The 72089-nt window shown below is 36.2% G+C and overlaps 3 protein-coding genes across 3 annotated transcripts; 2 read left to right on the forward strand and 1 right to left on the reverse strand.

Annotated features, from left to right (window-relative positions):
• Positions 1-25662: 25662 nt before the first annotated feature.
• On the forward strand, positions 25663-27291 carry LOC143629069 (uncharacterized). Its single transcript, XM_077098438.1, has 2 exons — positions 25663-26177; positions 27079-27291. Exon 1 carries the CDS (start codon positions 25693-25695, stop codon positions 26155-26157), a length of 465 nt encoding a protein of 154 aa, XP_076954553.1. The 5' UTR covers positions 25663-25692; the 3' UTR covers positions 26158-26177; positions 27079-27291.
• Positions 27292-29142: 1851 nt separating this feature from the next.
• LOC143629070 (cytochrome P450 CYP82D47-like) lies at positions 29143-30851 on the forward strand. Its single transcript, XM_077098439.1, has 2 exons — positions 29143-30123; positions 30219-30851. The coding sequence occupies exons 1-2, from the start codon at positions 29155-29157 to the stop codon at positions 30849-30851; spliced, it is 1602 nt and encodes a 533-aa protein (XP_076954554.1). The 5' UTR covers positions 29143-29154.
• Positions 30852-59660: 28809 nt separating this feature from the next.
• Positions 59661-61854, reverse strand: LOC143629071 (pentatricopeptide repeat-containing protein At3g61360-like). The gene has a single exon (XM_077098440.1). The coding sequence runs from the start codon at positions 61818-61820 to the stop codon at positions 59772-59774; it is 2049 nt and encodes a 682-aa protein (XP_076954555.1). The 5' UTR covers positions 61821-61854; the 3' UTR covers positions 59661-59771.
• Positions 61855-72089: the final 10235 nt, after the last annotated feature.

Below are 72089 nucleotides of genomic sequence, written 5' to 3' on the forward strand. Positions count from 1 at the left end.
TGGATTAGTAGTTGTAACATTTCTTTAGGTCCATTTTGCTATTTGTGACATTAAAATTAGAAAAATGAAAACACCTGTACAAAAATAAATTAAACAATATTGAAAGTTGAAACAAACTTCATGTTTGAACATCCAGATTTTGTAGAACCAATGGGGTAATAAAATAAAACATATCTTCATAGGTTCATCAACCATCTTCAACCAACAAACGAAGCCTTACAAGCATCGATTTTGTTCATAATATTCAACACTCAATATACCCTATACACAGTCAAGTTCTTTGCTACCTTAGGAACCAGATCTTGTTCATAAACATTCAAATTCATATACATTCAAGTGAAGTACTTCAGGACCTCTGGCAACAGCCCTCTTCTACAGCCATGCCCACACGCTGTAACATGCTTTGCGTTTGACGTACCAAAATGAGCTACATTTTTTATAAAATAAAACAGTAATAATAAATTGAAGCATTCATCATGTTAATTACTAGAAAATATTATGGGTATATATGGTCAGTCATATCATTCCAAATTGATCCAAACCCCCAACTTAAGGCAGGGTGTTATTGTGTTAAATGGATCGTGCTTGCAGGCTGATGATATGTGGGTAAAATGTTTATACCCGACCATCAGTTGACTGGACCAACCTGACACGAATACAAAAATTTGACGCCGAACTTAACTTAACGCAAGGGTTTTGTTGTGTTAAATACATTCGTTCCTTTAAGTCCATTTATATAATTCATGTCTATTAGTTTACGTTTGTTTAAGATCGTCCGTTTATATATTCATTTAAATTATTTATGCCCACTACAACTTACTCTAGTTTTAATAACTTCTTAAACTCAACACATTGTCATCCGCGTTTACGTTTAATTGGTTTTAGACTATTTATGTTTGTTCATTAATGTTTGTTGGTGAACCATGTGTTTGCATTGTTACCGAATGAGCATAAACGAATACAAACACGTTCATTTTCTTAACAAACAAACACAAACACGTTTATTTTCTTAAGGAACGAACACAAACAGGCTCAGTTTGTGTTCATTCGGTTTGATTTATAGGCCCACATTACATATATGTATATCTATACTATATTTGACAAATGTTTGGTACTTCTTATATGCTGTAATGTGGTTACTATTATTCACTTCTGAGTTGATCTTTTACTGCTCAAAATTTGACTGGCACAAAAAAGGTTATTTTGTTTTGCAACAATGTGATGGGTAAACTAAATAAAACACTAAACTGGTATAAAAAGAGTTTTTAAATTCGCAATACCAATTGACAGATCTCTTAAGCTTCGATCACAAGGCACCGGCTATGCATCTTTAGCTTTCGTGCTCATCTCTTGAAGCCTATAGCCCTTATATGGCTAAATACAATCAACAAATTATATGTAAATTGTAAACACAAGAATTTGATAAATATAGATAAAGGTATTACCTACCATTGACTGCTGCTGATACAAAAGATGCATATTGTTAGTTTGTGTTTAATAGTTGACTGACTGCGCTACGTTTTGAATTGGTTGCTGCTATAGTACTAAGTTTTTTCATAATATGCCACACCTTGTTTAATAACTCCCTCCAGTTTCACCTAAAAAACAGACTATAAATGACATCTAAAAGAGGAATCGCAGATCAAGTCTTAGGAAATTACCTTTGTGCCCAAATCTGTTTATAACATTTGTCACATTATTCTAAGCAATCTCAAAGTTCCTTGACACTGCCACCTGAAAACGCAGATAGAATTAGTAAAACATTATATGAGTCACCACACTAAAAATAATAAGTAAACATTCATAACCTCTCATAACAGGCAATAGCTAACTCAAAATCCCCACGGTTTTTATAATCATACCCCTACTACAGTATGCTTCAGTAAAAATAAGTGAACAGTGAAACTGAAATTAGAACTTCGTTAACTTTAATATGTGAACAGATACAACCACTGGTGTTGATGCCCGTTAGAAACTTGTAAAAGTGTATAGAGATCAAACATCACCTAATAGTAAATATATGTTTTATTCATATAAACCAGATAAAAAACCATATAAAGTTTAGCTTAAAAAAGGGACTAGACATTATTCTCGGATTATATTTACTATTAGCTTTCTTGGTTTATAGCATATAAAACAGCCAATCCAAGTATAGAAATCATTTCTACAAACCTACTGGGAGGTTTTAATAATTTCAAGAAAAGTTAATATTTAGAAGAATCAATGTTTAATTACATACAATAAACTAATAATAACAAAATGATGGAACATACAACAACTCAATATAGCTAATAATTAATAATAAGAGTTTAGAGTTATACCTTAAATTTTTTGTAATCGCTTCTGTGTGAAGAAAGGGTAAAAATAAGAAGTTGCTAAAGATCTAATCGAAAAAAACCCGAAATATTGTCTCCACCGCTGGGTTTCCCATCAGGCCGCTAAGGATCTTCCTTTGCTAGAACTGTTCTCTGTTGAGCCAGCCACCATCGACGTTTTTAAGTTGAAGAGGTGATAAGGAGTAGACTTAAACGACACGATGTTGTTCTTACCGGATAATTGGCATGATTCCATTTGCTTCCTTGTGAGTTTTTGGATATGATAGAAATGAGAAGCCACGCTGATGAAAAGACTATTTTACCCTTCCTATATGTATTATAATATAGTATATATATATATATATATTTCCTTTTAAGTAATGTTGATTATCTTTTGTTTGGCATGTTATTATTTTTATGAGCTATCACTGTCACTGAATTGGATAGGCTAATTGGAGTATTTTAATAAACTTTTGTGTGCACATCTTTGACCAGACCCTTCCTCTTGGGTATTTAATTGAATAGTTGGCCATGAGTACTATTAACATCTCTCATACCTACTCTCAGTGGCGGATCCAGGAATTTTTTTTTGGTGGTTCACTACTTTTATATGTTTCAATTTCACCGAGTCGGGTATATAAAATTTCGGGTCGGTTTGAGGTTCGGGTCGGTTCGATGGTTCGGGAAAAGTTCATTACATAATCTTGTTTTCACCATCATTTTAGCAAGATCGCCTAAGCCACTCAAGTTGGCAAACCGCTTATCTTCTTTCACGTTAGTAATGTAGTGGCCAAGTTCATATACAAGCTTCTCCTTTTCATCAAAATCAAAATCACATGGATACATCTCGGCCAAGTTTATCAAGTTTACTTTACTAAAGGCACTAAAATTACAAGACGGGCTCAAAGAACTCATATTAGTAAGCAATTTAGTGGTTACCTCATTAAAGCGGCTTCCAAGCTCTTGAATTTGCATGTCGAGAACCGTGTTGAAATTATTAACCACATAATGATGACGATTGGTGATACCGGTCTTCTTTCTTTTAAATCTCGGGTCAACATTCTCTTCATATTCAAAATACCTACAAATCAACAATTTCAAACTAACAAATTTAAAACTAAGAAACTAACAAAAACTAACAAACTAACAAATTAAAACCAATAATCATTAAGGCTTTATTTGAAATAAATAAAAAAAATAAAGGTATTCACATAAGTTTATTTAGTGAAATAAATAAAAAATAAAGTTACAATTACAAATATCAAAACAAATTTTCACTCAGACAAATCGTCGAACAGGTGGAGGGCATCCCTGGATTCGGGAATCGTCATAACTCATAAGAATTAAGAAGGACTGGGTTGGATCAATATGAATCGGATAACTAGAATACAACACTCTCTTTCAAAAAGATTTTCACAAAGCAAACTACTTTCAATAATCATTTCGAATGGATTAAATAAAATGAATCATACAAGAAGCAAAAAAATACCTAACAGGAGGCGGACGGCGGTGTGCCACTGCCGGACTAGTGAGCAGAGCAAGCAAAAAAAGGTTTTTGTTGGAATTGATTTTTATGGGGGCAAGGATTGCCGGATTGGTTCAGGGGTTTGAAACCAGTGACTGATTCAATCAGAGGCGGAGGCGGACGGCGGTGTGCCACTGCCGGAGTGGCTGAGCTGAGCCTGAGGGTGGAGCGGTGGACAGAGGACAGAGGCGGCTGCAGCTGCTGAGGACCATGAGGACACGGATTGGTTCAGGGGTTTGCCTGCTTTGCTTATCAGCTTATGTTATAAAAAACCCTAACAGGACTTAGGGTAACTTAGTAAAAAAAAAAAAAAAAACTGTTAAAAACGGGAATAGAACCTGCGACCTCCGGGTTACAAAACCCACAAACTACCATCCGGGCAAGCACTTTATATGTTTTTAAGATGGTTCCTGTATAATTTATAGGGTGGTTCCTTTATTATTTTCTATATATAAATACACTATAATTTCGAAACTCGGGTGGTTCCGCGGAACCACCCGTTACTACCGTAGATCCGCCCATGCCTACTCTTGCAAATCCAATCATTTGACACTGCTAATAATTCTGCTGCTTTCTTCTCTTCGCAACCAGTAGGTTGCAGGTTCATCAACACCATTACAACATGAGGCTAGAGTAATCTGCAATAACCATTGTAATATTGTTTCATGTTTTCACAGTAATGTTTGATTCTAGCTTGTATTTATAAGGTGTTTGTTCAATAACAAATTGTGTTTTATTATATTTGTCAAAGGAAACCATCTTGTTTACAGCATTCAAGTAGAATGGAGAAGAGCTTCAAAAAAACGAAAAATAAGCCAAGTTAATCCTTTTTTAGTGAAAAGCAAACCGATTATGACTATTGTTGTTATAATTGGTTTCCTTTTTTAGTGAAAGGATATCAGCCATAGGAGTGTGATGGTTTAACGAATCAAAATAATGCATTTAATGATACGAGAGGACGCACAACGATTTGAGTTACTGGTGTGGCAACGAAGGTTGGTAAGGCGAGAGGATATACTACGGGGATAAATGTGCAAAATTTATGAGATGAGGGTAAGTTGTGAAACATATGAAATTGTTGGTAAACTTGAAAATTGATCATAAAATTAACCACCCAAAATAACTTATAAGTGAGATTGCCGGTAAACTTGAAAATTGGATAAATTATGAAATAAAGTCATCGGATTATAATTGAGGTTGAGATTGAAACATTAATTTAATATGATGCTAAACAAAGTTTAATTAAACTAGGTTTTGTGAGAAGGTTAAATCATTCAAAATTCGATTTTGCTTGAAAGTAGAGATATTCTTGAAAAATAATACAAAATAGGATTCTATTTGAAAATTGATACTTCATGAGTAATATTATCAAAAATAGAATTTCACTTGAAACTTGAGATATAATAATAATAATAATAATAATAATAATAATAATAATAATAATAATAATAATTGTATCATTAAAGAACCTATTAATGTAACTTGTGAGATTTTAAATCTCTTCAGATAGATGTTCGAAAATATATAACAATTTGAATGGGTTGAGAAATCTTATAGGGGCATCGTAAAAACCAATTTGAAAATTCGAAAATGGGTAGTTGGGATACCCAACCACACATCTTTCAAAAAGAAATTCATATATAGGAGGTAGGGGTGTCATTTTTTCTGACACGACACGAACCCGACACAAAAAATATAGGTTTTGGGTCGGCTGACACGAACCGTTTTTTTAAACAGATCAACCTAAACCCGACACGTTTAAATAATAGGTCAACCCGAACCCAACCTGTTAAAAAGTGGGTTGACCTGCTAACCCGTTTAACAATTTTAGAGAAGTTAAAATTTTAATTTTAGAGACAAGAAGTTTTAAATTTTAAAACTAAGTACATACATTTTTAATTTTCATATATCAATTAACTTTTAAAAGTAAAACTAAGTTCTTTTTACACTATTTTTTTCTACTTTTTACTTACAACATTTTCGCTTATTAGTTCTAACTCTGTATTCTCTAGTTATTTCATTCGTTTGTTCTTATGTTGAGTTAAATACGTGAACCTATGTTTGTTAATTGAGAATGAGACATAAATACACAAAAACAGTTAGATTTATCATAAATTATTAACAAATTTTTATGAATAAAAATAATTGTTTAATTTATTACCAAATCAATAGGTATTACTCATACTCGTATATATGGGTTGACCCGAAACACAACCCGAACACTACACAAATAAATGGGTCAACACGACACGACACAAATAAAAATATGGTTTGGGTTAGGGTTGAAAAATCTCAACACTTTAACCCGCCAATTCGAAACCTATCAACCTGCCAACTCGACACGATTGACACCCTAATAGGAAGAAGCCGAATTTACACATGTATAACCATGGATTTCTTCCAACAAAATGAGTAAATAAAATTTATATCAATAGAGAAAATCAATATTAAACTTTAATTGTTGAAACATCCATGTATCACCATGAATTTAATGCTACAACAAAAATTTTAATGATAATAGAATAACAATGAATTTGAGGATATGGCTACATAAAATAAACTAAAACTCCAAATAAAGTGTGATATGAATTGCTTGAAATTCGAGAATGGGTCGGATTTGAGAATTTGAGATATCGTGAATAATCTGGGATTAAACTAAGATAATTAGGGGATTTAAAACATTGTGAATTATTTGAGAATTAAATAATTTGAGATTTTTGAAATACTTGAATAATTCAAAAATAAAATATAGTAAATAAATGAAATGCAAATTATAAAGAAAATATTGATTTTTTGTATTCAAAAGTTAGAACTTTCACACGACTCACCGTGGTAGTTTGTGTTCAAACAATTAAATAAAATAAAATTATTAAATAAATTTAATTTTGATGTGTTAAGTCTCCCATGAGCCTTCCATGTCATTTTAAATGGCCCAGCTAATTTACGAATCATCGTAAAAAGAGAGTTGAATCGCCCGTGAGTGTTCCATGGAATTTTAATTGGTTCAACTAAATAACAAACAATCAAAATCGTAATGGCTAGTTGGATCTTCTCATGTATCACCATGGTTAGTGATACTCCAACAAAATAAAATGGTTAAAAATGGGTTGAAATTGACTAGTTGGAGTGTAACACCCCATCTTAAAAGTGTAACACCCGTTAATTTCGGTTCAAAGATTTAAAGCTTGTAAAGTATGTATAAGTCTCGGGATTTAACCGACATTTATCGGAAACCTGTTCGTCATCCCGGTACGTTAAAGCATTTAACTTTTCTTCCAAGATGCCATATACTTCAATTTGGAGGGGCTAGGATGAAACTTATTATTTTATAACATAAAAAAAAACCCTAACCCCTTTTCCTTGTGGTCCGATCGGCGCAAGTAGGCAGCCCCCTTTGTTCTTAGAAACTTTTTGATCAATTCCAAGCTCCTAGAAGTGGTTCAAGGTATGTACTACAATCCCAAACACTCCCTTCGTTCAATCCTAGTCGTATTGATGCTCAATTTTGCCGATTCTTTTCGTATGGCAGATTTCGGCTAAGGTTCAATTGACCCACTTCCCGTGGATAAAAATTGAGGCTTCTGGTATAGAAAGACTCCCAGGTATGACATTTACATTATATTAAAATTTCGGGGTCATTGAAGGTGTTTAGGTCGGTTAATTGATTTTAGTTCGAAAACTAGGGTTTATTGAGTGTAGAATCGTCAATTGCTGAGTTTGATGCGTTAATCGATTGAATTTCCAACCGAATCAGTTTTTATAGCCCTAGAGGGATTTAAGGGTTGTGGGAAAATTATTTTTTTTGTACTCGGGGCTTATTTGGTTGGGGATTAGTCGATCGAGTCGGTTGTGCGCGAATTGACGTTTAAATGTTAATTTGAGGGTTGTGTAAAGGAACCGCCAACCATATCGACTCGTGTGACATAATTATGATACATGAGCAGGTTAAGATGGGATTTTGGTCCATTTGGGGCTGATTTGCTTGGCAATTGGTTTAAGGATTTACTACGCGCGTATTCGACTCGATTTGCATACCAACGGGTGAATTGTGCATCATGGTTAGCCCCGACCAGATCGTAGGGTGGGTTTGGTTAATTGAAAGGATTTAGGGGCTGAGGTGAAGTAAATGAGTATGTGCTAGGCCTCAGGTCAAAACTATTGGGTTTGGACGGTCCGTTAGGCGAGTGTGTTATTACGGGCTAGCTTAGTAACGCGTTGTGTACAAATTACAGGCTCTTACTTGCGAGTGTGCACTTAGAGATTCCCTAGCTCGTTGCTGGTGTTTGGGTGATTTCAGGTGAGTTCATGATGCTCCTTTTAACTCTTTTAATTTTTGGGCTAGCATGCACACCTAAACGATTTTCCTTGATGAAACATATAAACTATTTTATATAGGCTTGCTCGTATACGGTAGGCCTTGGGATGTTATAGTATGTATGTATATATTATTGTATGGCCAATATTTGGCGATGTTAGTAGTCGTTATCGACTACGGATGTTACGTATACGTTGATGAGATGTTACGTGTTTGGGTTGTACGTTTGCTCGACCCTGATGTTATTACTTGGATGTTATATATATATATATATATATATACATATATATATATATATATATATATATATATATATATATATATATATATATGGATGCACTTATAAAGATGTTTATATGTAGGTTTGTATATGTATATATACATAAGGATGATTATTTATCGAAGATGATGGCCTAACTGATGTATCTCTTTTATAGTTTAAAACCTTTGGGAATGACTATTATGATTATTTTATTGATGTTATTTATTAAAACTTGAACTCACTCAGCTCAAGCTGACTTTGTGTGCATGTTAGTGTGAGTTTTAGGATAGGAGGTGATTCTTTTTAACATTTATTTAAATACATTTAAATTGGTTTTGGGCGTAATTCCCAGGTTTTGGGAACTTATTTTATTATTTATGTTTTCCGCTGAATTATACTCTGAATTGGTTGTTTTAATGGAATGAACTATTTTCAAGTTTAAATATTTTTACAAGTATTTTGTATGAATACCAACTGTAGGGTTCCGGGGTTCGGGGCCTTACAAGTTGGAATCGCCCGAGTGTGACGTATAGATTGTTCAAAACACATGACACTATTATGTGACAATATTATCATTAATTTATTCAATCTTCAAATACACAAGTTTAAAGTGAGGAAATAAATTGAAATAAATGAAAGACTAAATCAACTTGTCCATTATTATTGTAGCCTAGTCTAGTGTCTTCTTGCGCTTCAACCTCTAATAACCGTACTTATAGCATGTATATAAAATGTGGTCAACTAACAAGTAGTTGCTGAGTATCACACAGTTTGATATAAATGAGTAAAGAAAATCATACAATTCTATGAACATGTGTACAACGCAAGCAAGGTCCTTTCCAGTTGGTGGAAACCAACGTACTCATATGAACGCATGCAAGGGTCCTTTCCAGCCAGTAACAACCAACGCACTCGGATCGGGGGTCCCTTTTCCACTCATAACACAATGGTCCTGAGTGCAAAGGGGGACATATGATTATACTTATCGAAATCACCACTTGAAATTGATTCAACACAAGTAAACAAATAAACACACAAGTCCATAATACGAATTACATTTTGAATAAAGAATAACTAATCAATTGTTCGAATATGATATACATGCTACCCCCAAAATGTAAAAACGTTTAAAAAGGGGGTGTGAGAAACTCACTTTTGATATTTAAGCGTAAATAAAAGAAAAGCCGAAACGCGTCAAAGAAGTCGAAATGGTTGAACCTCACAAACTATAAATAAAATAAATACGAAAATTTTACGACTAACTAACGGAATTATTAAAGTTAATGTTTGTTTAATTTTGTTGGGAATATATATGATTTTATCATAACTTCTATTATTTTATGGCATAGATTATTTTAATATAATTTTTAAGCTTAACGGAAATTTTAATGGTTTGTATTATTTTAATAATATTTGATTAATAAATTAAAATTATTATGAGAAATATGATAATTGCAAAGCACAAATTGTAATAGTAAATTTATCTCGACACATGATTATGTTAGCGAATTAAAAAGTGATGAACTAAAGTTAACGAAACGAAAAATAACGTAATTTTGTCAGGTTTAACAAATGCGAACGTTAGTTTTTAGGTGACAAATGTTAAACTTTAATTTGTAAATAATTTTATTCATGTTAAAATGATTTTATTTGATTAAAATAATTTTTAGTAATTTATTTGGTTTATTAAATAAAAAGAAAAATGGGTTAAAAATAAATAAAATATGATGCACTGACCCATACCATATCCATACGTCTTAACTACCAGGCCACTGATTTGTTTGATAACATTACAGAAACAGAAATATATGAAGTAATATCACATGTTTATCTTCTTTGATTGAACCCTAGAAATCTAATCTGCTAAATTGGTTTCATGGATGCCCAAATTTTGTTAGGGATTTCGTGAAAAACGTTCAAGAAACATATATAAATTACCCAGAAAGGCTTCTGTTTGATGATGAACGAGACTTCACTAGAGAACGACTTGAACCGAGAGATTATAAGACTTAGAGTGTATTTTAGTATGATTATATGTTATGAGCGCGCTTAGTCGATGATTTAAGGTCAATTTATCGCATCGATTTGGATTAAAGACTCGTTATTAGAATTTAATAAAATTTCCGGCCGTTTGAGGGTTTAATTCATCGTTATTTTTTCGTTATTACATGTTATTATGGACAATAGCTGTTAGCCGTTAGTGGAGAAAGGTGTTACGATCGTTACTTTTGTTTAAACATGCGTTTTGGTTGAGATATAAGGTCACCGGAATAAGCTTTGTGTCGCCGGACTCTCGCCGGCGCCGGAGTTTGTCGGAAATACGGGTAGACAGGGGGGATGGGGTTTATGTTATTTTATTATACTTCAAATTCATATTTACATTCCAGGTCCTTCTACTTTCAAAATCCATTAAAATCAAAATTAAACTATGTTTACAAAATGGACCTTGAACTTTTAAAATAAGTTTAAATGAGATAAAGTTTAAGATTTTAGGATATTTACATATTAAACCTGTATAGTTCGGAAATCGCTTAAATAAGAGTTTTAAATCCTTGAAGTTTCGTTTATTAGACATAATGATTAGAAAATGAACGAATGAGAATCGTAAATCATCGGAAACAGTTTATTATTGAAGAATTATCAACAAAATACATCGAAGCAACACAACGGGTCGGTTTATCGAATCCAAATACAAATACGAATACAAATAAAAAATGACGAATGTCACATGGGGATAATCAGAAATACCGAATTTAGCCACGAAATCACTATGAATTCGATTTTAATCATGAAATGAAATCATAACATTGGTTACATTAACCACTTAAAGTTTGGAATCACATGACAAATGTTTTCGCTTTGGCCTATAAGTACAAATATTATGGGCGGAAATCCCTCGGGAAAAGAATAGCATCTTTCATTCGATTCTCGGAATCTTTTTGTCAATGTCTGAGTCATAATGTTCTTTCCTTTCCAGTTGCTACGAAAACCCGTCATATGTTCAAGCCTTAAGGAGATATGAGTAAAAATAAAATCAGTGGGAATTCTTAAGGAATTTTCCAAAATAAAATAATAAATCTAGGGTTTTGAAAATGATTTTGAGAGTGAGGCATAGCCTCGGAGTTGTGTGTGTGTCTTGTGTACAATAATATAAATAAGTAATTAATATCCAAGCTGTGAAACAATAATTAAACAAGTAGGACACACTTATAGCCACCTATCTCATAACCTTCGACTATGATACAAATCTGTCACACCCCAACCTACGACGGAACATGTCGGGGCGCGATATAATTTGTATCATAGCTTAAAAGACACTAAAAGAATATAAAGTGATAATAACTATTAGTTTATTCAAATCAAAGTACACAAGAGTTTCACAAACATAATAATTCAAAACCTTACATCAAAACTCAAAACAAAACAATTATCTTTCTTTTAATTAAACCTAAATTCCAACTAATTCTTGTATCTTCGATCATCCCAAATAGCTACCTGCAATATCCGTAAACCTTGATATATTTTGGCAACATAATGTTATGCAAATAATCACAAATTTGAGATAAATAATAATAAAAAGGACAATTCCCTGCAATAATGTGCATTACATCAATTAACATAACATAAATAAAATAAAAAGCGTCTTTTCAAAATGCCACTAGATTTGGACATGTTTACTCCGACGGCGTATGATCATACTATGAGAATGAGTATGAGATACCAACCAACAATAAAAATTGTAAACACATCGTCATGTAGCATTTAATCAACTAATCGAGTAATAATACAACTACGCAAATAATTGAATCTAATAATATACTTGAATAAATAAATATAACTTGGGTTTCGTGTACGCATAAATTCCCCAAAACAAAAATGGAAAAAGGGGAGTGTCATTACTCATCTTTGTGATATAGGCAAGCTATGAAATAAGCGAGCCGACCCAACTTAAGCGACAAATCATAAAAATTTAGAATAATAACTTTCATTAATATTTAAGATAAAATGAACCAAAATTAATGAAAATTATTAAGTACAACTCCTTTTATAAAGAAAACGGGAGATAAGCGAGCTGACTGACTTTGAATAAAATATTCTGGGAAAATTACATTAAATTCTCCTTTTGAAACCAAACTTAACCGAATAAGAATTACTGTTTAATTCCTCCCCTAACTCTAGTTATTGAGAAACCTATAGTTAAACGAGTGTCGGTTCGTGTCTGACCCGGATGTCGGTATATGAGCGAATTCGGGTCTAGCATATCCAAAAGGATGAGATAAGAATAAAACATAATTGAGTCAGTAGCTAATTCAGATAGAATCATCGTTAAATTGAAAGCCCCAAATACCCAAATATGACTAACATAAACCCTAAACGTGTCAAAACAAATTGAACAACAAAACCCCATCAATCATTGAAATTTGAGAGCTTTCGTGTAGAAGATGAAAACGAACATCTTTCATGTTCACAACTTACCCGGAAAACGTGAGGAAGACGATGATTAACCAAAACAATTGACTTTTTATGTCAAACCTTGAAAAACTTGTAGATTAACAACCAAAAGCCGCAAATGAGAGTAATTTTAGGTGGGTTAAACATTGAGCAGATGTTAGAGGTCCTTTATATAGGCTTAGTTTAACTTATTGCCCAAGAGTTCGTCATAATTGTGTATTAATTGTAATATGGTTAAAAAATGGAAGAAATCAAGAAAATTGATAAAATTAACTCATTTCTTGTTCCTTACACCAAGGAATTAAGGGAATATGCTTTGGTAAGATTCTGAGACATATTCCAATCGTTCTATTAATAAGATACACAACATCAGGCTTCCTAAAATTAACGAAATCGTCACAAAATGAACAAAAACATAACGGTTAATTTGATGCCTGGTCGCGTATCGCGACGAGCTGGGTCTTCCCCCGTCGTGTGGCGCGATCGACAGAGGAAGTACGGATTTTCTTGCCCGTTGCGTAGCGCGACAAGGAAGGAATCATGATTTTTCAGATTTTGACATTGTTAGCCTTTGGACTTGATTAAATGCAATAACTACATAAAATACATGAAATTGAGTTTGTAAAACACCCCCAAAATACAAGTGAACAATATTTGATAAAATTTAAAACAAACGAACATAAATGAAAATCCAAAAATTTAAACGAGTCGGTTTTCGGGTTTGGAAAATAGTAATTGCTACATAAAAGTAATCACTGTCTTTGAAGGGAAATATGGAAAAATGATTTGTTGGTTTTATTAATCTCAACTATCATATTTTGGTCATTGTCGGTTCCAGCTAACAAATTGACTGATAACAGTCCCACCTTTTGTCATATGGTTCCTATTGGTTCACGACTAACAAAATTTTAACGTCGTTAGGTGAAGGTTGCTGGAAAAACTCACATTTTTCCAGAAAACCCAGCATTTTTTTACCCAAACATCCATGTAACCTTGGATCGGACCTTTCGGAACATTTTTCTAGCAAAAGGTGCAAATACTGAGGTAGTCAGAACCCTAGAACCATTGTCGGAATCGGTTGGTGACGCTCAAGTGGAGGTGGTTGGTGGTGAGTCAGTTGGTGGTGGTGGCGGTGTTCATGTGGTGTACATGTTGAGTTTTCCGGCAAAAATGTCATTTTTACGGCCAAAATTGTATTTCCAACTACCTGCAAGTAACTGCGTTAGGATTCTGTTTGTCACAGGCCGTGGGAACAAATACGTTAAAAGATGAGATTGTTAGCAGCCAATTCGTTAGTTGAGACCGGCAGTGGCCAAAAGATGATAGTGAGATTAACAAAAACTAATATACCAAAAAAATATAGATGGTTTTTGGAGATAGCCACTTTAATTGATTTTTATAAAATTCCACTACTGTTTTAAACGCCCGTAACTTTTTCATACGACGTTATCTTCTTCTTCTTTTTTTTAAAAAAAAATTGCACCTTAAAATCGAGCATTTCTTATATTTAATTCGAGTATCATATTATTACATAAAATAACAATTTAAAAATACAAAAAAGTGTACTTTTAATGTGTAAGTATTTTATAAATTAACAAATTATGATTGAAGTTAAGGGACCATGTTTGTCAATAGATGTGAATGAAATAATTTTAATCGTAGAAGACCAAAATACCATATTACCCATAAAATCTCATACATTTATGCATATGTGTTATGTGTTGTACCTCGTGCGTGTTTTGTACTATTTTTTTCCAAATTTTTGTACTTGATTTCTCTTTAATGCATTTTTTTAACTAGATTTTTTGTACTTGAATTATGTACTTGATTTTTTTAGTGTAACTAAAAAGAAAAAAGAATAAGTGGATTGTTATGAATAATTATTAATATGGATATCAACACCTGAAATAGATTGGTTTGTTCTCTAAGTTTCCCCATCCCTATATGTGTGTGTGTGTGTGTGTGTGTGTGTATATATATATATATTCCATTGTATTATTGTAACGCACACCTGATTAATGAAATCTTCATCTTTCTCCATACATCTCTTTCATATATTCTTTGGCTATTAGGCTTGTTTCACAACACGTTATCAGCACGAAGCTTTTACTGTTCATAGTTTCAACAAGTTAGTTTTATTGTTATTCATGATACTTTGATGATTACAATTGCATATTCAATTATGTAGTATGTATTTATGTTAGAATCATTAATCAATATGTTTGGTATTTATTTTGTAAAACAATGACGATTGAAAAAGTAGGTTAAAATATTAATATGTTATTTAAATCAAGTCTTAATCTTATCTATATAAATTATATGTCTTGGTCGTTTAAATAATTTGTTGATTTAAACTATTTTACACACATAACAATTATTATATTTGTTTTCTATTAAAAGTAGATAAAACAAGTTTACTTAAAACGATTTGAAATTATAGCATTTTGTTAATATCTAGTATTCCGAATTTGTCATGTATGACTTGAAACATTATATTCCGAAAATTGCATATTTGATTCAATTGCAAATTTACCTAGTTGTACGTTGTACTTTGTTGATCATACTTTGACTTTCACGCTTAGTCCCTTTTATAAAGATATTTATTAACTTATTATGAATTGACTAATATGTTAATTTGTTTAACTTTTTTTTATTTAGTTTGGGTAGATAATAAGTTGAACACTAATAAATATTATTAATATCATATGATCTCAATAAGATATCTAGACAACTAATTGATTTATTTCCTTTCTTACGGTTTTCTGGTTTTAGATAAAAATTGCAATTTGCTTATATTTTCTAGTGCAAAATTGGTATCGTCATATTGGGTTTCTAGTAATATTGATTATTAGTTTTTCATAATGGAATTTGCAATTAATAATTGAAAAGTTTAAGCGATTATCATATAAGTATTTCTTAAAATTATATGGCGTGTGAATTAGTTGCTATAATAAAGTTTGATAATATGTGAGGTTAAATATATATTTGCAAATTAACTTTACATCGAGAATTATTATTATAAACTAGATTCTTAATATGTTATATTTTGAAATTATTTCTAGATCTTATACGAGGAATACAATTTTCTTTCGTTAAGAGAAAAGTATAAATAACTTAAGTAACGTTTGATATAAAAAATATAATGTCAAGTGACTTTCTTAAAAGAAAAGAAAAGAAAAGAAAGGATTTTTAAGAAAAATATTTCAAGTCTTCTTTTAAACCAAATTTCGGATGTGGGCTTCCATTATCTTTTTGATGTTGAAATTACATTATGTCTTCTGTTTGAATATAAAACTGAATTATGTTAAGATATATTCAACATGTTAAGTTCTCTTTTTATAATTTATCACTTCATATTTTATTTGTTTGTCTTAAAGTAAAGCATAATAAAATGGTACGTAAGATAACCATGTGATTTGTGATACAAGTTAGAATCAAATACATAATTATATATAAATACACGATTATATATAGATTTGCTATATATATCTGCTTGATGAGAAAAAAAAATCTTATTTCATGAAGTTCTTGTAATAACTTGTTTAATATGATGACATTAATAAAAATTGTGAATCACGTGGTTTAACTTTATGATATATATGTCATCTACATGTTACTGATTATTTACATGCAAATTATATCACTTAAAGTTAATGACAAATTGGTGTACTATTTACTTTCGATGATGCTTAGATATTGTAAAAGATCCACTTATTTAGAATAATATGACACCTGAAGTGTCATTCTCCCTAATCTCATTATTAAAGATTATAAATTCATCAAAAGAATACATGACTCATTCATGTAATTACTTCTCTATTGATATCATGTGAAGAGAAGATTAATTACGAGGAAACAAAAAATTAAGACAATTTTTTTCATTTGTCTAACCTCAAATATGCTCCTGAAGTAGCATATCATTAAAACGTATGAAAGATTTGAAGTGATTTTGTATCTATGTTCGAGAAAAATATTAATAAACCATGAAAGAGTTTGGTTTGATATCATTCCCCGAAGTGAGTGTGAATATGCATTGATTGTTGCGATCATGGATATAATTGAAAATTTGTAATGATGTTTATATTAATAATGAGATCAACTACCGGAATTTTAATGATGGTCATACTAATAATGAGATCGGTCACCACAAGTGGCAAAGGGATTGATCATATATGAGAACAAAATGTGAAAATAGAAAATTAATGTAACATGATCAATTGAAACGATGATACATTGTATTCTTATATTTATAGTCTTGTATTTAAGAAGCATAATACATATAAGATCATAAGCCTGAAGTTTGTGGATCATAATTATCTAATGGCGTGACTGGTTAGATTACACCGAGTCAACTCTGATATGAAATGTATTGAAAAACCAAAAGATTCTTCGTGATAATTATACATTTAGTCTTTGATCTCAAGGGTATGTACTTACCAACTAAAGTAGGGTGTGATTCCCTAAATATTCTGGAAATTACAAAGGATATGAATATCCCAACATGATACCATTTAGTGTTTTAAAATCAATGCATCGTCTGTAATCAATTTCACAACATGAAGTTTGCGTTATTTGTGGCTTAGCTAATGAGATAGAAATCACAATATTCTAGATTTTCATATTTATTTTGGTAAATCACTATTAATAAACAGATTGATTCTGTTGAGATGATCATCAAACGTCTACAATTGGTTGCAATGTCAATGATCTTAAGAGCAAAAGTTCATGTTTTATTTGGGTATTTATCATTTTACATGCATTCACATCGAGCTAACAAGTTACGATACTTCCTCCTCATTGCAATTGGTTTTTGGTCAGTAACCAAGTATCTCTCATCTAAATATTTCGTGTGTGTTATATATTGAAATTAATCCACCACAAGATACAAAGGTGAGACCACAAAGGAAGTTGGGAATTTATTTCGATATTATTTATTATCTATGATTAAAGAGTTAGAGTCATTAATGAGATACTTGTTTATGACTCATTAGTTTTCATTTTAGTGAAGCAACATTCCCAACATTAGGGGGAGATATAAAGTAGTTTGAAAACGAAATTAGTTTGAATGAATTACCATTGATTCTTAAATTAAATTATATGAACTAAAAGTTCAAAGAATAATTCATTAACGAATCAATTACCAGACGATTCACTGGCCAAAACAAAGTGTCTAGCTAAGAAACCTATAACAGCTGCTAATGCTCCAATTAATATTATTGTCCAAGAAGGAAAATCACATATTAATAATGAGTCTAACGTACGCATGAAGCATGATAGACTAATCAGTTCCAAAGGTAAAATTTCCTTGAAAATTGAAGCAAGTAATAAAGATGGTCAAGTCGAGGTGAGGTACAATAAAAATATAACATTTCGTTTTGTTGTTCCGTTTCCCACGTACTTGTAATCAATACCCGACCCGGTTCGTAGTCGGGTAAACTATCAATAAAATATTTCATTTGTTAACTATTTCTTTTATATATTTATTTAACTATCCAAAAGATATGAATCTAACCCCTAACTAAACTTTTGATCTTCTTTGTACCCTTAACCAAAATAGAAGGACCAAACTGTAAATATTATTAAAAAAAAAAAATAGAAAATGATAATAACCTTCTTCTTCTCCAAGCTTGGCCGACAACCCCCCTCCCTCACATGATAACTTGATTAATACTTCCTAAAACACGAAATTGACTTTGCAAAATTGATTCTCCGTCAAAATCGCATCCCACCGATGGTTTAATCTTGGTAAACGAAACAAAATTCGCAGCTAACATAATCAATTTAATCCCGCGGCTCACTGAACCTAAATTGCTATATAATCACAACGAAAATTCAATTAAACCCGCACACACAATCCCTACAGCATCACGATCCTAAACCCTAACCTAATTGCAACTTTCTTAGCTGTTACGAACCGGTTTGACTTCAAGTTCAAGCCGTGAAAAAGTTTTGGCCATACTCCCTTAATTCGTCGAATAATCTGGTAATTAAAACATGAATTTAGATCGCATTTAACCAAGAATTTTTAACCCTAAACCAATTTCAATCATCATCAACGATTTGTTGTATACGCCGTATGTTTACATATTATTTATGTTTGGCATCATTAACAAATGGTAACACTAGACTGGTGGCTGGTGGGTGAATGTTAGAACACTTGGAACCGGTCCAGGCTTGGGTTCGAACACCTTGGACCTGGTTTTGAGTTTTTCATTTTTTTTTTATTTTTCTTTATTTTTCTTCTATTTTTCTTTAACCATATTATTGATAATATACAATTATATACCACTAAATAAACATTATTTTAACGAAACCGAACACTAAACTCACATTTCCTTGTCGTGAACCTTCGTTTATTGATTCATCTATAATATATACAAATATATATATTTTGTATATAAATTCACTATATATATTTAATAATAATAAATATGTTATCTATATTTCACACACCTATTAAACCGAACTAGCTTAAAAATTCAAACAGTTCTCCCCACTAATGTATGTACATGTATAATATTTTATCAATAAATTTATATTTACGTTCAATAAATTTAAGTTTTTTCTCGAAAGGTGAGTTTTCTCTTGATCCTCTCCCTATATATATATATATATGATCAGAATCATGTGAGAACTTTTTGGGAATTGAGAACTATGAGAATCATTTTTGACAAAAAAAACCCAAAAATAAAAAAAATCATAAAACAAAAAAAAACACAAAAATAAAAAAAGTAAAAAAACCAAAGTTCTTATTTATCATCCTGGTTTCTTAAAAAAATGTAAAAAAAATTATCAGTTTAGCTAAATTATACATATGTGTATAGTGTGTACATATATGTACACACATGTTTTTTTCCTATACACATATGTATAATTTAAGGTAAATGATAATGTACATAGGTGTACATTACGTAACTAGAGATTAAATGAAAGTATACATATGTATATAGGTATAATACGAATTAAAAAGAAAAAAAATCGGTTTTTTTATTATACATATATGTATAATATTTACACACATGTTTTTTCCTATACACATATGTATAATTTAAGGTAAATGATAATGTACATATGTGTACATTACGTAACTAGAGATTAAATGAATGTATACATATATGTATAGGTATGATACGAATTAAAAAAAATGCGGTTTTTTTTTATGAAACCGGAATGAAATATAAGAATTTTGGTTTTTTTACTTTTTAAAATTTTTTTAATATTTTTTAGAGGTTTTTTTAGTGGTCCAAAATGTTTCTCAAAGTTTTCAATTTGCCAATGGTTCTCTTAGGATCCTTACCCTATATATATATATATATATATATATTTGCTAATGATTTATATAGATTACATAAATATCAAATAATAATAATAATAATAATATAAATACAAAATAATTATAGTAAAGATGCATTTAATTTTCTTATCGTTAAATATATTTCATGTGTAAACATAACGTAATAATAATAATAACAATAATAATAATAATAATAATAACAACAACGATGGTAATAATAATAATAATAATAAATAATAAATAATAAATAATAAATATATTAATTTAAACCCGAAAAGACTACAAGTTATTTGAACCGATTAATAAATTTAACAATCGAACTAGTTATTCGTTAATCTCAATTTTGCTTAAAACCTCATCAAACCTTAATTACGTTGTAAGCCTTGTTAATATTTCATTTATAAATTGATTTATATTATATTTAATAACTAGGAATATTTGTCGCCAATCTCGAGGAGCTCGACCATTTTCACTTTAATTATTTATTGTCGTTTCATCTTCACTAATCTACTTGCTAAAGGTAAGTAACTCATATCCCCCTTTTTACCGTTTTATATTTTGGGGGCGTTATGCGTTCATACTTTAATCATTTTATTTCACACTACAATTCCATTATTTGCGTTATATGATATTGCTCAATTAGTTATACGTGTAAATGTGACTATGTGTTTATTTTATGTTATGGTGGTTGGTATCTCATCCTCATCCTCATTCTCATTAGTATGATCATACGACGTCGGAGTAGCTCGTTAACTATGTGATTTGAGTGAAAAGATAATTTTTATATTTATTGTTATGCTAGTTGTAGCAGTTCATATTTATCGTAAGGAATTGTCATTTTTAATATTATATATATTCAAAAACCGTGATTACTTGCTCAAACTATATATTTTCACGCTTGGCGCATGTAGCAATATTGGATGAAGAAAATGAGTTAAAGAATAGTTGGACTTTAGGCTGCATGACAGATAAAGACTTATAAATGAAATTAATTATTTTTCATTTGTAATGTTTATTTCTTTTGACACAATGTTGTGCTTTGTGTACTTGATATATGAAATGAATAATTTAGATATTGACACGTGTATTATGCTTTAGTGTCTTTTGAGCTATGATACAATTATGTCGCGCCCCGACATATTCCGCCTTAGGTTGGGGTGTGACAAAAAATGTCTCTTGAAAGTTATTAGACATGATCGTTCTTGAAGAGCCTCAGGTACCTGAAATTAAAGAGCTCTCAATAAATTATCTTGTATCATGTCTGCAAAGATATATGGAATCGAAATAAAATCGACGCCGTTATACTTTTGTATATACTGTAGCGCTTAAAATGATGGAAATGATGAGGATCAAGATATAATATCTGCTTATAAATGATTGACCAAAATTGAAAGACACAAGTATGACATAATTAAAATTCTCGTAAGAAAGGAAAAGTTTTTTGGACCAACAGTCCGTACAACTAAAGTTGTAAAATGTGTTAGATACAAATGGGTCTTTTATGTGATTCAATTAAGTAATATAAGGCAAAATTGGTGGCAAAAGGATTTTGCAAAGACCCATGATTGATTATAAGGAGATGCATTCTCCAATGATGGAAATAATAGTTTTCCAATACCTAAATAGTCTGGTAATATAAAGAGAGAATTGATATGTATGCGTATAATAAATGTAGTGATTCACTTGATATTGAAAGGTTTACATGAAACATTTTGAACACTCAAATTATCAAATCATACAAAGTAAGTTCTCGAGAATGCTATGACTGTTGTATATCGATTCAGATTTGAATATTTATGATTATCTATCAAATATAATTGCAACTTCTGAAGAGTTCCTAAGCCACGTGAATACTTAAAAGGTTAATTAAAACATTTTAAAGATGGAATTCTTGTGCATTAATAAGCATACGTGAAAGAAATTGTACTTGAGAAATATCATATCTTACTAAACAAAGAATTGTACAATATGGATTTTCAATATATATAGTAATTGATATGTTAAAGTAAATGAGAAAGTTTAAGAAACAAGCTCATGAGGAGTGATTGCACATAAATAATTGGTTATGATGGAAAAAGAGTTTGTTTTGGATTGAAAAATGCATGGAGTTATGCTTATTACGTATGGACTAAATAGTCGGATTCAGCGTGGTACGTACAAATCAAGAGATATTTTGATAAAGAGGGAGATAAGTTGGATATAATAAGTCATGCTTTTATCAAACTTTCATTCTTAAAAGTTCATATAATCATAGTTTACAGCAATGATGTATACATCATCAAGAGAAACTGCCGAGCTTTTAAACGGAGAATTTCTAAAAGACCTTGACACGATATGAATATTGCTCGACCTGCAATTCGAGTGTATATGTAATTATATGTTTATCAATCCATCAAATACATCTAAAAGATGTTGAGACATTTTACTCTAGACAAATTTCATCATTTAAGTACGTTAAAGGATGTCATACAATGCATTTTATTTCATTTCCTATCACAATCTTAAATATTATTGGTTCAAAAGTACCATAATTAAATGCATATATGCATTAATATGTCTTGCTAACTACACATGATTTTTATCTCTTTTATTTATATTTATGAGCCAATGTACAGCTAGGAGACATCAGAATGGGTTAAAACATATATTTCAGGTATGAAAGATACGTGCTTATATTTTACTAACCCATCAAAACAAGTTTTTTTTAGTCTTGTTGATACAGATAAACATAATCGAGCCATGGATATAATGACATCTTTACCAGACGAAGCAATATAAGTTTTCACGTGAAGATCATGCAATATTGTTCAACTAAAAGATTCGCATATCAAGATACCAAGACGAAAATGATTGACTACAAAAGTTTTGGGCAACTTTCACACAAAATCGATACTTATCACTTTAAATGATATATAAATCAGGGGGAGACAATACGGGCTGCACTCCTTTTCCTTTAGGTATGGTTTTGTCTCATTGGGTTTTCCTAACAAGGTTTTTAACGAGGTAGCATCTCTAAGCGTATGAAGTTGATAACCAATGGGGAGTGTTATGAATAATTATTAATATGGTTATCAACACCTAAAATAGACTGGCTTATTCTCCAAGTTTCCCCATCCCTATATATATATTCCGTTGTATATTATTGTAATACACACATGATTAATGAAATCTCCATCTTTCTCTCTACATCTCTTTCACATATTCTTTGGCTATTAGGCTCATTTCACAACATGGCTGAAATTTTCTGGACCTTTTTACATTTATTATTAAGTTTTTTTATTTCTTTCACTCACAAACACTTTCAACAAATATTAAAAATTGTAGTATGAACAATGTTATTATATAGTTACTCATGAATAGTGACATTTTCTCTCTCATTCACTCATAACCACTTACAACTACTTTAAGGGGGAATTGGCACTCATGGGCACTACCCATGCATCGTCCAATTATGCAGTGTTATTTCATTTCTACCTTCAAGTACCCACAAACCTCAAAATTACTACCAACACTTACCCTAGAACATTTTGTTTGTTTTTTAGTTATCTAAGTGAAAAAAATGTCAAAAATGAATCAATTTTGTATGGCAAACCTTAGCGATTGAATGAAATCATGCATTCTATCCACATAAAGTGGCGACTATGGTTTGAAAGCCATACACGCGACCCATATATTATACAACTAGTTTTAGAAACCCGTGTACTACACGGGATAAGTTAATGTAAATATTTCAATGAATAATTTGATACAAATAAAAATAAAGATAATCAAGTCTCTTTGTATTATATAAAAAAAATGTATTACAAATATAGTCGCTTTATATCATCAAATGTATTCGAATTTTAAATTGAGAATGGGCTGTTCTACCATCTATATACAATAATGAAGCAATTCCACTGTAAGCAACATTTAAAACAATAAGGCCTTTAGATCTGAAAAGATGTAGCCAAAGGCTTTCACAAAAATGTTTTACACTCCATACCCCGCCATAGACAAAAAAGACACCAGATTTTCCTTTTTGAATAGCTTTCATGATGTCCTTATAAACACACTGTTGTTCAATTGTCACAATAGATTTATACTAAATATAAAAAATAGAAAATTTGTCTATGATTTTTAAGACCTATTAAACATTAAATATTTGAAAAAAAAATTATTACAGTTTTCTTTAATATGAAGATGTCTCAAAAATTGAATGCTAGTGTGCTCTTTAAACATAAACTCTTTTATATACATTTTCAATTTAAATAAAATATCTTTATGACACGTAATTATTATATTAATATTTTTTATATTAAGTATGTTTACAATATAATTTATGGCATTAATAATTCAATCAATGGAGATTGACCAATTAATATAGTATGTTGAATTTATAATCAATACTATATGTTGAACCAAGATATTTTTTTTCTTTCATATCAATAGAAGATAAGTGATTTGGGTGGGAATTTGAGAGTGAAAATTAACCTCATAATACCATGTGTCAAGAATTATTTTCTTTTATTAGTATAGATAGATATTGAAAACCCACTATGATTTTCTGTTACGAAAACACCATTTTTAGAAAATCCACCTCATTATTGTCATACTTTTGGTACAACATATAATGTTATTTGATCACATGAATTGACTTTTTTGTATATTTTCATAATCATCATTTCCTCCTTTTCTTAACAAAAACTCTAGAACCCGATGCTCATCATTTCCAACATCTTTTTGGTATAGCTATACTTCTCATCTTTTACAATTTTTTTTTGTTTAATGTTTCGGTCTAAATTTTGCAAGTTAACCTTTTGTGTGTTAACAACCTCCCATTGGTATTGCGGTTTCACTTTTTTAAATCTACTTTTTATTCAGTTTTCTTAATGGTTCATGAAAGTTACTAGCCGCGTGAGATGGGATAATGACCAAAGGCGGTGGTCATGGTGAAGGTGACTTGATGTTTTTAATTGCACGGTCTCACACCTCCGCCGGAACGTGAGGGGATTTAATACTAGTTTAACCAAAACACCATTTTTAGAAAATCCACCTCATTATTTGATCACATGATTTGACATTGTTGTATGTAGTATATATCCACCGTCTTCCATCGTCATCATTTCCTCCTTCCTCACCAAAAACCCTATGATGAAACAAGACCCACTTCCCAGCAGCAGCATCTGCGGTCAGTGCGGCATCGTGGAAGCCAAACTCCTCCACCACATCCGCCTCCGGGGCAATTTCCGGCGCCTCTGCACCTCCTGCGTCCTCCGCCTCCACCCCCAGTTCTTCTGCCCCGCCTGCCTCGGCGTCTACGACCGCTCCCCACCCGAAGACGCCGTCGTCTGCTACAAATGCTACTCCTCCTCCCACCCCGCCTGCGTCTCCTCCCCCCCAATTAACTCCTCTCGCAACCCCTCTCCCTGCGCCTCCTGCCTCAACCCCAATCTGCTTCTCTTCAATCTGCCCCGCCTCGACTCCCCCGCCTTTCGCCTTGTCGATGCTAATTCCGCCAGGCTCTTGTTGGCTGCCGCCAAGATTGCCGCCATGTCCATGAGTAAGGCCGAGGTTGCGGCTGCGTCCGAGGCGGAGCGCAGGTCGAAGGAGGCCGCCTATACGAAGAAGAGAGCCAAGGAGGCGTTGGATCATGTCGTCAAGCTGATGGGGAAGGAAAAGATGAACATTCTTCAAAATCATAATAATAATAATAAGGTTATTAATAATAATAATAATAATAATAATAATAATGTTGTTAGGAAAGTGGATGATTCGAGTGAGGTTGTGAAGGCGTTGAATGCCGTGGAGTTGAAGGATAACGGGACTCTGGTTGAGAAGGTTGTGGGTGAATCGAAGGTGGAGTTGGAGGTGGATGATAGTGGTGGTAAAGATTCAGTGGTGAAAGCAGTCGGTGAAAATGGAGGTGTAAAGGATGAATCGGTGAAGGTTGTTGAGAACGGTGAAGAACAGGGTAATGTGGAAAAGAATGGCGGCAATGGCAACGCGGTGAATTAAAGGAGGAGACTTTGAAGCTGGTATGTATCCTTTTGGTATTGTGGTTGTTATAATAATGTTGTTATTTTCATTCATTTGTATTCATGGTGTGAATTTTGGAGATGATGTGTGTCTAGAAATGCGAACGGTTTTAGCTAAACGGTTATGTTCGGGTTGACTTTATGGGTTTACGGGTTGATCTATTTAACTCATTTGATTTTTTTAATTCTTAACTTAAACTGAGATTGTCTCTTGTACCAAGTTTTAAAATTTAGAAGAAATTTGAGTGCATTTGAATATTGGCCTTAAATTTCCAACTTTAGAGTGTTAATATGCAAACAAGATAAAACAAATTGAAAGTTTGGGTCAAACGGGCCTAGGTATGTTCAGGACGACTTTATGCATTCACGGGTTGACGTGTTACTCATTTAATTTCGTACGTTTTAATTTATAACTATTCTTAGATTGCCTTTTATACCAAGTTTTAAAATTTAGAAGAAATTTGAGCACATTTGTATATTGGCTCCAAATGTGCAACTTTAGAGTGTTAATACGCAAACAAGATAAAATAAAATAAGATTTTGGGTCAAACGGACTGTGGTTGTGTTCGGGTTGACTTTCTGGTTTCCGGGTTGACTTGCTGGTTGTGTCTGGGTTGACTTTATGGTTTCACGGGGGCTTGTTTGACGCATTTGATTTCATACTTTTTAATTTTGTTTCGATTCATAACTTAAAGTGAGATTGCCTTTTATACCAAACGTTAAAGTTAAGAAGTTTGAGTGTGTTTGTTTATCGGCTCTAAGTTTACAACTCAAGATATAATAAAATTAAAATTTGGGTCAAAACCCTCAAGCAGGCCATGGTCCTGTCGTGTTTGTGTGGATTCATGTGTGTGATAAGAACTTATTTAACGCCCGTTATTGTATTTAATGTTGATTGTAGGTGTTGATGATCTATGGTAAGAATGGGCTGCTTCGTTTTGGTAAAAGAGCATTCTTCCTGGCCGATTATAATTTGGTTTCAGTGAGTTCTGCTTGTTTCTAGTTTTGAATTTGTGTTGTGCTCTTAGAACCTGCATTTAGTAAATTACTGGTGTTTGTTTTATCATAATTTACTTAATTAGACTTGACTTTCAAGATATGATATGGTTATTATTTGTTTTGCAATATCCTACAAGTGAAAATTAACCTCATAGCTTATTAACAAGAAGCAAATTTTATGTGAATGAAACTTAAGGCTGTTTGTGGGTGTATGATAAACGGTTGGAAGGTTGTTAGTTTTAAAGTCTCGATGCAGTTTAGAGATGGCAAAATGTATAGGGGTGTGCGTCTGGTCAAAGTTGGACCGGACCTGAATCTGGAATTTCTGGAATATAAAACCGACCGATAGAATTAGGGTGGGTTGCTCTCGATCTGGTAACAAATCTTGTTTTGCATGTTATCAACTTGATTAATTCGTTTTCCACACTTCTCTTAGATTTTCCAATTTGGTTAGCAATTCGGTTCTGATTTCCTTGGATTTGGTTACTATGTTTTTGAGGTCAATTTCCTCTTGGTTTTCTATTCAAAAATCCGAAATCTTAAGAAATGTAAACGCGGGACCTGACCAAAGGTTGGTGTTTGGGCATAAAACTGGTTGGTCTCAGTTCATATCTAGTAGTTGCTCAGGCTAAGTTGCTGCTTAAAAATGGAAGTGCAGCGGGCCAAAATAGGTGGTTTCGTTTGATTACTTTTTCTATGTATATTTTTTCTATAATTAGTGTGTTATTCGATATGATTACAAAATTATACTTATTTACAACTTTCTATTAAATGATATACGCGGTTGATTTCGATTTGCGTTATATCAGCCCGGGTTTTTTACGTATTCTGTTCAGTTACTACAAATTCTGGGCATCTTATTTGTAAATCTTCTGATCAGCTTTTTTCAGTAGGGGTGTAAACGTGTTGAGACGATCGTGAGTTATTAAGGATGAGCTCGTTAAGCTCGAATCGATCCGAGCTTAAACAGGTGCTAGCTCGGGCTTATGTTGGAACTCATTTATTCTATGAGTTTGAGCCTGAACCTTACATATCTAGCATGGTTAGACCCGTCCTACAATTTATGTAAAATTAACTTAAATTTTAAAATATATACTTACATGGTAAGTTGTAAGTTCACATTATAGAAGGAAAATCTTAAATCTTGACTGTGAGACGTTGTAGCACCTTTTTAGGATTTAGGGTCGTTTTCACTCAAATGCCAAGAAGGGATGAAGGGTTAGGTTCAGTCAGCGCAACGCTATGTGGTGCAATATGATAGGATGAATCTTGGCGGTGGCTTCAACCACAACACGTAGCCTTAGGGTGCGTTTAGTTTGTGGAATGTTTTGGAAATGAAATTTGCGTAGGAATTAAAATATGAAGGAAGTGGATTATGAAAGAATTGAATTCGGAATTTAGGCATTCTATTAGAATTTCTTGGAATTGGAATCTCAATTTCATTCTTGATGTGTTTAGTTGGTTGAGCACTTAATTGGAAACAGTCACTCCGACCCCACCAACCTCCCCCGCTCTTCTGCCGGCCCGGCATGCTGGCGATCCGCACCATTTCAACTCCTTCTGGATCGTACGGTTTTGATCTGGCCCGCCCACCAAATACCCGCAATGTTTCGACCCGACCCGCACAGTTTCTACCTGACCAGGCTGGCCACTATTTTGATAAATATTTAAAAATCAGGGGAACAAATTACCAACAAAAAACAGGGAATAAAATATTAATGTTTCACTTGTCTAACCATTATTGCTATTTTTATAGTATATCTATTTTTGATTCCTTATCTTTTTGGAAAGAGTGAGAAACTCATTTTCATTCCCAATAAGTCAAGAACCAGATACCATTATCGTTGATTTTAAGAAGTGAATCACACCCGTCAGTATCTAACCACCATTTCATCGGCCTAACAAAATTGACTTATGTTTTGATTTTTGGTATGGGGTACACATAAATCTAACCAATGAACTCATTGTACAAGAAGTAATGGAGTTCAATCTCCCATTTTCAACAATGGTAACTACCATTTTTGTTGTTTTTGTAATAGCTTTCCTGCTAAAGATCTTAGGGAGTTTAAAGAAGGTAAACACAACGAAGAACCGAGCAGTACCTCAAGCAAAGGGTGCATGGCCTATAATCGGACACTTGCACCTTCTAGGTGGATCTCGACCACCTCAACAGGTTTTAGGAGACATGGCAGATAAAGATGGCCCTATCTTTACCATCAAGCTTGGTGTTCACCAAGTTTTAGTTGTGAGTAATGGGAAGGTGGCTAAAGAGTGCTTTACCACAAACGACAGGGCCTTTGCAAGTCGACCAAAATCAAAGGCAGTAGAGATCATGGGTTATAACTATGCCATGTTTGGCTTGGCTCCATATGGGAATTACTGGCGACAAGTTCGCAAGATCATTATGGTTGAGGTTCTCTCTCAAAGACGAGTTGAGATGCTTGAACATATTATGGTTTTAGAAGTTAGAACATCCATGAAGGATATATATGACAAGTGGTTAATGATCAAAGATAGCAAAGTTTCGGATAATATGGTAAAGGTGGATATGAAACAATGGTTTGGAAACTTGGTGTTTAATGTGGTAGTTAGGATTATTTCTGGGAAGAGGTTTGAGCTCAATGATGAAGAGGGAGTTCGGTTTCAAAGTGTGGCAAGGAAATTCTTTGAGTTACTAGGGGCATTTGTGGTGTCGGATTACCTTCCATTTACAAATGGTTTCGACCTCGGAGGATATGAGAAACAAATGAAGATGACGGGTAAAGAAATGAATAACATCATTGAAGGATGGTTAATGGAGCGCAAGAGAGAGAAAGGGTCTAGCTTTAGGCAGCACCAAGAAGGCGACCAAGTCTTCATGGATGTGCTGATTTCGGTTCTCCAAGATGCCTCCGAAGAGGATTTCCTAGGTTATGACCATGATACAATTATCAAAGCCACGTGTCTGGTAAACTTACTTAACCTTGATTGATGTACAATTGTTGCATCGTTATGTTTATATAATCAAAACCTACTAACTTTGTGGTGACTTCAATCATGTAGGCGATAATAACTGCTGGCTCGGATACTACATCTGCGACGTTAACATGGGCTTTATCTTTGCTACTTAATAACCCAAAAGCACTAAAAACTGCCCAAGATGAAATTGATAAAAAAGTTGAAAGAGACAGAATGGTAGAGGGATCAGACATAAAGAACTTAGTTTACCTTGATGCAATTATCAAAGAAACATTGCGTTTATACCCAGCTGGACCTCTCTCTGTTCCTCATGAATCCATGGAGGATTGTATTGTGAGTGGCTACCACATCCCAAAAGGCACGCGTTTGTTGGTAAATCTCTGGAAGATGCATCGTGATCCAAATATATGGTCACATCATTGTGAATTTAAGCCCGAAAGGTTCTTGACTAGTCAAAAAGATATAGATCTTAAAGGAAACCATTTTGAACTTCTTCCATTCGGCAGTGGTAGAAGAATGTGCCCTGGTGTTTCCTTTGCCTTGCAAATTTTGCCTTTAACATTAGCCAATGTGATTCAACAATTTATGATAAGCAAACCATCAAATGAACCAATTGATATGAGTGAAAGCTTTGGACTAACTACAAGCAAAGCAATGCCATTAGAGGTTCTTCTTGCCCCTCGTTCATCCCATAATGTGTATCATGTTGGTGCATGATGATATTATTTATACACACACCAGACATCAATTCATTCACAAACCCCACACCATCAACAATATGAATTTTCAAAGTGTCTAGCTAGTAATATACTCAACATGGTTTGCAGACATGAGATCATGTTGAAAAAAGCTTTTACTATACCAATTATATTAGTTAAAAAATGATTTGTTTTGGTTGTGTGTTGTAGTAACATAAATGTGTTAAAAGTTATTTGTATGTTTGTTTGAAGTTCTAAAAATAATTATTAATAAATTGTATGATTTAGTTTTTGCATTTATAAGAAAATAGAATTCATGAGTTCTCTAATAGTCTAATTTATTTTTTGAGTTATTTAATTACTTTTATTGTTTTCAGCTTTGATTATTATGTAGAGTAATTGTTAAGAGTTGTTATGACTCATGCTTTAGTTGTACTAGATTAGCTATGTACTTGTATGTACTTATCGTATCAATATAGGGTATGTTTGGCAAAACTAGCTGGTGGCTGTTAACTAGAAGCTGGTAGCTGTAGCTGGTAGCTGTTAACTGTAGCTTTTTAGATATATTTAGGTGTTTGGTAGAGTAGCTGGAGCTTTTTAGATATATTTAAGTATTTTGCAGAGTAGCTGAAACTTTTAATAAAACTAATTGGGTGCCAGTATGTTGCGGCGGAGCGCGCGTGCAACCTAACATCAACCGCATAATCAGTGTCGGTACGTGATTCACTTGATGTTAGTGCACGCATAACCCGAATGCAGACGTGTACTTCGTGCAAAGACAGTAAGCGTGTAATCGATGGTGAAAATCAAGAAACAAAGCTAAAATATATAGTAATTTCAAATAGATAATTTTTTAAACCAACCTCTTTTGATCTGAAACACTTTCCGACCCGACACCGTTTTAATCTGAAACATGTTTTGACCCGGCCCCTTGCAACTCAAACCGTACCGACACGAACTAACCCTTTTTTATCGACTCGTTCCGACCCTAATTTGGTCTTACACATGACCCGAGCTCGTCTGACTCGACTTGTTACCAATTATAACCGGTAAAAACGTATAGCAATATCATACTCAAATTAAAGAGAATAAAATGCTTGTTTTATGATGTAATTTGTTTAAAAAAATATTAACAAGTGAAAAAGTTATGGACTTTTAAAAAGTCCTAGGGTAGTTAGTTTTGAATAAGGGTAAAATATGTAACTATTATATAAATTTACAAAAGTTGATGAAAGTTTAAGTACCAAACTTGTAAATTCAAATGTAAAAGCTTGTAGCTTGTTCACAAACGCTAGTAGTAGTAGCGTTTAAAAAAGGAGTTTTTTCTCATGAACTAAAAGCTTCAAGCTCCTTCAACCAAACAAGGCTTTTAATTAAGTACGAGTTTTTTCTTAAAAGCTTGAAGCTTGAAGCCCCTAAAAGCTCCTAAAATCTCTTTGCCAAACATACCTATAGTATATTTATTTAATATTGTACCATAAAGACTCCACTATCAATATACATTATATTTCGTGGCATCGAACGAGATTGCTAGTAATGACCAAAAAAGTTTAAAGTGTTATAGATTAAATGTTTAGTAATTAGTACTACCGGCTAATTGGTTATAGTCTGAATTATAACTCCAGTTAGTAATCTACTATCACTGTTGTTGTTGTTGTTAATTTGTTTTAAATAGTTCTAGTGTGAGTTTTTATTGATCGAGTTGCACGATTAATTATCTTGTGAAGAGGTATGGACTATGGACCCATAGCTGGGACGGTCGGTCGGATCCGAATCCAATTATAACCACTTTACAGCAAGAAAAGCCCAAATCGTGGGAAGGGTTACAAGCAGTCGGGACCACCCTGAGTCCTGACACTTGAATAAAGGTTACAAGCGGCCGGGGCCACCCTGACAGTACCAGACAACTTCGCAGGGGAGAAACAAGCAATCGAATGCTTAAAATAGTTACTGTTTTTGTTAAAAGTGATTACACTTGGTGGATGGCTTAGCAAGATAAAAGTATAAGACTAGCAGGTGTGGTCTGCGATTTGCCGCTAGAGAAGACTATGTGGCATGCGGTGCCAGCAGTGTTCACCACCCCAATTGAAGAAACACAAGTCCGAACTGGATAGTTCGAACTTACGTTTACCCCAGACGTGACTCTACTGAATATCAACGAAGTCAAATCCAAGCTATCTACCTGCAAAACAGAACACCGTGAGTCTCACTACGAGAAGGACACGATGGGGGGTCTTCCCGTAACCATCCTCCAACGCGAGAATAAGTACTATTCTGATTGGAATAATCAATACAAGTACAGTTAATTGCGTAGGGCTTGTGAGAGTGAATGAATACCTAAAGTAGATGAAGTTGGTAGTTATAGCCGAGGGTGAGGGAAGGTGATTAGTGGAGTTGTCACCATCACAATATTCCTTTCTCAACTGAATGGACACGTGTCGAACCGCTATTAGATGTGACAGCCTGGACCCGTCCGTTATCTATGCACGTCGTGGGACGTCCATTACGAGTCCAGGTGTTATCTTTCCATTGGTCGATGCCGCTATCAGGTGGTTTTGGGGGGAATCTTCTAGAAATAGTTTGTTACAACTTCTCTTCCATATGACGTGGGGATCATACGTGTGATGAGTCCCTTGTTTTGTTTGTGCGTTCCTCCCGCAGATGCTCACTGGTAGTCTACGGGTTCGATGGATATCCGCGAAGCATATTTTACGAACCATGGGTGATTGCTGGTCTTTTCATGATTGCAAGTGTTTTGGTCCATGTGTTCCTCTTACGGATGTTTATTGACGGTCCATGGGTCGGATTAGATATCCGCGGGTAGCTTTACTACCCTACCTCTATAAGTCACCCAGTCCATTGTTGCTTTCGCGATGCGATGCGTGGGTGGAATTATGGACTCTGCTCTAGCCCCTTGTTGCGGTTTGTGCTTGTTGGTCATAGGAATTCCTATTGCTTTTGAACTGGGGGTACTGTTTTTTCGTCTGAGACGTGACGTCTACCGTCCGAGTTTTGTAAGAGGGTGGTGCTAGAGGTGATTACACGTAGTTTTAGGCGGTTGATTCAAAATTATTTTGTTTTTGTCAGTTCCCGCCTAACGTGTCACTTTCTGAGTGGATGACCGATAAAGGTGAGCTGTATCCCTCTTCCTTGCATTAATTTCGATGTGTATATATAGAGAGAGGCGTTTCACTTTTTTGATTTACTTGCAATATTTATCTCTAAATCTTTCCATCTTCTCTCTCTTTTTCATCTATTGCCTTCTGCATATACCTCTCAACTGTTTTCTGATTATCATGGCCGGTGGCAAGAAAGATGGGACTAAGAGTAAGGACGGTAAAAAAGATGCCTCCAAGGGTGCAGTTGAGAACATTCATATTAGTTGGAAGGTAGTAGACTTCCAAGATATTGCCAATCTGTATGGATTGGGGCCGGAGTGGGGGCCAGAGCTTCCCTCTTCGAGATCGACGACTGACAAGCCACCAACCGGTAAGATTGCTTTATACGGTGAGTTTTTCACCACAGGCAACTCCGACTGCCCCTCACGAAGTTTTTGGGCAGTTTTCTTGATGTTACTGGGATTCATATTTCCTAGATGCACCCCTTTGGGCTCACGAGGCTCCGTCATTTCGAGTTTTGCTGTAGAGCTTTGGGGGTGGAGCCTACTATGGATCGCTTTCTTGCGATCTACAAGATCCAGGTCCACAGGAGCTGGTTCAGCTTCAACGTACAACAGAAGGCGATAGGAACTGAGCCCCCGTGGAGCGCTCACGAGTGGAAGAACAAGTTCTTCTGGATTAACGCGGACGTAATTCCAAAGGCTATGACCCGCCCCTCGCTAGTCCAAAAATTCTTCCACCTCCCTATTGCTGACGTGGAAGGCCAGGGGTGGTACACCACTCTTCTGAAGACTCCTACTCCCATGGAACTCATTTCGGAGTTCGCATTGGTACAAGTAGGAATGATCCGTCTATGGCCGTATCCGGATGAGCATCCATACTTTTCCCGGGATGTTGGGAGTAAGTTTTTTAATTTGGCTTGATGCCGTGTGTTGTTTTTTTTAACTTGCTTTTATTGAAGAGGGAAACTCGCTTTTTGAAGTTCTTGTTCCTACTGTTACTGGGAAGTGGGAACATGTTTCGGATGCCCTTGGAGATTGGGCAGGTGCCCATTCTTGATCAGACTAAAGGGAATTTCCTCTTCCCGATCCGTGGGCGGGTTGAGCCGGAAGTTAATGAGTCCGCTGTGGCCCAAGGTGTGTACATCCTAAACCCTAATCCTCTTACCATTATGCGACCGGACGGGGCGATTGTCCTTTCTTCTAGTGAAAAATCTTCCAGTGAAGATTCAACTAGTGGGGGATCGCCGTCCGGTACTCCGGAAAGTTTTCATGCTGGCGTGTTGCGTGCTATTGCAGATCTTGTGCATCGCAACAAGAGGAAGGTGGATACCGCTGGTGTATCCGGCCACAGCAAAGACTCTAACGTCGATGATCCTGCTGGCGGGGAGGCAACAGAAGATGCCGAGGATCCCGCTGGTGGGGAGGCAACCAGGGACGTTGATGATCCCGCCGGTGTGGAGGCATCCAAGACAGCCCATTATCCAGCTGGTGGGGAGGCGTCTAAGGCTGAAGGGGATGAACCTGCCCCCAAGAGATTAAAGCTGACCCTTCTTCGCAAACGGGTTTGCAAGACCACTACCCGGGAGCCTGCAGGTACTTAACATTTGCTGTTTGTTTTTTTTCTGACTTTCCTTTGTTTCTAACTTTCCTATGTTTTTGGATCAACAATGGTCATTGCTCCTCGCCGCTGCCTCCACCTCAGACGGTATGAGGGTGGTGTGGATGTCAGCATGCAACCCCCAGAGGTGGTGGTGGAAACGAAGGTTTTGCCTCCTAAAGATATAATTGAAGACCTTCCGGTTTCTACGGGCGGGAAAGGGGAGTCCTCCCAACCTTCATCATCAAATCTTCAGGGGGATTCCACTTTCCGTCCCTCGTGGAATCTTGGTCAGGACGCGCTTTCTCAGATCCGCGTGTGTGCCAAGAGTTCTTCGAGCACTGCCTCCCTACTGCTGAAAGCAACCGTATACATTCCCAAACCCAGTCTAGTTTGGCACGAACACTTAGCTATCATTTGGCTAATGTGTTGTCCACTAGCCATGAGGTGTTCGAGGGGTGGGTTACTGGGGGAACAAATTTGGTGCGTTCTGTCAACCGCATGACAGAAGCCGAAGAGGCCAGGGACGCTGCCTGTGCGGAGATCAGAGAGAAAGACGTTGCCCTTCAGGAGGTTCAAGACAAAAATAAACGCCTAGAGGAGTAGGTCGCTTCGCAAGTCCAATTTATCTCTGCCCGGGACGAAGAAGTCCGGAGGCTCCAGGCTGAATTGAAAGAGAAGGACGAGTGCCTTGCCTCTCTCTCCGAAGAAAACGAGGGGCTACAGAAGGCAAATGAGGCTGCTGCAGATGAGAGGCATTAGCTTCTCAAGTTTGGGTTCCCCAAGGTAAAAGTCTGGATAATTTTGTTAACTTTTCTTTGGAATTGTCATATTGACCTTGTGATAATTACCAGGTCGTCCGCCTCATCAAATATGGGCCCGAGCTTGGGGATTGCTTGGCTAACCTGTTTGTTAGCTCTGCACGGGCGGAGCGACAAGCTGGTTTCGAGGAGGGCTACTCTATGTCCCGCAAGGGGCGCCCGCCCCCTGAGTTTGCGCTGCATGGGCGAGATTGTTGATGTGCTTGAAGTAGTTTATTATTTATTAACTAAATTAACTAAAAATAAACACTAAGTAATACTCTAGACTCTTTAAAACTCGACTAAACTACTAACCGGCAAGTGAACCGATCGACTCTAGTAAAGCTAAGTAAGTCCGGATATCGAACCCACGAGACTCTCTAAATTACGTTTATTAGCTAATTTGACTCGACTACAAAACACGACTTATTAATTATCTTTGTTTGGGGGTTTTTATTTAAAATACTAATTTAATACTATAAGTAAAAACTAATTAAGAAAACAAGTAATTTAAACGAAAGCAAAATTTGTTTATTAAAATACGATGAGAAAACTACCTAGGCTAGACTCCCCTAAATTTCAGTAATGAATTGACTCGGGAAAATATTTAGTTATGGACTGGGATTGTAAAATAGACACTTAAAAGAAAAACCGAACAGGACCCCTGACCCTTCTCAAGAGAAAACCTATGGATCTTTAACAAGTTTTAACGCACAAAAGTATTAAAAATTAAGTTCGCTTACGGTCACCCAATTGTTGACAATTTAGTTCCTTTATACGAAATCCTACCTTACAGCGCGGAAATCTAAGGCAGTTTAATATATCAAATTGGTTCAATAGACAATAATTAAATAATCAAACCTAGATGGACTCCTTTCGAAAAACTAAATCTAGCAAGATTAAATAATAAAGATCTATCGATAACCTAGCACCTTACAACTATTTAGGTTAGCAGCACACTTAGGTTTATTTGATTAAATAATATTATTCCTATGATCTTATTCGAAATCAATCACAAAATAATCAAAAACACAAAGTAATTAACCTAATAGCAACCTACATAATGACAAACAATAACCAAGGCAAGTATGGAATAATAACAATTAATCAAACAATCCTAAATATCCATACGCATCAATTTAATATAAGTAAACCTTTTACTAAACCATAAAAACCATAACGTAAGTAAATCCCAAATCAAAACAAAACATCAAAGTAGGTTCATCATAAGCCTAGACAGTCTATAACGTTTAGCCTAGCATCTCAAAAACAAACAAAACAATAATAGACGAAATCATGGCGACAATAAATAAGAACGGAATAATAAAGGCGATAAAACTCGGAGTCTTCATCCTTGAATATTAAGCACTTCGCCCGCTTATTCCTCGACTCCAAATCTGCCGGAAACTGCTCTCGATCGCCTCGGAACTCACCAAATTCGTTTGGAACTTCATGATATGATTAATGGTGAGTTTAAGAGTCTTTTTATAGGCAACAGGGGTCCAAAAATAGGTTAAGACGGTTAACGATTGGAAGATTCTGGAAGCTCGGCACCGCCACCACCACGTCGCGCCGCGCGGCAGGCACCCCCTCCCCCGTCGCGCGGCGCTTCGGCCCTGGGGGGGGGGGGGTTGGTCTGGTTCGTTTCTGATTTGGCTCGGTTCTCCGGTTCAGCTTGTTTTTGCTCGTTTTTCGCCCTCTTTTTACCAGAATTAAATCCCGAAACCTAAAACATAAAACCATGTTAGTAGTATACAAATCTTTTGAGAAACTGAACATAATTAATAAAATATTAAATAAATTAATTGTACACAGGATTAACATATATTAAACGTTACATCAATTGTCAAAAGGAGTATGATGAAGATCTTGACTCTTAAGACAATATGAAGTTTGATATTTTGAAGTACATTGACAAGCACCGTCATGATCTGAGGCTTCATGTCAATAAATTGCTTGTCCAAGCGGAAGCTTCCAAGGAAGATTAGAATGCAGGAATGATGTAATTGTTTTTATTCTGTCTTCCTAGTATATTTGGAAATATGTTTCCAGTGAAATAAAATTATCTTTCCACTATCACATTATATGCATTGTGTTTGTCTGGAATGTTCCTTTGACTTGTCATCTGCGTCGTCTTAATCGCGGGCGGTCTTGTCGTCCGCGACCACTGCGTGTGGCTTTCTGTGACTTGTCTTTTTCTTGTTCTTTCTTGTAATTTGAATTTCTTTAATGTCTGGCATGTCAGTCAAAACATTTAGTTTGTCTCGTTATTGTGTAACTAAGGAGACGTCGGTTATTTTTGGTGGCTGACCTGATAGGTCTGCTCTGCACGAAAGTGTGATGTGATAGGTCTGCAGGTTGTTGACAGCTATACCTTGGGAATTTAAATTTTGAACTTTTAACTTTCCCGCGTGACGTGCCATAACCTGATTGGTTGACGGTTATTTTCACTGTTCACCCTATTAAATGCGATCAGTATAAATATCCGCCGGCTCTTCATTTTCCTCTTTATCGTTTTTGATAGATTGTTTCATCTTCATCAGATTTCTGAGACATTTCTTCTCTATCACCTATTTTCGTTAGCAACCATAGCTCGTTCTAATCGTTTTGTAGCAGAATACATGATGTCTTCAAGACCAGTGCTTCAGACCATTGATCGTGTCACCATTGATTGGAATGAATGAGAATTCCAGGCTGTTGTCAATTCTTATGGCATTCCTCCAGAATGGGACCTGGAATTTCCAACTCCGGGCTCAACGGCCAACCTACTTCCGATGGGGAAGATGGCTCTATATGCTGAGTTCTTCAGTTCTGGGAACTTTCGCCTTCCGGTTACCCGGTTTCTGGGCAAGATTATTACTGGGAACATGCTTCATCTTTCCCAGCTTCATGTTTCGGCCATGATGCGCATGCACCATTTTGAGTTTTGTTGCAGGGCGCATGGCATTGTGCCTACAACTGAGAAGTTTGTGGTTTTCTACCACATGCACTGCAAGGGTGGGCGATACATCTGCCTACCAACTGATAGGAAGGTAGTTGCTCTAGATGCGCCTCCGCCAGATCCCTGATTGGAAAGCAAATTATTTTGGATTCGGGAGGATGTGATCCCGCTATCCATGTATTGGCGCTCAGCGGATCAACCATTACTTGCCCTGCCGTACGTCGAACGTCCGGAGAGGCATGAATGGTATCATCAGTTGACCCATACCCCGACTCCAATGCGCCCTATCCCTGAGGCTGCCCTTGTGAGGGATGGGAGGAGCCGTTTGTGGGCGTATCCGGATGAGGTGCCATGCTTCCGGAAGCCAAATGGATGTAAGTATACTAATAATTTTCGAAGTATTTGATTGAGTATCTTACATTGGCTTTTTATGCAGCCGAAGGGCTTCTGCTGTCCGTCCTAGTTAACGAAGTGCCCGAGACGATGCAGCTTGTTGCCCAGGACAAGAAGGATCTTTCGATCCTTGAAAAGGCTAAGGATAATTTTTTATTCCCTCAGAATACCCGTTAGGAACCTGTGGTTTCCAAGGGCCTGTATGCGACAGGTAACATGTTTTGATACTTCTCTTTATGTAGCCTATTTACTGATATGTTACTGGTGGAGGTCAGGGTTCTGACCTATCACCTCCTGTCTCTCCTCTGAGGGCGGAGAAGATTCGTCTTCGCGATCGGGTCGCTGTCCGCTCTCAGGATATGCCGGTTGCTCGGCCGCAAGACAATCCAGGTATGAAATTGCTCTGTAGTGTATTTACGGGTGTTTTCTGGTCGTTTGACGGACTTTGTCTTGTTGTTGCAAACAATGTCATCCTCTTTGACACGCCTCATACCAACAGTGATCCAAGCAGATTGTCAGATGTTGAGAAGGGGAAATCCAAGGAGGGTGCGACCCAATCCGTCGCCTGGGAGCTACATATATCGGGATCCTTACCTTTGTCCCCACCAATTACTCAAGAGGTTGAAGAGCCGGCGGGGCAATCGTCTGGGCCTTTTCCGCCTCCTCGCTTATTGGATGAAGAGGAAGGGGCTCGTATTTTGCCGGGAGGGGGGGGGGGGGGGGTCACCCGCCATGTCCTAGATTGAAACGTAACTCCCACTTCCTGATTTTTTGGCGAGGAAGTGTGTTTTGAATTCCTTCATGAGGGTATGCCTCCTGTAGAACGTGAGTTCCAGCACAACTGTGCCCGGTTATCTCTTGGGAACTCGTATATATATCACCTGGCCAACCTGGTCTCGACAACCCAAGAGATATACCGGGACTGGAACTTTATGGGTCGGAATTGGGGAGTACAAGATAACCTTCTTGAAGAGCTCCGGGCTGAGAAGTAAAAGTACCGTCTTGAGGCTAACACCCAAAGGTGGAAGCTGAGAAACGCTAAGCAGGCCCTGGAGCAGGAGAAGGGGCGTCAGGCCTCTGCTGCCAAGGATTGGGAAGAGGCGTGTCAGCGACAAAATGATACTATTGAAGCCGCACGCACTCACGCCCGTGTCCGCGAGGCTGAACTTACCAAACCGGAAGAAGCGAGGCAGGCTCTAGAAGCACGGCTCCCTGCCTAGGAGGAAGTTATCAGCACTCTCCATGCCGCCTCTGCTGAAAAGGATTAGTTGATAGAAGATTTGATCAAAGAAAACACTCGATTCATCGAGGAGTAGGGCGCATTGAAGCTAAGTGCTGAACAGGCTACTTCTGATTGGGCATGGTTGATGGAGGAAGGCCTTCCCAAGGTACGAGTTTCTTTCCTCTTTTTATCTCTGTGAATCATAACTTGATCGATCATTGTTGGCACATGTTATCTCCCATGTACATGGAGGATCTACTTTAGGAGATTGCCTTGCTGAGCTCCTTCATGCATCAAGTGATTTGGGGCGCAAGGTGGGTTTCCAAGAGGGAGTAACCTTTGTTCGGGAGGGTCGTTCCTTGGAGGAATTTGAGCTTCAAGCTGTGATTGTGGATGGGAAGTATGACGTGTAGATGGATGCTTTTGATGAATTACATTTTCCCATCCATGACGCTATCTGAAATTTTGCTACTAAGGCGGATGGCGTCCAGCAGCTGCTCAATTATCTTCGTGAGGAAGAGTGATTTTTGATGTATATATTTTCTCTTGTTTCTGTAATCCCTTTTTTGGCAATGTATATGACGATGGGTTTTACATTTTGTTTTATATGATTTTTAAAATATAATGTGTGTTAGCTAAATCCGGCATATATCCAAAATATAGGATTAGGACACATATTGGCACGAAGGCCTGTCCGTATAGAAACAAAGTAAAAACTGAAATTAACGATGCGTTAACTAATTTTGTATTAACGTTGATCTATAATAAGGAAAAATATTTGGTACGCAAACCAAAATTCGTGGCACGCAGGCCGATAGAGAGGCACGCAGGCCTAAAAGACAATTACATAATTAAATATAACATCGCCTAAGTGTGCGAGGTTCCAAGTTTTGGGGATCAAAGTGCCGTCTAATTTCTTTTACTTATATGCACCTTTTCCCAGTTATTCGTCAATTTCATAGGGGCCTTCCCATGTGGGAGCTAACTTTCCCGATAACTCGGCGTTTGATGCCTCATAATATTTATGTAGTTGGCTTTTGTACTTTCTTTCTCATATGGGTGCCAACTCTCTTCTTTCCTCTAGTAGGTCTAAGTTCAAACGGAGTTCTTTCTCGTTATCTTCAATCAGGAGCATCCTCGCGGATGGGATACCAATTTCGGTGGGAATCATCGCTTCCATGCCATAAGTTAAGCTAAACAGGGTTTCAGAGTTGCTAGTTTTCTTGCTGGTTCGATGCGCCCACAGTATGTGAGGCAATTCATCCACCCACCCGGTTCGCTTGGTTCCCAATCGCGCTTTGATGCCTTCTTTGATGCTTCTATTGGCCCGTTTCGCTTTCCTGTTGGCTTGTGGATGAGCTACTGACATGAACACCTGGTTGATGTGTAACTCAGACAACCACTCTTGAAGGCTTTTATCGGCAAACTGGGTGCCGTTGTAGCTGACCAGCGTTTGGGGGAGACAAAAGCGGCAGATAATGTATTCCCACAGAAATTTTTAGACTTTTGCTACCGTGATGTGAGCCAATGGTTTGGCTTCCACCCATTTTGTAAAACAATCGATCGCGACAAGCAGGAATTTCACCCGCCCAGGGGCTTCAGGGAATGGCCCCATGATTTCGATGGCCCATTTCTGGAAAGGCCATGCTGAAGTTATTGAGACAAGGTTGTTTTGGGGTCGCAACGTTTGTGGCGCGTCTCTGGAAAGCATCGCATTTCCGGATCTCTCTAACTGCATCCATATGCATACCTGGCCAGTAATATCCAGCATTCATTACCTTGGCCACCACCATCCTTGGCCCTGCCTGCAACCCGCAGATGCCCTTATGGATTTCTCTGATCACGTAATTGGCATCTTCTGCATCCACACATCTGAGTAATAGGGCCTAGGAATGATTTTCGGAATAACACGCCTTCATGTACTTGATAACACAGGGATTTGTGGCGGATCTTCTGTGCTTCGGCCTTGTCTTCCGGTAAGGTACCTGAAGATAGGTATTTCACGATAGGTGTAATCCAGGAACCTGTTCCTATTTGGATGATCAAGACCAGGTGTTGAGGTACGGATGGGTTATCCAAGACCTCAATTCTTACGTCTCTTCCCATGTGTTTAAAGCTGGTGGATGCCAGCTTTCTCAATGCATCCGCAGGTCGATTCTCGCTTCTTTTTATGTGCACGAACTTGCAAGATGTGAATTGTTGTATGAGGTCTTTAGCTTGGGACAGGTATGATGCCATTACATTGTTTTTTGCTTCATAAGTCCCTGAGACTTAACCCGCAATGAGCATCGTCTACTCGGGCTTCCAGGAATTTGACGCCAAGCTTTTTTGCAATCCGCAAACCGGCCAAAAATGCCTCATATTCTGCTTCTTTGTTTGTGCTTTTGAAGTTCAATCTGATGGCATAAGTGAAACCTTGGCCGTCTGGATTGATTAGTTTTAAGCCCGCGCCGTAGCCTTCTCCGTTGGATACTCCGTCTGTGAATATAGTCCATTTCTGACTCTCGTCTGTCGTGGTCAGAGGTTGCTGCTCAAATAAACATTCTTGGATCTTGTCAGTTGGTATTTCTGCAACAAAATATGCCAAGACCTGTCCCTTGATCACGGGTCTGGGCTTATACTCTATCGAGTGTTCCCCCAGTTCGATTGCTCACTTAGCCAATCTCCCGGATAATTCAGGCTTCGCCAACGCACTTTTCAACTTGTAATCAGTCAACACGTTAATGGGATGGCCTTGAAAGTATCTTTTCAACCTTCGTGCTGCATATACCAATGTCAGTTCCATCTTTTCCAGCATTAAGTACTTGGTTTCAGCATCCGCCAATGTTCTGCTGACGTAATGTATTGGCGTTTGTACGGTCTTCCTGTCTGTCAAAAGAACTGCCCCTATCGCAATATCGGATGCGGATAGGTACAACGTGAGGGGTTCTCCTTCTTGGGGTGCAGTTAATGTTGGAAGCTCCATAAGACACTTCTTCACCTCAAGGAAGGCTTCCTCAGCTTCTGGTGTCCATTTGAAATGTGCCTTTTTCAGGCTTCCGTTCAATGTCTGAACTTCCTTCACTGAGGATGGGAAGGCATTCGAGCAATTGCCTGGACTTTATTCGGGTTCGCCTTGAACCCTTCCCCTGTCACAATTACTCCGAGGAATTTTCCCTCCTCCATGCCAAAGGAGCATTTTGAAGGATTTAACTTCATGTTAATCTTCCTTAGCGTGGAGAAGACGTCCTCAATGTCTCTCAACATCTGATCTTCTTCGATGCTTTTGATGACCAGATGGTCCATGTATACCTCAAGGTTCTTCCCGATCTGCTCTCGAAACGTGTTGTCCATTAGACGCTAATATGTGGCACCCGCGTTCTTCAGAACAAATGGCATCATTTTGTAGCAAAAAGTGCGTTAATCGGTATGGAAAAATGTCTTGTCTTAGTCTCGGGCGGCCATTCGTATATGGTGGTATCCTCTGTAAGCGTCCAGAAAACACTTGAACTTGAAGGGTGCCATCGCATTGACTTTAAGATCAATTTCTGGGAGCGGGTAGCAATCCTTTGGGCAAGCCTTGTTCAGGTCCTTGAAATCGATACACGTACGCCACAAGCCATTGCTTTTGGGAACCATCACCGGGTTGGCCACCCATGTTTGGTACTGAATTTCGCGGATGATCCCCGCGTGTAGTAAGTCTTACACTTGTTCATTCATGGCTTTGGTTTGTTCGGGTCCCATCTTCCTCTTCTTTTGCACAATCGGCGTATGAGCTGGATTGACCCGTAACCGATGCTCTGAAATTTCTCTTGGAACGCCTGTCATGTCTGAAGGCGTCCAAGCAAAAAGATCGGAGTTTTTGATCAGTAGCTGTTTTAAGAAGACCCACACTGTTTCTGAAATGGTTGCTCCGATAGTGACGGTCTGTTCCGGGTACTTCGGGTTGACAACACATTTCTCTTGTTCCGTTCGTAGTGCCTTCTTGGGTACCTTTGCGGGCTTCGATCCTTCCGTCGCGTAACAGTGCTTGTTGACTCGGATGATAGCTATCCCCGTTCTCGTAGGTACCCTGACAACGCCATGTGCTATGGAAGGATTGGCATTAAAGTCACCAATCGCTTCTCGCCCTAAGATGATGTCGTGTTTCGATCTCGCGGATAGGACGAGGAACTCAACGTCCTCGGTCCTTGTATGAATTCCGTCATTGAGCGTGACTGGGAATGTTATGACCCCTTTAGGGTGCATAACATCATATCCAAACCCGTAAACTAGGGTGTGCACATGCTTCAATTTTGCCTTATCTTCTTCATCCAGCTGCTCGAAGCATTGCTCGTACATTATATCGGATGTACTCCCAGTGTCAAAGAAGACATACTGGGACCAATAGTGTCCGAATAGTGCTGTGACAATTAGAGGTTGCTTCATACATGGACCTCCCTTTACTCTTCGAAAGACCACAGGTTCGCTTTTCCATTCGTCTTCATCCGCCTTCATCCGCTTGTATTTTCAAGCGGGCCCCTTGAATCATATGAAAGTTCAAGTCTTTGATTTGTTTCCTTGAGGGGCCTTTGCCTGCTGGGGTCGTGTTCTTTCGTGGGCCTTGCCGCACGTTCTTAAGGAAGTGCTCAAGCTTTCCGGATTTGATGGCGGATTTGATTTCGTTTCTCAGGCTTACACATTTATTCGTGTCATGCCCTATGTCTTCATGAAACGTGAAGTGCTTGTTCGGGTTTAGGTTCACCCGCCTGATCATTGGCTGAGGTTTCCTGAACTCGATGTTTTCTGTTGTCAGGATTTCTAACGGAGTTTTCTTCTGGGGAGTCCAGTGTTGGTCGAATTTACCCACCTTTCTATCCTTTTGTTTTTGCCCGATCAGTGACCTAGCGTCGAACTGTTTGGAAGAATTCTTCGGGGGCTGAATTTTGGACCAGATCGAACCTTTCTCTTCTTTTTTGGATTGGGCGTTCCTAGGTTCAGAATTCGTACTTTGCTTAGATTTTTCTCGCCCTAGCAGTTTTTCTGTGGCCGCAAAGACCTTGGCTGCAGACATGATCCCATCCCAAGTCTGAGGCATACCATCTCTTCCAGTCAAGCAACGAACCATCTCTGGACTCTTTGCGTTTACCCGGAATGCCCCCCTTAGCATATCTTCGCTGATTCCACCAATATTCAGACTTTCGTTATTGAATCTGGTGATAAAGCTTTCTAGAGATTCGTTGTCCTGGCGGACAACGCTCACGATTTCTGAGGGGTCGCGCGTGTGCTTGCGTTGTTGGCTAAAGTGCTGTGAGAACTTAGCCACCAAGTCATCCCAGTTTTTGATTTGGCCATCAGGGTGCTTTTCGAACCATTCCCTTGCTGCCTGTCACACCCCAACCTAAGGCGGAAATGCCGGGGAGTGATCCGATTGCTCACAGCTCGAAGATACTATCATAAGTATAAATGACAATATCTAATTAATTATTTTATTTCAATTATACACACAATATCCAAATACAACAAAACAATTCAAATAAACAAATATAACATGTTAAATTCATGTATGTCTTCATTACAACCCTAAAGTCTTTCTAAGTGTCCATACTTCAACTTCAAGCAACCTGCATATGCGTAGAAAAACAAAGTTTGTCAACAACACATGTTGAGTGAGATGATCACCAATTTTGAAACATTAAATAATAGCATATATATATATATATATATATATATATATATATATATAGTTGATAAATGATAAATGCTCAAACCAACCATGTGATAATAATCAATCAAATCCTTAACAAACCAAAACCAAGTTGTACTCGTGTGCCAATGAATCGTTGCCAAGCGAATCGGGCATTGATTACAACGACTAAATTGTCGGTTTACCTTCGCCAAACGAATCGGGCTACGGTTACTAAGACGGTCGTATGATCATACTAATGAGAACCCTATTAAAGGGGATATGCTGGACCTCTCCGAAACGTTATCAAGTAAAAAATTAAACATGTAGCAATTAGCAAATAGCATTCAATTGATATTCACACAATAATTATGTTTGTGATTTTGAGTATATATATAGAATAGAAAATCTGAGTAAGTATGCATATGTCCCCAAAACGTTAGAAAACAGTGTATAAAAAGGGGAATGATCAAACTCACCTTAGATTAAAGGCAAGTGAGTATAATTAAGAATAAACAAGTAAACGGATAAGCGAGTCGTCCAATACGCGTCAAACGAGATAAATGATCAGAACCTGAAACTTTGTGATATGAAACTATAAAAAAAAACGAACTTAATGCCGCTGGAATCAATCCAAAGGGATGAGTAGAACTCCAGTTATGTTGAATTAAACGTTTAAGCGAGCTGGTACTGACCAGAATCTGAACAGCGAGTCGGAAGTCGGGTTTTGGGCAGTAGCCTTAAAATTTCGTTACGAGAATAAAAGTCTTCTAGACCGAACGTTGAATCCGACCAGAAGCACGAGAAAACGCAAAGTCAAACTTGTTGACTGTTTTACCCTTTATCGGGTTTTAAAGCAATTGACCAGTCAACACCCTTCAACCACCGAAATTGAATGAAGGTTATTGACTAGGGAATATGTATGAACGATTTTACAGTTTACAACTTACCCGGAAAGTGAAAGGATTGATGAGAAACGGAAGTCAAAGGTCCTTGAGTTTGCAAAGTCAACGAACAAGACTTGAATCTTTAACGAATATGCAAAAACCGAAGGGTTGGAGGATGAACAGATGTAAGGGACGAGTGGAGGATGTTCTTTAGGGTTTGATTAATGTTTACAGCAGATGTTTAATGGTGGTTTATATAGAAAAACACTAATTATGGGCTTTTTGGCCCGTTTAAGCAAGTAAATATGTTTTAAGGAAAGAATCACCAAAAGATTCATAAAGATCTGATCTTGGACAATGGAAAACGAATTAAGAGTTGTATTTTAGTTATATTATGATTACTTGGTCTTTAATTCTCTCTAATATGCCGAAAATAAACGATTTTATACCTTAAACGAGTTAACGAACGAAGACGAACCAAGATTGGGTGCAGTGGGGCCACCGCGCTGCGCGGCCAGCAGGTAGGTTAGCCATCGCGCGGTGCTCCGGAGGGTATGGAGGATAATTTTCACACGTTGTCACATTTAGTCCCTGTATTTTGGTCTTTGAGCATTTTTATGAACTTTTGATAATATAAATAAGATTTAAACACTATTTAAAGTACAAGGACTCCAAGTGAATTATTAGAAACTTAAATATTTATAATTATTTGGTTTTTGATTAATAATAGTGATCCAAAATATTTCCGGGTCGGGTTATACGCATCGAATACAGTTTCGAAAAATCCGAGATGTTACAGTCTCCCCTACTTTAGGGAATTTCGTCCAAAAATCAAGGAAAACCAAAACATCATCGTTTTGAAAATAATTTATACTTTTAAGGAAAATATCATAAAATAGAAATTTCAACAACCGAAGCAACGCTTCGAATGGAAATCCGATAAGGGCATTATGTATAGGATGTACCAGCGGCGTATCCACCATGTTCCTATCACCTCATCATTCGTACCGTTACTCAAATTACTTTCGGTTCTAAATCATGACACACAATTGTACATTTTATGATTTTCATGCGAGGACTTGAATAATTATGTTCGCGACCATAATTACTCTTATCGTTGGATGGTCCGCATAATTCGTTTCATCATGTGGGCTATAAAATGTTTTAAATAAAGTTTTTAAGAGGAAACAATTGTTTTGAAAATTCTAAATATAATTTCAAATGACAATTAATAAATGTTCGAGTTGAATTAATAAAACCGTGAGATTTCAAAGAACTCTTTTGCTTTTTAAAAGTAAAATTTTGAAAATTGAAGAAAATAGGTTTGGTGAAACAGATGTTATTGTGATAATCGAGATTAAGGAAATGAGATGGAGATACAAGATCCTAATAGATTAACTTCGATAAAGAAATTTTATTCAGGGGATGGATTACGCAAAGGTTTAATGTATAACAAATAGTTAATGGCATACGGAGTCCTTAAATATCGTATTTTTTAGGAATGAAGTTCTTAAGATCGAGAATATAAGTTTAAACATCGTTAACGAAAATTTTGGTGAGTCGAGTTTGGTTAATTTAAGTACTTATGGGATTAAGGAGAAGTTAATATAAAATTATAGCCTTTCAAGTTTGTGATTTTGAGATGAGATTAATTCGATTAAGATATTCGAAAATATTATAATAGTTAATAATTTAAATATTAATGATAATGCGAAAATATACGTATTTGAATTAAATTGTTAATAGATTAAATTGGGAAACGGATATTCCCGAACCACCGAGATAGTCCTATTCCAATTAAATCTTTAAATTAGATAAAATATAAAGTATGTAATTGACGAGATTAGATTAAATTGGGAATTTCTGGATTCTTTTCCTTTTTCATAAAATCGTTATAATTGTTAAGAAATATGCAAATTGAATATGGAAATTTAAGTAAATTTCAATTTTTTTAAATTAATTGTGATAGCAAAAATAAGATGCGAAACATTTAATAAAATAAGATAAATGCGAGGTTAGAAATGCATGAACCACCATGACTATTCTAACAACTACGAATTTATCATTTGAAACATTTCAAAATTTTAAAAAAATTTCAAAGTAGGGAGTTGAAATATTTACGAATAATGTTTAATCAAAAAGTCAATTTAATTATAAAAGTTAAATTAATTAATGAAAATTTTTTTAATTTAAAATGGAAATTAAATTTAGAGAATACATAATTTAGTTTAATAATAATTAAATTTTAATAATAAAGATTTATAAAGTGGAAAATAAGTTGTAAAAATCATCATGATATTGAGGAAAACAAGAGATAATAAAATATTTATAGTTTAAGTTAAGGATAAGAATTTAAATGTACTTAGAAATTTATAGTTCGAGAATATGGATACAATTAAGAAAATATAATTTAAATAAGATTTTAACAGATATGAGTTAGTATAAGATTTCTTGTTCGGTGTATTTTAGTTTTGTCGAGATTGGCGGTCGTTTGATTGACAGCATACAGCAGCAAACTCCATGGCGATTCTAGTAGTCGAAAGGAAATCACGAGAGGCAGGCGAACGATGTTGATTACGATGTTTTCCTAGGAAAGACATTCTACTAGGATCAAGGATGAGATTTTAATAAAATGATGGGTAAGTTGTAGGAATGAGTTGATAGAAATAATGGGGATGTGTATGTATATGTATATGTATTAGTACTAGTGAAGACTCGAGGACGAGTCAAGAATTAAAATAATATATATGAGTTGGAAGCATTTAAGTAAATAATATTTTATAAAATTTTCCAAATATAAAATAACCAAGCATATCAAACGAGTTGACCTCCCATGAGCTTTCCATGGCAATTTGACTGGCCCAACTAGATAAACAACATAAAGTTTGTGAATTGGCCTTCCATGAGCATTCCATGGCAATTTGATGGCCCAATTCAAATAACGAGTAATAAACAATTGAGTTGTTCAGCCCATGAGCATGTACATGGCGTTTAACTGACCTAACTAATTAACGAATTATCGAATCAATGAAGTTGTTCGGACCATGAGCGTTACATGGCATTTAACCGTCTCAACTAAATATCGAATCAACAAATCAAATATAAGTTGTTGGTGTATCTCGGGAACCACCTCGGACGATACGTTCCAACCCAAAAATCAACTTGAAAATGATTCAAGAAATGGATAGTTGGAGTGCCTATGGTTTTTCATGAATTTTTCACCCAACTAAGCATTTAAAATAATTTAAAAACAAAATTTTGGAAGTATAACCGTTTAGCCGGTTATGTTTACCACGTAACCGTTTAGCCGATTACGGGTACCACTTGAAGTTATGTGGTTGTACGAGATTTGTCATACCCCCATGCTTCAAGGTGAGGAAACAAAACAAAACACGGGAATTCTTAAAGAATTTCCCACAATAAAAGGCAATCTACTAAAATAAAAGATTTTAGAAAAATCTTTTGAATGTGAGGCATAGCCTCAGAATTTGTGTGTGTGTGCAATAAATAAATAAGATAAGTACAATAAAATAATTAATCTAAGCAAGCTGTAAACAATTTATTAACTAGCACATAAGGCAGTTCAGATAAGCACGTATAGAATTCCTAACATATGTCTAGGACCATTTCTAACGACCTATCTTATAACCTTCGGCTCTGATACCAATCTGTCACACCCCAACCTAAGGCGGAAATGCCGGGGCGTGACCCGATTGCTCACAGCTCGAAGATACTATCATAAGTATAAATGACAATATCTAATTAGTTATTTTATTTCAATAATAGACACAATATCCAAATACAACAAACCAATTCAAATAAACAAATATAACATGTTAAATTCATGTATGTCTTCATTACGAACCTAAAGTCTTTCTAAGTGTCCATACTTCAACTTCAAGCAACCTGCATATGCGTAGAAAAACAGAGTTTGTCAACAACACATGTTGAGTGAGATGATCACCAATTTTGAAACATTAAATAATAGCATATATATATATATATAGTTGATAAATGATAAATGCGCAAACCAACCATGTGATAATAATCAATCAAATCCTTAACAAACCAAAACCAAGTTGTACTTGTGTGCCAATGAATCGTTGCCAAGCGAATCGGGCATTGATTACAATGACTAAATTGTTGGTTTACCTTCGCCAAGCGAATCGGGCTGCGGTTACTAAGACGGTCGTATGATCATACTAATGAGAACCCTATACAAGGGGATATGCTGGACCTCTCCGAAACGTTATCAAGTAAACAATTAAACATGTAGCAATTAGCAAATAACATTCAATTGATATTCACACAATAATTATGTTTGCGATTTTGTGTATATATATAGAATAGAAAATATGAGTAAGTACGCATATGTCCCTAAAACGTTAGAAAACAGTGTATAAAAAGGGGAATGATCAAACTCACCTTAGATTAAAGGCAAGTGAGTATAACTAAGAATAAACGAGAAAACGGATAAGCGAGTCGTCCAATACGCGTCAAACGAGATAAATGATCAGAACCTGAAACTTTGTGATATGAAACTACAAATAAAAATGAACTTAATTCTGCTGGAATCAATCCAAACGGATGAGTAGAACTCTAGTTATGTTGAATTAAACGTTTAAGCGAGCTGGTACTGACCAGAATCCAAACAGCGAGTCAGAAGTTGGGTTTTGGGAAGTAGCCTTAAAATTTCGTTACGAGAATAAAAGTCTTCTGGACCGAACATTCAATCCGACCAGAAGCATGAGAAAACGCAAAGTCAAACTTGTTGACTATTTTACCCTTTATCGGGTTTTAAATCAATTGACCAATCAACACCCTTCAACCACCGAAATTGATTGAAGGTTTTTGACTAGGGAATATGTATGAATGATTTTACAGTTTACAACTTACCCGGAAAGTGAAAGGATTGATGAGAAACGGAAGTCAAAGGCCCTTGAGTTTGCAAAGTCAACGAACAAGTCTTGAATCTTTAACGAATATGCAAAAACCGAAGGGTTGGAGGGTAAATAGAGGTATGGTTTGGCTGGAGGATGTTCTTTAGGGTTTGATTAATGTTTACAGCAGATGTTTAATGGTTGTTTATATAGAAAAACACTAATTATAGGTTTTTTGGCCCGTTTAAGCAAGTAAATATGTTTTAAGGAAAGAATCACCAAAAGATTCATAAAGATCTGATCTTGGACAACGGAAAACGAATTAAGAGTTGTATTTTAGTTATATTATGATTACTTGGTCTTTAATTCTCTCTAATATGCCTTAAATAAATGATTTTATACCTTAAACGAGTTAACGAACAAAGACGAACCAAGATTGAGTGCCGTGGGGCCACCGCGCTGCGCGGCCAGCCGGTAGGCTAGCCATCGCGCGGCACTCTGGAGGGTATGGGGGATAAGTTTCACACGTTGTTACATTTAGTCCCTGTATTTTGGTCTTTGAGCATTTTTATGAACTTTTGATAATATAAATAAGATTTAAAACTATTTAAAGTACAAGGGCTCCAAGTGAATGATTAGAAACTTAAATATTTATAATTATTTGATTTTTTATTAATAATAGTGATCCAAAATATTTCCAGGTCGGGTTATACCCAACGAATACAGTTTCGAAAAATCCGAGATGTTACACTGCCCTTGTTAATGTCAATGTGAACATGTGACACCAATAGGGCAGCGTCCGCCACTTACCCCACCAACCGCTGTGAACTTTAGCAAATAATCACTCGGGTCTGTCATCCCATTATATTTTCCCAAATTGTTTGGAATTTTGATATTCGCCTGGAAAGGAGCAGTAGCTATCTGCAGAATGAACTTTGATTTTCCTGCGAATGTGGCTGGACGGTAAGTTTTGGTAAAATCTTCTTCTTCATCGTTGTAGTATTCAGTGTGCTTCACCAACGGTCGCGAACGACTGGTATCCTCCCTACCATATTCCCAGCTGTCCTCACTGGCATAGCCGTCTTCTTGATAAGTGACATCTCTCTGTCTTTGTGAAATGTGGCTGTTATCATGCAGGGTCCTGCGAGATGGGACCCGCTGATTCTGAAAACTCTTTCCATGACTTTTTATAAGTGAACGACTAGCTGACTGAGACGCGTCATCTTCTAGGTCTTGAGCACGTCGAAGCGCTGACGGCGGCGACAGAGGTGGTGAGTCGTATGTCAGGGTTCTAACTTGGAACTGATTGGTTCTCACCCGTCATTCATACTCCTCTTTTAACCTTGGTTGTTCCTGCTGGTACCACTCGTTCGGAGTAAGAATAGCTTTTTCAGATCGAGACCGGTGACGAATTCTTGTTTCGTCATCGTCGAGTCTAGGAAAATCCCTGTTTGTCTTCCAGAACTGGGGTATGAGTGGTACGGCGAGGCTCAACGTCTTCATACCTCGGGAATTCTCTGGTCCTGTCTTCCAAGACCAGAGTTCGGTTGTTCCGGAGAGGTGCCAAATCTTCATATCTCGGGAACTCTCCGGTCCTGTCTTCCAGGACCGGAGGTAAGTTGTTCCGACGAGGTGCTACTGGCGTTTTTCCATTGAGAACAGATTCATCCAAGACTTTAGAACGTCGGACTCTAGCCGGAGCGGCTGCAGGTGGCTGTTGGCTCTGACTCATTTTCAGATCACAAAACTTCCAACAAACGTTCAAATGACCGTATTTCTAGCTAAAACTGGATGGCGCCAATAAAGAAACACAAGTTCGTACTGGATAGTCCGAACTTACGTGTACCCCAGATGTGAGTCTACTGAATAACAACGAAGTCAGATCCAAGCTATCTTCCTGCAAAACAGAACACCGTGAGTCTCGCTATGGGAATGACACGATGGGGGGGGGGGTCTTCCCGTAACCATCCTCTGGCGTGAGAATAAGTACTGTTCTGATCGGAATAATCACAAGTACAATTAATTAAGTATGGCTTGTGAGAGTGAATGAATACCTAAAGTAGATGAAGTTGGTATTTATAGCTGAGGGTGAGGGAAGGTGATTGGTGGATTTGTCACTATCACAATATTCCTTTCTCAACTGAATGGACATGTGTCGAACCGCTATTGGATGTGACAGCCTGAACCCGTCTGTTATCTGTGCACGTTGTGGGACGTCCATTACGTGTCCAGGTGTCATCTTTCCATTGGTCGATGTCGCTATCAGGTGGTTTGGGGGGGGGGGGAATCTTCTAGAAATAGTTTGTTACAACTGCTCTTCCATATCACGTGGGGATCATACGTGTGATGAGTCCTTTGTGTTGTTTGCGGGTTCCTCCCGCGAATGCTCACTGGTAATCTGCGGGTTCCGATGGATATCCGCGAAGCATATTTTACGAACCGTGGGTGACTGCTGGTCTTGTCATGATTGCAAGTGTTCTGGTCCATGTGTTCCTCTTACGGATGTTTATTGACGGTCCGTGGGTCGGATTAGATATTCGCATGTAACTTTACTACCCTACCTCTATACCAATCAAATCGGTGCTTCCGGCGGTGAATTATTGTTGGAGAAATCACCGTTAAAGATGCCGCTATTGTTGACCAAATAAAATACTAAAATGCTATTATCTATTCAATAAGGCAAGTGTGTTTGTGTTTTGAGTAAATTCTTGAAAAAAAAAACTACTCTTTATTTGATATCATCGTTTCACAACGGTAAGTTCAAAACAATAAATTAAATAACTTATTAAATCTTATAATTAAATTCTTCCTTTCTCATTTTTACAATATAGAAAAAATAGCTTACTGAATCTTATAAATAAATTCTTCCTTTCTCAAGCCTTTAATTCAATTTTATTATGGGTTTTTCATCTGACGACGAGTCGAGTTCGGTAGTTCTTCTGTCTTATGCAGCTTCTTTAGTAACCGACGAGGGCAAAAATTCAACACCAAAAACGAGAAGAGCTGCTTTGAACAGAGACCGTGAAGTGGGTCACGAGCACCTAGTAGCTGATTACTTTATTTTATTTGATGAATGTAACTTTATTTTTATTTAATTTTTAGCTTTAGTTGTATTAACATAATTTTAGTTATATAAATGTTATTATCTTATTTGAAAAGGAAGAGAAGTGGTGAACTGGTGACCATTTCCATGGTATTGTGAAAGATAGTGGAGTGGAGAGTGATTTGATATGGCGCTGACGTGGCACTGCTTGACTTCTTGTTGTGGAGGGGCGTGACACGTCACTAATACATAGGCAATACGGGTTTTAAAACCCAATTTCCTTAAAGACGTGTTGCCATTGCAGCCCGCCACTTTACCGCCCCCACTTTAAAGCTCCCATGCACGATGTTGGGGGTAGAGGTGCACAAATCGGGTTATTTTAATACTCGGAGCCGGGTTTTTTGGAATCGGTTCTTGTCAGGAACCGGGTAGGAACCAGACCCGACCCGGTAGACTAATATTGGCACCTGCTGGAACCGGGTAGGGTAGGACTGGTTACGGTTCCTACCCAAAAACCGGGTATAACCGAGTTTTTTAAATTTAAATAATTAACATTAGTTTTTGACCTTTGGAACCGGTTCCAACGACTATATTACCTTTTTTGGAATGTTGGGAACCGGTTTTTAACCATATATACACACTCACGTACTATAAATAGGTAGGCTAGGCCTAGATTTGTTTTAATCACTTTAAACGCAAACCCGCTCAAACCGGTAACCAATCCAATGGCGTCCAATGATGAAGTTATGGTTATTGAAACCAAAAGAACCCCAGAGCTTTGGACACACTATGATTTACGTGTTATGACAGACGTAATGTAGATGGATCGATGCAAATACTGTGGGAAGTTTCTGAAGGCGGCGTCGAATTCCACTTTGAGAAAACATACCAATAAGTATTGGCCGGAAAAAAAAAGCATTTAGGCGCATTGAAAGCGGGAGAATCGTCCAGCTTTGCAACTAGTCAAAACAAAGCCTAATGGGCGTAGTCATCGCGTAGAGCCGTCGAAAGTAGCATGAAAGATGACGAATGGTGTTTGTTATTTCACTTTTTAATGTTTAATAAAATGTTTATCGTTGTGTAATAAAATATTCGTGGTTATGCTAGCATAAAACATAAAATTCATTCTTTTTATTATTGATCTCGGAATTGAGTTACAACTTAAACATTACAACTTAAAATAATGCTCATTCTTTCTAAGTAAAATACTTAACTTAACATTTCAACTTAAACAATTATTTCATCTGATCGTCTTCAAGTCTTCATTCGTCTTCGTCTTCTTCACCAGATAGGCCGGAAGATAGTCCTTCATCGACCTCTTGATGGTGAATCGGCCGTTCAAGAGGTATTTCGTCTTCGAAGTTTGCGTTGTCTTGTATATGATCCACCTCATCCAATTGATCCTTTAGACAAATACACATCTCAAAAGATTTCGGAGTGATTTTTGTTCCTCGCATCGATAATACCCTGCCGCTAAAAGAAAAAACAGATTCCGAAGCTACCGTGGAAGCTTTGACGGTTAGTAAATCACGGGCCATAGTGGAACGATTTGGAAATTCTCTTTTCTTTCCTTTCCACCAAGCCAAAAGATCAAATTTGCGATATTCATCGGCCGTCATCGTGTTAACATAGTTTGTTGCACTATAACGGTCGGGTTCGCCTGATGGGGTGTCACCCTTTGACGCTTGGCCGTTGAATCACTAACAATATTTAACATAGTCAACACGGTGTCCTTAGCCAACCTACTCGTACTTGTTTCACGCAAAATATTACCTTCTGTGGTAGACCCATAAACTTCAAAATAATGATCATAAATATCTTTCAAAGACTTGTTGAAAGAAGCCAAGGCACTTTCTAGCAAACTTTGACCGATCTCATACATATATAAATTGTCAAAAATTGAAAATTTATTGTATCAAACCCTCAACCCCGGGAACATTTACAAACGGGTTTAAAGCGGGGTACATGTAAAAATCGGTTTTATTTCTTGAAAATATTTTCTAAACTTTTCTTTCATCGGTGGTATCATTTGTCAGAAAGCATGACTTTTATACTCAAAATTTTTGAAAGTTAAAGACATAAAATACAACTCGGAAATCACACAACTACTAGTGGGATAGTAAAACCCTGACAATCTAGTGGCTGCGGTTTTGAAAACATCAAGAAACTTGGCAAGATGCTCTGTGGTGGCCCAAGCTCCATCCGAAAACATGTCGACCTTAAAACAATCGGAAAGAGAAATATGAAAGACCTTTAAACAATCTTTTTGTTTTATGCCACACTTGAGCATATGACAAGTCGAATTCCAACGAGTGGGTACGTCCCAATTGGGACCTAAAGCTTTTTTACCCATTTCTTTGCAAACTTCTTTAAAATCTTGATCATTTTTTTTTGCTACTTCTAAAAAGATGTTGTAACAATAATCTACATTGATATCATTCTCGAGCCTATCTTGAACAACTAAGTTAGTAATATGTGCGACACATCGAGTATGAAAAAAGTTTCCTTCACAAGGCGGTTCATATTTTATTTTTAGTTTCTTAAACGCTCGGTATTGTTTGTGGCATTATTAAATGACATTGAAAATATTTTTCCTTTTAAATCAAAAGTTGTTATTACATTATCTAGAATCGTAAACAATTTTTGACCGGTATGTGGATACTTCAAACGCGATGGTGCGTTTTATCATTTGCCAAGATACCGGATCGACCCAATGAGCAGTAACGCAAAGGTACGATTCCGGTAAACCATGTGATGCCGACCAAACATCACTAGTTATGCTAACATCGGTTTTTAAAGTTCCAAAAAATTTAATTAAATTACTTCTTGCACAATTCCACTATTTTAAACAATGGCGTCTACAGGTAGTATGACTTACGTGAGTGGAGCGAGGTTGAAGCGTCTCTCGAATCACGGCCGTCAACCGCGAGTTATCAAAATGGTTAAATGGCAAAGCCTCTTGAATCACAAGTTTCGCTATTCTATCATGAACCGTCTTCATGCTGTAGCGAAATATTGTACCATCTCCACCCAATTCGGCTTGGTCCTACTCAGGAATTTCTTTTAGCTCTTTGCAAAACTTTCTATCGATGTGTTTCTTAAAGTAGAGTTGGAGTCTTGCTTCAAAAAAGTGCCACAATATTTGCTACGAGCCTTAAGTTCCCCGTTTTGCAATTCAACCAAATCCCAATTGGCCCACACTTCCGGGTTGCGACTATGCGGGACGACCCTTTTAACCTCTGGGTCGTCAAGCACACTAACCGGGCCCATGAAAATGGATGAAGAAGGCGCCTTCTTCTTGCCTTTCGGTTTGATTGCACTTGCCATAACTAGTGGTGGTGAGAGTGGAAAAATTGGAGGTGTAAACGATACTATTTTTGGTGTTTTTTGTGCTCGTTAATGTGTTTTTGAGTTGGGTAATCAACCATTTGAGCCGACATCTATTTATACTAAGTTAGGAAAAACCGGTTCCAACGGCTTTATTACCGTTGGAACCGGTTCCAACGGTAACATTTCATCAGCTCAGAGCATTCTCATCCCGTTCCCTATCCTTATATCCATATATATCATATAATTACACTAAAAACACTACATTTCTCTCTCCTGTTCAATTAAATAATATTTTTTTTATCTTTTTCATTACAGTTTTCTCTCTCCACCTTATAATTTACAAAAAAATCACTACCTTTTCCCCAAATTTACAAAAAATCACTATATTTTCTCTCTCCACCCTATACACTCACAACCACTCACAACTCCACCCTATAATTTACAAACCCTCTTTACATAATTTTAGGGGATGGGTTGGGAATGCTCTCAATGGTAGTACCCGGTGGAACCGGTTATTTATTCTGGGTAGGAACCGATTTCTGAGTTAAAGGGGTGGAACCGGGTAAGGATTTCTAGGTATGAACGGGTCTGGACTGGGTATGACTTGGAACCGGTTTTAGGTCTGTTTCACCGGGTCGGGCCCGAAACCGGTTTTTTTTCCTCTTCTGAGCACCTCTAGTTGGGGCCTTTAAAGCGCTGTAATTTTGCCATACTCCGCGCCCATTTTTTAACCAATAATCACCTTATACACATTTCTCGAATTTCAACCAATAATCACATTTTTGAAAAGAACTGATCATTTAATTAATATAGAAAATATGATTAGTTTCTAATGGTCTAAACCGTAATTCTATTAGCTACAACAAATCACACTATTAATATAATGCAATATCCTGCTCATAAGAATTTTTCTCATCACATTTGATCCATCTCATTTTTTGGACATTTGTATGAAACAGTTTAAAAAAATAAAATTAAAAAAACTAGCCTACCACAATATGACTATCTAACCTTTTGAATGAATTTATCTTTAAATATAAATATGCAAACATGTATTCAAAACAACAGTATAAGAAATCGATTAAGGTTCACCAAAGCCCTCAGAAAGTATGTTGGTTATCTCATCTTGCGTGTCGTCTTCATCACCTTCACTAAAACCAGAACTAACCAACAATCTATGCGTTGTCGCATCGGGCACCCAACCATTTTCCAATATCACATCCAATAGCAAACGGGCTTCTCGCTTATACCCTTCTTTCCAAAGTCCGTTTATAAGCATGTTACAAATCGCATGATTCAACAAGCTATGATCATTAACAGATAACAACTTGTGTATTGCAGGCAGAACAGCGTGCAACTTCAACTTTTGTGCTAAAAAAGAAAGTGAAATGAGTAATATTTCTGCATCGGGCAACAACCCTTCTTTGACCATCCGATTAAGATACAAAACGCATTCGGTTGACCTTTGATGATCACTCATGCTTTTTATAATTTGGTTATAAGTTTCTGAACTTAAGGAGCAACCTTCTACAATCATTCTTCCAACAATGGTTAAAAGACTGTTGCTTTCGGATAAAGTAGACATACTCTTCATAATAATATCGTAATCTTCATTTGAACAAGATAAACCATAGTAAGAACCATATTGCAGCAAGTTGACTACCTTGTTTATTTTCCCGTTTAGACATAATCCCTTGACTAACATGCTGAAAGATGAAGAATCTATAACTAACTGTTCCTCACAAACATGATGAAATAATTCGAGTGCATCATTAACTTCATTCGACTTACATTTTGCAATAATAAGAGCAGAGTAAGCGGTGGAATTAGGTGTATTACCAGAAACTATCATTCTAGTAAGAGCTTTATAAACTATATCATCCCTTTGATTCTCACTAAGGTAACTGATTAAAATGTCCCATGAAAGACTGTTTGTTATGCTCTTTTCAACCATTTGTCGAAACAGCCACATCACATCAGCATAACCGCCACCTTGGCAATAGCCTTCAAGAACAACATTATACGAATCAGCATTGGTTACTTGATGTTCTTCAAGCAACCGTTTTGCCTCGTGCAACTTATTTAACTTACAAAACCCGTTAACCAAATCAACAAGCACACGATTCGAAACTTTCAAATCACGACTTATCACTTCGTTAAGAAGACCTATCGCGTCATCCAAACATAAACTTCTAGCAAAATACTGTATCAAAACCTCATAAACCGATAAATCCGGCACAATATTCAAACTCCGCATCTTTTCAAACAATCTCAACCCCATTTCACACTCATTCATCTCAAACAATAAAGGCAATACGCATGAAAAGAATCTCAAATCAAGATCACACTCACTTTCAATAACTTCATTCAAAACAACAGTAGCTTTATTCATAACATTCTTACCGATAAGCCCACTTACTACAATCTCATACGTTCGACTATTTGCGCAGCATCCCTTTTTATGCATCCGGTTAAACTGATCAACCACTGAGTCAACTCGGCCAGCGTCAAATAAAGCCTGCATTAACAAATTCAAAGTCTCCGTATCCGGACAAATTCTCAACTTCACCATCTCTTTATACACAAACAACACACACTTAATCCCCTTCTTTTCCTCCACAAGAACGGATAACAACCGATTAATCACCGAAACCGAAGGCTTGTAGCCGTTAAAACACATCACACTAAAAACCCTTAAAGCTTCATCAAACTTATGATGAAGAATGAAAGTATCAACAAGGGTTACCAGGGTTTGATCTGAATCTTGAAACCCAAATCCAGATTTCATCAATTCGGTACAAAAACCTTCCATTTCGTCGATTCTTGAAGCTAACCCTAGTTTCAATATTATGTGATAATAAGTGTCGGCCGTGTGACGGAATTGAGTTTGGAGTGAAACCCATTTGAATAAACGTAAGGATGAGTTCAAATCGGGCGTTGAAGATAGGATGTTGATTAGGGTTTCAGGATGAAGGTTTTGGGTTAAAGATTGGATTTTGGAGTGGTATTGTGAGGAATTGAGGTTTGATTGGGTGTAACTGGGATCTGAGAGTGAAGAAGCGTGTGAAATTAAGCGATTTGGTAAAGAAATTAGACCAGAGAGCTGGAATCGTGGGAGTTTTATGATCATGGAACGTTTGCAGGTGGTGAAGAACTGAGGCCGGAGGAGCGAGGGGGTCTTCGGGGTGAAGTTTGAAAAATGCTAATTAGTTTTTATTAGCTTTTCATTTTGAAAAGCCGGTATTTTAATCTTTTGAAAAATTGGTTTTTAATTGTTTCAAAAAACTTAAACGGGAAAGATTTTTGTGATTGTCAAACATATTTTAAATTTTTGGCTTTTTGAAAACACCAATAAGCTAATAAGCAATTTTCAAACTCAATCCCAAATATGCTCTAAATCTTGTACCGGAGGTACATGGATCATGTTAGGGATAAATTTGATATTAAATTTTGAGTTTCGGTACTAGTATTTCCTGAATTTTATACAAAATGTTGGTTTCGTATCGAACATTTTGTTATCGGTATCAAATATTTATAATTTTTTGGATAAGGATTTTCGGAATCAGTACCGGTTGACACTTGTACCATCCGAAGCTCATCCCTAGTTCATATTCGTGTTTGACTATAGTTAACCAGGGATGAGCTCGGTACCGACCGGTACCGGTTCCGATAATCCCGATCCCAAAATGTTCGGTTCGGTGCCGGGTACCGGGACAGTACCTGTATTTAAGGTAAAATTTGGGAAAGCTGGTACCGTACCGTACCGTATAATACCGGTATCAGTACCGTACCGGTCCCGAAAACTCAAAACCTTGGTACCGATTCGATACTAATGGTACCAAATCGGTACCGATTTTGGTACCGGTACCGGTACCAATCGGTGTCATACCGATGTTTGCTTATCCCTATAGTTAACCATACAAATAATTAAAAAAAAAATACATTATTTCATGAAGTTTTGAACAAAAGCGAAGGTAGGGATGACAATGAAACCCGAACCTGATGGGAAAACCCGAAACCCGACATAAATGGGACGGGTAATACCCGACCCACTAGGGTTTGGGATTAGTTTTAAAATTTTTCGTGGGTTTGGGACGGGTTTATGATTTGTAATATACTCGATTACCCGACCCGATTACCCGATAACATTAACCCATTTACCCGATTATATACCCGATCTACCTGACATAACTTTTTCTATAATTTATATATAGTATACTTTAAATATTTTAAATATATTATTAGTTGAAACCTGTTATAGCAATTATTTGAGACATTTTATTTTATATTAATCATTATTTGTAATCAATTAGTTATATTTTGTCAAAATTCGATAGAAACCCGATGTGTTTTGGGCCGGGTATACCAAATGGGTATTTTGACAAAACCCGATTGAGAACCCGAAACCCGACGGGTAATTCCCCGATTAAAACCCGACGGGTTTGAGACGGGTTTGAGACAAGCTTTCATAATCAGGTATGGGTTTAGGAATGACTAGGCCTGACCCAAACCCGACCCATTGCCATCCCTAAGCAAAGGCATTTCATTTGATTTGCCCCCACAACGATTTGGTATGGAAAGCTAATAAATTGATGACACTTGAAAAGAAGCCGGTAAATATTCATGGAATGATTAGGTGAGATAAAAGCTCTTAGCTTCTTGTTTGTGAGCAATCGATCAAAATGGTCTAGTATAACATAGGAGAGCTGGGGTGAATTTAATTTTCATATGTTGTAAGGTTATAAGGGGGAAATCATTGTATTTGGGGTAAAACTTATGTACTGATGGTTATATTGCGTATTTGTGTGTACTCGTTTGTACTAGTACTTGCTAGTATAGAGTAATAAGATTCTTTTATTCGTCATTTAAAAAAAGTTTTGAATAAAGTTTTTAAAATCAAGTCTACAATATGTTTATAACATTAGAGTGTTGAATGCATCATGCTAGCAATCACTAGTATACTCATCAACAAGAATATAACTATTTTTATTTCCTACGGTATAAAATAAGAACCTTTAATTACCAATAATCATAATATACTCAAGTTACGTAAGATAAAAAACATATAGAAAATTGGAAATAAATAAACCCACCTTTTGTGTATTGGCCAATAATACACCTTTAAAAATCACTAGCAATGGTCCCACCTTTTAACTATTTTTGTCTCACTGGTCCTTCGTTAAAAAATACATAATGTTGTTATGTTTTTTCCCTAGTTTGAAACCGATGTTTTAGGGCTTTCGATTGGAAGAACGATACGAGTCGACCGATGTAAAACTTATCTCGAAATGGTGATCCAAACGACGAAACAATGTTTCAATTTGGGTACTTGAATTTTCAATTAACAAAAATCAAGTCATTTGAATCACCGTTTCGAAATAAGTTTTACATCAGTCGACTCATATCGTTCTTCCGATCAAAAGCCCTAAAAAATCGGTTTGAAACTAGGGAAAAAACATAGCGAAGTTAAGTATTTTTTAACGGAGCACCAGTGAGACAAAAATAGTTAAAAGGTGGGACCATTGCTAGTGATTTTTAAAGGTGAGATTATTATCAGCCAATACACAAAAGGTAGGATTATTTATTTTTAATTTTCCTAATAAACATATATAACAGGTACCCTGGTGTTTAAGAAGTAGTTCATATAATAACAAACATGTTATTATCTAATTAGTATATATAAGAACTTTGGTGTCACAAAGTGTATCATTTTTGTTTTCGTATATATAGTAATGGTTTTGACATTGAGCATATAAACTTGTGTTGGTTTGGTGTTATTGTTGGAGTGGGTAAGTGTTCCAATCGGTTTGCAATCCGAATTCAAATCTCAAATGCTGCAAATGTTTGTTTTATTTTTTTAGTGTCTTATTTATGTTTATGTGCATGTTAGAATGGTTTTTCTTTATCATTAACTTTGGTGTGGACTGAATAGTTGTGTTGTTAAGTGAAACATACTGAATTTGCGTACAATTACCGCATTTTTTTAGTATACTGACCGAATACTAACTTTGTTTTTATTTTCGTTTTTTTTTGTTTCGGTACCGTAACGAACATGATGAAGACCGAACTAATTTGTTTAGACTCATTGCCTCAACACCCGGGATCGACAACACTCGGGTATTACCAACGCCCGAACTTTACTGATCGACACCACCACATTGGTCCACCACGGTTTTTAAATTGTTTTTGTTTTTTTTTCTGTTTTAGTTTGTTAATACATGTTTTTGGACGTCTCGGTCTTTATTAGTTTATTATTGTAATTAGTTTATAATGTAAGTGCTAATAATGTAAATATGCTCATTTGGTCTTTTGTAAGACACATTCGTTACCCCGTAACGAATGTATCACATTCGTATTAATGTAAACTCATTTGTTAACCAAGCTTAACGAATGAGATAACGAATGAGGGCCATTCGCTTAGATTAAATGTATTAACGAATGAGTATGTTCATTCGTTAGATTAAAGTAACGAATGACACATTCGTTAAGGATATCTTAACGAATGTAGTCATCCCCTATATATATATGTAAGCTTATCGTTTAATGCATCAGTCCTTATTATTATTCTCTCTTGAGTCGTTATGCTGCCCAAATTTCCTCTCAACACCCACAGTACACACACACAATCGTAATCGACCTAATTGTATACCTAAACGACGAACAACACGATGTCATCTGAGATCTAGATCCGTAAAAGGCTCTCTCAAGTGGTATCAGAGACAACTTATCTGATCTTCGTGTTAATTCCTTGTGTAAACGTATTCACTCATCACGTATTGAGTCAATTTGAGTATGAATTGATATGAACTGTGGTTGATTAAGTTCCGGTAAAATAGAGCTTCAGATTAATTGTAATTAGATTGTAATTAGGAGTGTTCATAAGGTAATTGGAACTGATTTTGGATGTTTGAGTCCGGATTGAAGTGAATTGGTTAGTAGGTTGATTGAATTGATAGTTAATTGAGGTTTTGAATCGGATGTTAATGGCTGATGGTTATTTGGATAATTGAGGTTTAGATTTGAGTGTTTGTGATTACGGACTAGCATAGTAAGGATCGGATTTGGATTACGAGTCGTTTTGTTGATTTCGGACTAGTATGGACTAAGATCTGAATGTTTGAAGATTTGAATACTGATTTGTTAATAAGTTTGAAGACTGATTCGTTAACCTTTCAACTGATCATTCGTTAAACCTTACCTTCGTATTCACATTCGCTCTCACTTTATTCGTTAACTACATTCGCTAAACTTTCCATTCGCTATCCATTTTCTCACATTCGTTATATACCTTCATTCATTACCATATTCACTCGTTTGAACAGTATCTCATTCGTTCATATTTCCCATTCGTTAGATCAACCATTCTTGTTGCTTGCATTCGTTTAAACAGTAACCAGAATTTTTTAAAATTTGACAAGTTTGGTCCTTGAATTTTCAAATTGGTGATAATATGGCTTCTCAAAATGCCACGTATTATGTATTAGCATCCCAGAATGCGTTAATGCAACAGATGCTATCATTGGACAACGAAATCGGTACACATAATAAGTGTCCAAAACTCCTGAAGCTGTCTGAGTTTTCTCAGTGGGAACCGAGGTTTCGTGCTTATTTGGGTTCGGTACATCCAAGTAGTGTTCGTTTTCTGGATGAAGTATACAAGGCACCTCTTGTAGGTAGTGATACACTGGGTTGGACTCCGAAAGATCATAAGCATCATGAAGCTCAAGAGATTAAAGATTATGAGAGTGAGACCAAAGCATATTCTACGCTCACAATGGCATTACCTGAGCAAATATTTCACCAGTATAGCACTATCAAGACTTGTGCATCTCTCTTTGCAACTTTGAAGACTAGAAGCTTGGGAAATACACTCGAGAGTAAAAAGACTCTAGTAAAATTTCAGTTTCGAAATTTTACTTTGCTGAAAAACGAGACGGTGGAAGAGATGATAAGTCGATTTTGTTATCTGGTTGTGGAGATGACTACTGTGAATCTGGAACCGACTGAATCAGATAAGTTTGACACCTTGAAGAATGCATTACCACCTTCGTATTCTACTTTCTTATTGGTGTTAAAGGAGAACGGATATTTTAGAAATGATCAACTCACTGCTGTGCAATTCATTAACAAGATTGAAGAAAGAGAATTCGAATTGAAGTGTCAAACATCATTGAAGGATAATCAGGATCAAAACCCTTCTCTGTATGGTGGTTCATTACCTGCTAATAATTCTTCAAGCTCAGTTCCAATCACCGCATTCTTCACACAGACATCGCCAGAAGAGTCTACTAATGGTAACAGTTCTCCTAAAGTATGCTTCATGGCATCTGGTGCTCATTCTGGTTCTAGTGCTAGTTCTTCAAGTTCGTTGCCTAATGTAAATAATCAAGAAGCTGAGCATCAATTCGCTTTTGTTTGTTCGTTCATGACATCTTACGAACAACTCGTTGGGAGTAAGATTGCTACAAGTGAATGGACTGATGAATATTATGACCAAATAGATCCCGATGATCTTGAGTTGATGGATCTTAAGTGGAACATGGCAATGATTGTCAGGAAAGTTAAAAGATTCATGCAACGGACAGGAAAAGATCTACCGACGTTGAACAAGTGAGTTGGGTTTGACAAACTGAAGGTCAAGTGTTATAATTGGGGAGATTTCGGTCATTTCGCAAAAGAGTGTGATAAACCGAGGAAGGAATATTCGAGTCCACGCAATTCTGAAAGAACTTCGGGAAAGAATTCATCAGGAAATGATCAGAATAAGAAGAGTTCCTCAGATGGTGACCAGAATAAGCTGACCAACACTCAAGCTCTTGCTGCCAATGATGGTGTGGATTGGTCTCAACGACTTTTAGGAAATCAAGCAAACCTTGCTTTGGTTGAACCAGTTGAAAAGTTTGAAGATGCAAGTGGTGATAATCTATCTGAAGAAAGTGACACCTCTGATTTTGAAACTGATTCGGATCTTTCAACACCTGAACAAACCGAATCCTTTGCATTTATGGCCAAGATTGAAGAGGTATGTCCTAAACCTTCAAGTAAGGTATCTGAATCAAAAGAGACAATAACTTCACCTGTTGTGACTGAGTGTGCTGAACTCAAAGCCAAACTTCAGTCAGCATTACAATAGAACTCTACTCTCACAAAAGAGCATTACATGGTCAATGAATGCTACAGACAAAAATCCAAGCTATTGGAACAATTGATTTTGAAAATTAAAAATTTGTCTGTTAGTAATCACGATCTCAAAGCTGAAGTTAATTGTAAGATTGTAGTTGTTGAACAACATTTCAAGGGGATTCTTAGACTCTGAACCTGCATTTCCAACTTAGAAAATGAAGTTTTGGAACTGAAAAATAAACTTGGAAAATTTCGAGATTCCTCATTTCTTTTAAATGAGATTATTGAAGTCAATAATGCTCACAAGAAAAATGGAAAAGCCGGTTTAGGGTATGTTGAGATTCCCCCTCCTTTCAAAGGAGATTACAGTAGCATTCCTATTGTTGAACAGTATATAACTCCAGAAATGCCTACTGTTGACTCTGAAAATGTTGAACCAACTAAAACAACTCAAGAACCGATTCATATTGAGAGTAAATAAGTTTTTATTGAAAATGAGTTGGATGGTTCAATTGAGGAATTGATAGAACCAGATGTGATTGTCAAAAATAAGAACATACCTTCTGACAATCATATCTTGTGTGAACCCGAGGAGTTTGAACAAGCAGTTTATGGTTCAAATCCCTCAAGTGATTCAGTGAAAACTCCTAAGGTATCTTCTAAAGTACCTAAATCAGACAAGCCTTCAGTGTCTGATGAGGAATTGATGAGGTGCATAAATCCTCAACCTGAATCTGCCACTGGGAAAATCTTTAAGATCAAAGGGTTATCTAAAGTATTTTCGGATAAGAAAGTTCCTTTGAATCTTCTGAATCCTGAAATGATTAAAAGTGTCTTTCAAGACGACACTTCAAAAGTTACTAAACTTGAACGACAATTTAACAAATCAAATTTAAAGAATGTTCAAGTGAATTCTAATGTCAAAAAGTTTAAACCTATAAAATTTGTGAAATCATCTGGAATGGAGGATTTATCGAATTCCACCAATCTGGATTTTTATCAAACTAAAAAGGGATTAAAACGTGAAAGTTCAAAAATAGTAACTTCTGAAAAACCTGAGGTTGATATTCCTCAACCTTTGCATAAAAACAAGACTAGTACTTCACCACAAAAATCCTTAGACGCTCGTTTGTGTTTTAAATGTGGTGAACCTGGTCATGTCTCGAAAAAGTGCAAAGCAAAGGTTGACGATATCAAGTCGTCAATCAACTCGAAAGACTAAAATGAATTAGAATTTGAAAGAAAATCAAATTGATGAGTGTTTTATAATGTATTCAAATGTCAATCCGAAGAAAGTGGTTCGGGTTGAAACATTTAATGTATTAAACAAATTCGTTGACCGTGCTCAACCAATTTGTAAAACCACTGATTCGGGAATCATACATGACGGTTACCTTAAGAAGAAAACCAAGAAACCTGTCACATATTCTCAAGTACCGAATGCAAGTGTTAACTTAAATTTATCTCCGAAAATCTCAAAAGGAGAGTCCATGATTGAGGCTTGGGCTGCCTTTTTGAACTAATCATTTTACCTTTTTGTGCAGAGTTCATCCAAGTCTGGTTCAAGTCACAAGTGGATATTGGACAGTGGATGTTCTCGGCATATTACTGGCAACCTGGATCTTCTTAACAACATCAAAGATATTCAGAGTGGTATGTGGCGTTTGCTGGTAATAATGGTGGATGATTACTAAAGAGGGAGAAGTATCAAACGGAAAAGTTACGTTTGAGAAAGTAAATTATTGTGAAAAAGTGGATCATAATCTGTTGAGTGTCTCACAGATTTGTGATAAAAAGTATACCACGATTTTCACAGACAAGGAATGTGCTATCCTTCAACTGGAATACTCAATTCCTGAAGAATTGATTGTCATGCGATCACCTCGATCAAATGATATTTAAGTCCTTATTATTATCCTCTCTTGAATCGTTACGCTGCCCAAATTTCCTCTCAACACACAGAGTACACACACACAATCGTAATCGACCTAATTGTATACCTAAACGACGAACAACTTTTCTTAATTTTTGTTTTGTTTGTCGTTTTTAGGGGAGAAAATATATAAAAATACAAAATATTGTGGTTTTCAGTTTGTACAGAGAAAATTAAAAACTCCAAAAACATTCAAATATCGAAAAATACAAAAACATTGAAAAATGCTACTAAAATGAATTCTTGAGTAAAAAGGGAAAATGATAGTACATTGGTCATTTGTTCTCAAGTCTAGTAAAAAGTAGGTAATAAAAGATTGCTTGCTTAATTACATTGATGTATTGGTAGGTCTTTTAACAAACAAGTATGGACTAGTAGGTGATATAAACCTAAATTGCCGAATATATAAATGTTGGTTCTAGTAAAAGTCTTGATAATGATTGCAGAAATGTAATAATCTGGTCATACCCTCAAGCCTTCTAATCAATTTGAAAAACAATTTTTTAGAAAAAGTTTCTAGTTTGTGGTTAACGCTTCAATGATGTATGGTTTTATGGCCTTAAATCCTGTATGATGGGATGCTTTAAGGTTCCTGACACCATTGGGTCTTTATGCGGTTTTACATCTGGTATTCATTTCGATGAATATTAAAAAATGCTTAAATAAGCGAACCCGCAGTGTAACTGCTTAAGTCTCTAAACTTGATCGCAAAAATGTACATTATGTACAAAATGAATTACAGACTTGATCAAACCACGCTGTGAGTCATACATTGTCCCCTTACTCGCGTCTCATTACCATTAAGAAACGGACCACAAGGAACACAATGTCTTCAAACCGACATATGAAATCGTGCATACTCATCTATGGGAACGGACCTTAGGGTATTGCTTGATAATGGGGGTATATCTTGTAGTGGGGATTACGGACTATGTTGCTTAAAAACATTCATTTTCAATTAAATTGATTCTTAGGTTTAAATCAAGTTGGGGTGATTTGGAGAAAATCAAATTAAGCTTGAATCAAGATTAGTTCTAATAATTTCTTATATACGTGCCTAATTGAACCAATTAAACATATCACCGAGAGTTCTGAAACATTTCTTAGAAGATTTAGGTGGAAAAAGATTTTATTTTTCTGCTTTATTTTCGATTTACCGAGTTAGCGAATAATCCGAAACAAAAAGAAAAATCTTGTAACCCCAAAATTTAAGTTAATCGTGCTTAATGTATTCACAACTGGTATCAGTTGGTAGTTTTAATGTAAAAATCTGTTTAAATTAAACATTACCGATCATTGGTTGATCGGGTATTTTAATGTATACAATTGAAAACCAAAATTGGTTTTAATTGATTATTTAATTCATGTTAAAACCCTAATTGGTTTTTAATGATTATTTAAATCCTTAATAAGATTTTGTCTCATTCGCTAAGGATCTTTAGTGATTCGTTAAATTTGGTTTAACGAATATCAAGCCACTCGTTATTTAAATATAACGAATGAGTATCTCATTCGTTATAATAACATTCGCTTCCTTTGTGCATAACGAATGGAAGACATTCATGTAACCTATTAACGAATGGAATGAATTGATAATGTATCATTCGTTAAGATTTTGACGAATGATAAGGTAATTCGTTACAAAGTTAACGAATATGACTTCATTCGTTAACTTTGTTAACGAATGTGAGTCTTATTTGTTTGAAAATTTAAACGAATGAGTTTTTAATTTAACGAAAAGGATTAAATTCGTTATTAATATAACGAATGAGGTTCTTTTAAGTAAACGAATGAGATCATTAGTTAGTTCAAATTTGAAAGAATGACCTCGTTATGCGTGAAATTATTGGGGTTTATAATCCCAATGCCAGACGAATGACCCTTCATTCACTTGTTCCTATTTCATTGCGATCCTAAGCCAAACTCTTGCAAAATTTTTCCAAAATCCTTTGCCTGCTTATTAGCTTAATTGATTAATATCTTCGTGTTCTACAGGTACTGACGATCTCAATGATATGATATTCATGGAATTTCATCGGTGTTTTAGGGGTTAACTGATTAATTGATAATTGAATATTAACCGAACAGTTAACAGCTCACAAAACTCTTAATTGAATCAGAATTAGAACTGATGATCATTGTTTAGTGCCTTAAACCGGTTTCCTACCATTGTAATTGAGATTAAATGTGAAAATTTATGGGAAATCAAAGGTTTCATCGATGACATTCATCGTCCTTGACTGTAATAAGTCAAAATTAATTTGGTTTTTGACTTCTGAGAAATCAAATGGATAATTAACTCAGATTTGTTACTCATATAACAAATGACTGATCAGATTCCTT

This window comes from Bidens hawaiensis, unplaced genomic scaffold, assembly GCF_021521415.1.
Source record: "Bidens hawaiensis isolate Kalapana, Puna unplaced genomic scaffold, B.hawaiensis_p1.1 tig00005145_1, whole genome shotgun sequence".
Taxonomy (NCBI): Eukaryota; Viridiplantae; Streptophyta; class Magnoliopsida; order Asterales; family Asteraceae; genus Bidens; species Bidens hawaiensis.

What these genes read in the sequence shown, in the direction of transcription:
- LOC143629071 (XM_077098440.1), bottom strand. Translation starts at nt 61,820, where the DNA reads ATGATCATAAAACTCCCACGATTCCAGCTCTCTGGTCTAATTTCTTTA.
- LOC143629070 (XM_077098439.1), top strand. Translation starts at nt 29,155, where the DNA reads ATGGAGTTCAATCTCCCATTTTCAACAATGGTAACTACCATTTTTGTT. An exon ending in TTATCAAAGCCACGTGTCTG is followed by an intron (nt 30,124 to 30,218) that starts GTAAACTTACTT and finishes TCAATCATGTAG; the next exon opens with GCGATAATAACTGCTGGCTC.
- LOC143629069 (XM_077098438.1), top strand. Translation starts at nt 25,693, where the DNA reads ATGTCCATGAGTAAGGCCGAGGTTGCGGCTGCGTCCGAGGCGGAGCGC.